This window comes from Artemia sp. Qi Xiang Cuo, chromosome 3 (genome assembly GCF_049724085.1).
Source record: "Artemia sp. Qi Xiang Cuo chromosome 3, ASM4972408v1, whole genome shotgun sequence".
NCBI lineage: Eukaryota > Metazoa > Arthropoda > Branchiopoda > Anostraca > Artemiidae > Artemia > Artemia sp. Qi Xiang Cuo.
Window position 1 is genome coordinate 45,517,255 of NC_142796.1, and position 54,574 is coordinate 45,571,828.

Consider the following 54,574-nt stretch of genomic DNA (forward strand, 5'->3'; position numbering starts at 1 on the left):
CTGTTTTTTTTTTCAGAACGAAAATGAATACTTTTTTTAAACAAGACATTTTTAATCGATTTTTTTTTATTTCAGCGTCAAAAAGAAAGTTCATACTTAAAAACAAACTCAAATTCAAATCCTTTTTTTATACAAAAGAACAAAAAAAAAATGGCCTGTGGTGGCGCAGTAGGTTTGATCTCAGCTTGGTAACACAAGACCCAGAAATCGAGCCCGATTGTAGCAACACAGCACAGGGCCAACGCAAAGACCTTATTAGTTAAAAAGCCTCGTTGGTCCGATACAAATATAAACAAACATAATATATACACAAAACAAAAAAACAAATAAAGTGAACTTCTACATAAGACAATCATTGTTCAAAGCACAATTTACAATAATTTTTATTATATTTATGAGTTTTCTTCTTCCTCCCCAAGATGTTAAGAGATTTTAAAAGTAATTATCTAGATCCTGAAAAAGATATTAATCTATTAAATTTCACTTACTGTCTTCCATATTGTTTCTACTCTTTGCAAGAAGCTTCGCTGCATGGAATAAACTTCCAAATTCATACAACCAGTAACTTCCTGTGCTTTCACATTGGCTAACAAGGAGTAATTTTATGGTTAACTCTTTATCTACAAGGATTAGAAAATTTATTTCTGAATGGCAGGTCATTTTTGGCTAACCAATCATAGACCGTTTTTTACATTCCTTGTGTTAAGTAGCTTATGCTACGGAACTCTGATGTGAAACCAATATAAAAAAGTGAAAGAATCTATGTCTGTTAATTTTGGACCTCCCATCTTAGGAAGAAGAAGGATTTTGATTTAAAACAATGTCAAAAACATTGTTTTAACAGGATAATTTTCACTCATGCTAATAATATTTATCTAGATGAGCCAAATCACAAATTGCTTTCGTACAGTGAAATTCATGCTAAACCGTTATATTTTAATTCGTAGGTGTGTGATATTACTTCATCTTCTTCTATTAAAGCTTATGGACCTTACAGTCAAAATTGTTTAGCCCTCCTCGTGTTTCTTCATCTTAAAGTGGCGTACTGTAATAACTACTTGTTTGAGTTTGTTTGTCTTGTAGTTCCTTTTTGAATCCTAGGCACTGGACTACTAAGTCGAGCACTTCAGATGCAACACCCTTTGTAAAGGTGTGGTCATCCACACTTTTTCCTGAAGTTAGTAGTTTGTGGGATTTGAAGCAATTAAAAATTTAATTTTGAAGAGTGTGCTGCAGTGGTGTTGGCACATTATATTCAAATGCACAATAGTCAATAACTTCATTTTAAATATTTTAGAGATATATATTTTTAATGAAGATACCAAAAAAGATATTTTCAGAATCTGGGGGAGGGGGAATTTTTTTTATTTTTTCAACGGAAATACCAACAAAGTAATTTTTTTTAATCTAAGGTGGAAAAAATCTACGGATTAGGAATTGACGCCTCCTGGAAACCCAGGGAACATGGGCGCCCATAAGGGGGGTAAGGGGGGCACCAGTCCCCCCTGGCTGAATGATGGTGTCATATATTTGTATTAATTTAAAAAAAACTTTCCACAGAATAAGTTTTCAAAGAATAGTAAAGAGCTCTATTAAGCCAAAAATGGGCAGAAATAAAGTCAAATAGGCCTAATCTTCCAAGCGTAAAACTACCACAAATCACTATCAACAAATAAATGAAACTTAAAGGAAGAAGGAATAAAAGTATCTTGCCGATTCAAACTCAAAACGAGCAAAAATTAACATTACTAGGGCTGACAACCCCCATGCCTTCTCAAGACCAGAGTATAACTTAGGCTTTACTGAAAAAAAAAAAGGACTGTGGATTGTCAATTTTATTTACATGTGCTGATATTTATTCCTTAAAATAAAAAATGGGTAAAAAAAGTGAGTAAAAAGTTTTTTACTTATTTAAGTAAAAAAAAGTGAAAAATTTAAACATATTTTGTTTTTAGTCAATCGCAAATTACGTTCTGGTCTTGAGAAGGCATGGAGGATATTAGCCCTACTAATATTAATTTTTGCTCGTTTCGTGTTTGACTCGGCTATATATTCTAATTTCTGTTCGTTTTGAGTATCGTTTATTTATTGATAGTGATTTATGGTGGTTTTACGCTTGGACGATTATTTGACTTCATTTCTGACTTCATTTTTGGCTTAATGGAGCTCTTTACTTTTCTCTGGAAAGCTTGTTTTGTGGAAAAAGTTCTTTTAGATGAATTTCTGTTCGTTTTTTATTGACAAAGTCATTTTCATGAAAAAAAATAATATCTTATATCTTTTCGGTTATTTTTTGTAAGAATCCATAGTTTGGCATAATTGTGTGGGTTTGACATGCCCAATATCCCTAAAGACATAACTACTGGACCGTTCTACTATGCTGAACAAAATGGTTGTCTCAAAATTTTGACTGGATGTGTTTGGGAAATAAATCGGCTTGAGAGACGGGCTGATTGTCCTCCAATCTCTTTTTACTCTTAGAAAGGACCCTAGAACTTTTAATTTTGTATCGAATTGGCTTCTTTAAATGTTTCAATGATATTTCTAGCTATTATAGAGTGGTACTGCCTATGATATTGCTTATATGCCTTTTTGAAAACTTGTATTTATACAGTTTTTTCGTTTAATTGGAACGCCCCCTAGGCACTTCCTAAAAGTTTCACCTTAATACTCTTAGCGTCATTAGTTACAGTAACTGTAGTTGTAGCACTAAAAGTATACACATAGTGTCTCCTGGCTAGTTCAAAATCCCCCACAACTTACGCTTAAAGATCTAACTTAATAATATAAATTGTTCTTGAGATCATGCTTTGTCACCTTTTTGAAAGTTCACATGCTCATAGCTTGTTTTGATTTAGTTCAACGTCCGGCTAAATATTTCTTATATTTGATTACTGAAGACATTGTTATATTCTCTTTTGACTATTGGTTATAAAATGGCTGTCTCATAATTTCGATCGAATGTTTTTGGGGAAAAGAGGATATCAGGCAGGGGGGGGGCTATTTTCTCTCCATCACGCTTGACTCTTAAAATGGAATTAGAAGTATACATTTCCAATCAAATGAGTCTCCTCTAAATTTCACAAGACCCCCTCTTCATAAAAACCTTACATCCCCCCGGAGCAAAACTTAAAACCCTTATCCCCATACTTTGGGGGTTGTGTCAACCCCAAAGGCCTTGTTATGAGATTTTTGGACTATTTTTGAACAAATGACTATCTTAAAATTTCTATCGGATGCCTTTGGGGAAAATATGACAGGGGGGGGGGGGTATAGATACCCTCCGATAAATTTGACTCTTAAAATGGCCCTTCAAATTCTGATTTGCAATACAAGGAACCCCCTCAGAAGTTTATACAACAATCCTTTCATCAGAACTTTTAATGAGCCCGGGGCCTACCGTACCCGTGCGTTGAGGACTGTGAGGGGTTCTCATCATCAAAATCTGATTTCTGTACTTTTAAACTACGTAAAACAAAATAAATATCTGGAAATTTTGGACTGGAAGTATTTGGGGAAATGATGGGCGTGGGGGGATGGTTGCCTTCCAATCACTTTTGACTATTAAAGAAGGCACCAGCCCTTTCAATTAGCAACCGACTGAACCCTTTTCGAAGTTTCTATGACAACAAATGGCCATCTTAAAATTTCTATCAGATGTGTTTCTGGAAAATACGACGTGTGTGTGTGTGGGAGGGGGGGGCTATTTGCCTTCTCATCACTTTGTTTCTTAAAAAGAACACTATAACTTCTGATTACCTATCCAATGAGCCCTGTTTGAATTTTATATGACAACCATTTCTATAAGAACCTTATATGTCCCCAGGGCGTAACTTACAACCCTTGACTTGAGGGCTATATGGGGGGGGGGGAGTTATCGGTAAATATATACCAAATCATATTATTGATGTAGGAATAAAGTGAATACACCATTCGATGCCTTTTTTTATGCTGATTACGAATGTAATAATAATTTATATCGGAAATGAATTTTAGCCCCCCCCTATATATGCCAATTCAGGGTATATATTTATACATTAGGGGGAGGGGTAGGGGTAAATTTTAAACTTACCTCCCATTTACATCAGAAACAAAATTTGCCCTCACCCCCCCCCCCCCTAATGTAGAAATATGTACCCTGAATTGGCATAAATAGGGAGGGGGCTGAAATTCTTTTCCAATAGAAATGATTATTATATTCGTAATCAGCATAAGAAAAGGCATCGAATGGTGTATTCACTTTATTCCTAACTCAATAATATGATTTGGTATATATTTACCGAGTTATCCTCAAAGACATAATTTCTGGACCTTTCAACTACACTGAACAAAATTGCTATCTCAAAAATTATGATTGAATGTGTTTGGGGAAATGATTAGTGTATGAGGGGGGGGCTGCATGACCTCCTGTCACTTTTGACTGTTAAAAAGGTGAGTGGAACTTCTGATTACCAATTAAATGAGCCCCCTTTGAGGTCTATACGACCACTCTTTATTTAAAAAGCCTTATATCCCCACAGGGCATAATTTACAGCCCTTGCTCTGAGAGTTGTGGGAGGGGGGTTGTTATTATTAAAATCAGAATTTCCGGACCTTAAAACTACACTGAACAAAATGGCACTGGAAGGGCCGATTAGACCAGGTAAGCCCCCTCCCCTAAAATTCAGTCTATGGGCGCCCATGCCAGGGAAACAGGTATTTGGTACGTGAAATCTTGCGAATTTAGTCCTTTTGCGCCTTCAAGGATTATGTGATTTTTTTCGTAGAGATTAATATGCAAAAGATAAAAATAGAACAGAATTTTCATAGGAGAATTTAAAGCTACTTCTTCTAAAATCATTCACAGCTGTCCAATTCACGAAACAATTTAGGTTGGGGATGCGAGATATTTTTTCAATATCTAGGATGGGAGGTAAAGCTGTTGTTTTTTAAATGAAAATACTAAAAGCAGGTATTTTCCCTGAAAAATCCTTATCACTTAAAAGAAGTTTTGGTTCGTTATACTAGGCATCTGTCCAGGAAGTTTGTGAATCAGCACATGGAATCTGTTCTGAAGATAGATAGCGATAGTGACTCATCGATTTTCTCCTAGATACTTTCTTCACTTTCATTGTCGGCATGTCTTCAAAAGCCATGGTTATTAAGCGTGGTTGTAGCGAGGTCACCACGAGGCTTTAAAAGTAGGTATATAAGATGCTGGTCAACTTTTAGGCCTGATTTAGTAGGCTAGAGCAAATTACTTTACGATAGGGTAGTGGATAATTGCTGGTTTGTAGCTTTCAGTAATAGAGATAGGCTAATGGGTAGCCGACAAACCTAGGACTTTTTACATAGGGTTACTCCTGACCTGTATGGGGGATATCACCTAAGATATGTCTTCTGCATGAGTGATCTCAGTTGGCCTAGCCTTCAGAATCAGTCTAAAAGAGTAGGCCTAACCTTGGTGAATTGCACAGCTAAGATATCTGTAGGCTATAGCCTAGGCCTATCCTTTGGCTATGGTGGATTGGCAGAGTCCTTGTTAACCCCAATCTTTAAGGGGCTACCTCAATGTCAACTAGACTATTAGCCTAAGCAATAATTTTCTTTGAATAGTTATTTTGTTTTGAGGCTGAGAAAATTGTTAAGACACTGAACATGGTAGCAATGAAAACTAGCAAGGCTGCTTGTATAGGGGGGTTGAAATAGGCTACAATTATGATGGCACCTAATAATTTAGAAAGTGTCAAATTGAGGATTTGATGACACATTTCTTTTGTCTCTATTTGTATTTTGCTCATTTAAGTAGGCTATCATTTAGTTTCAGTTGTAAATTTATCTTGTAGGCTAAACACAGAAAGGAAATATCTACAATATCATCATCCATTCAATGTCCCTTCTAAATATATGCTAGCCTAATAAATCACCACCATAGTAGTCTTATACAAGCTGGTAAATATTTACCAAATCATATTATTTAATTACAACTAAAGGCATACCACTCAATGCCTTTCTTATGCTTTTTACAAATAGGCCTAATAATCATTTTTGTTGGAAATGAATTTTATCCCCCACCCCTATAGCCTATATACCAATTCAGGGTATATATTTGCACATTAGGGGGATGGGGGAAAGTTTGAACTTACCTCTTATTTACATCAGAAATAAAATTACCCCCACCCCACTACTGTGCAAATATATACCCTGAATTGGTATATATAGGGGTGGGGGTTAATATTCATTTCCAACAAAAATGGGTAAAGTTCTACAAAATCATATTATTGAGTTAGGACTAAAGTGAATACACCATTCAATGGCTTTTTTTATGCTGATTGTGAATATAATAAGCATTTCTATTGGAAATAGACGCTAAAGTGCAAATTTGGCCCTTTTGGGCTTGTGATAGCCATTTTTCAGCAATAAATCTTATCTTATCTAAATGAATTTCAGCCCCCCCCCCTATATATGCCAATTCAGGGGTAGGTTAGGTAAAGCCTATATAGGTGGGGGGGGGGCTGAAATTCATTTCCGATAGAAATGATTATTATATTCATAATCAGCATAAAAAAAGGCATCAAATAGTGTATTTACTTTATTCCTAACTCAATAAAATGATTTTGTAGAACTTTACCTAAAAATGATTATTATATTTGTAAAGGGCATCAAGTGGTATATTCACTTTAGTTGTAACTCAATAATAAGATTTGGTAAATATTTACCTACAAGCCCTCTTTTATTCTCATAGCCATAATAAATAAAGTAGTTAGCTATTTGGTTCCCCACACAACACTTGGTAGGCTACCATGACCATAGGCTAAGTGTCAGTCCCAGATACATACTTGCCTACTCCTCATTCTTTCTTCCAAGGCCCTGATTTAAATAATTTTTGAACAAATTTTGTCCTAGGTCTAAAAATTTCCAATGTGATCTATTGCTAAAGTTAGGGTCCAAGAATGTATTTTTATGTTATTTACCTACCTCCAGTCTTTTTGTGGCTAGGCTATGTGGAATGTTATTTTTTTTTTCAAAAACAAGAGTACAAGTCAAGTTCTAGAATTCTCCCATTGGCCTATCCCTGAAAGAAAATTGATTACAAATGCCTAAAAATCAAAATTGCAAAAATAGAAGCTCAGTCAAGTTTTTAGGATCATCCAAAAAATCATGCTTTTGGTGTATTTTTGATCAACAACTACACAGTTCCAACAGCAATGATCTATGTGTATATTTCTTGTGCTTATTTTCTCAATTTATTATTTGTATTGAAAAAAACATTGAAAAACCAGCCATTGGACAAAGTTATGACATGAAAAGCAGTTGATAAGAATTGGTCCACCAAACCATGGAAAATGGAGTGAGATGATACCAAACCAATAGATCCCTATTGTCACTGACCAGGTACTCTACCAGATTTTTGCCTTATTTTGCTGGACAATGCAATTTAATTCATTGTCTCAACATTGAATGAAATCCCCTCATTCAATATTGACAAATGCCATGTAATCCACTTTGGTAATCATAACACACATCAGCAATACCATCTCCAAGGTAACCCTCTTTCTGCAGTCTCTGAAGAAAGAGATCTTGGAGTCATTGATTATCAACTAAAGTTCAGCACCCATGCAAAATTTGTATCATCATCTGCCCTCCAATCTCTTGGAATGATTAAAAGAACTATCTCTAGCAGACGTCCAAGTGTGTTTATGAAGCTCTACAAGGCACTAGTTTGCCCGCGCCTAGAGGTTGGAATGTCCCTGGCATCACCCTATTTCAAGAAGGACAAATACATTCTAGAAAGAGTTCAACAAAGAGCAACCAAAATGGTCAAAGGCCTCAAACAAATGCCATACAAAGAGTGTTTACATCACTTGAAACTTCCCACTTGCATACAGGAGGAAACGTGATGACATGATAACAACCCACAAAATTATTTCCAAAAATCTTCTCCCTCGTCTCCTTACCCCTCCCCCAGAACATTCTGTCACTAGAGGTCATTCCAAAAAGATCTTCAAGCAACGCTCCTTAGTCCAAGAAAGAAGCCATTTTTTCAGCCAACAAATAACAAACTTGTGGAATCTACTCTCTGAAAATACAGTGGCTGCTGATTCAACAGGTGCTTTCAAGAGAAGTTTGGACAAAGAATGGCTACAGCAAGAGTTCCTGTATGACTGGGAAGCTGCTGAGTCCTCAACCTCAAACCCAATGAAGTCATAATGGAGCATTACAAGGATGAAAATCCTTAATTTTGCTCCAAGCTGCAATCTAAGGTAATTTAAGATAAAATAAAAGGCCTAGTAGGATCAGTTGATCCAGGGCTGCCACTATATCAGAATTTCTGAAAAATAAAATCAGAACAGAGAAAAAGTCAGCTTTCCCTTTCATCACTAGAGACTGATACATTCTTTCAATTTCACTCTCTTGCTACCTCTGCTTTCTATTTTGGCAGTAGTTCTGAAAGAAATCCATGAAATTTAACATTTGTGCAATCATATTTGGTGACATGAGATGGCTAAGACTACAATGAGGAAAATGATGAGATGACTAGGACATGTTTTGCAGATGTAGGATGACAGATTTCCAAAGAACATCTTTTTTGGTCATCCAACTTGGGCCAAACAAAAAGTACTCATCCCCAACCAGAGTGGGAAGAGACCAAAGGAAATAGAAACTTCTTGAGAGGGGAAAAAAGCAAAGGTTTGAATAGATTAGGATACTTAAGGACAGCTTTGTGGCTTGGCTGTGTAGTAAGTTATAAATAGTATTTGGTGATTTGTGTCAAATGCTTTAATCAGATCCAAAACTAAATTAAAAACCAAAATTTTTATCAAAACTTTGGGTACTTATGTATTATAGCAGCAACACTCAAGAAGTTAGGTTAATTTTAATGAAATACACCTAAGTATGATGAAAATATAATACTTTAGAAACAAATTCAGGTTGTATATATTTGCACATTGGGGGTGGGTGGGGGTAAAGTATGAGGAGTCTGCATGCAAAATGTGTTGGCTACAATTATTTTGCATATTATGAAGTAAGAATTGTTTTCTAATTTCATGTTGTCCAAATTCTTCATGGTTTTATTTTGTCCAGAGATGTGGTGACAGTTTATGCAAGGGGGGGGGGGGGTTGTAGGGTGGTTTCTTTGGGGAATGAAGTTGGATGAATATTTTCAGTCCCAACAGTTTTAATTTCTAGCATAAATCCTTGGGAGCTTTTGAAACATGGGGTATGGCAGTATACACAACTACAGGTTTTGTAATTGGAGCTATAGTACCTGCTGGTTTGAATGTCAATTTGGTGCTATAGTAGACACACCATTGGCCATTTTCTGTGAGTAATTAACCGAAGAAAAAAAACTCCCTCAGCTCAGGGATGGGCTAATAGGAAAAGTTTTATGGTGATAAATATTGATCAAATCTTTTGGTGTTATACCTTGATCTATTTGCTATACCCATTTAATGGAATTGAATTACCTTTTTAGTCATGTTGTATAGTTTGTTCTAGACTTTGCAAAGTTGTTCTAGTAGTTGTTGCATTTGTATTCCACAGGATTCTTATATGCTCTATTTTTTTATCCCCCTTAGCACTGCTAGGAAGGAAGGAGGGGGGCTTTTTGATTGACAAAAACAATCATCTCAGTCTAGGATAAGAAGAGGAGTAAAGCTGATTGCAAGGTAAATATCCTTTTACCTTAGCCATTGTCATCTATCTGATGCTCCCAATTCATGCAAGCTAGCTCATCATAAATCAGTCACCAGTTAGTCAATATGTTTATTTACTTTACAACTATGACAATTACTGATGGTTGTATCATTTGGAATGTACACATGGTCACTGTCACCAATAACTAGAAGGAAAGAGGTTACAGCAATCATATCAGGGTCATTAGCAATATTAAAAAGAGTTTGGTAGATGTTTCATGTGAGTGCCTATGTTTAGAAGGCTGGTTAATATTAAACTTAAAAATGTTCAATGGAAGTGTAACAAGGGTAAAAAGAAGAAAAATGCAATTTATTTACCTTGATCATGTGTTTGATGATGGTCAATACTCTGTTCTGTGTCAGTAAAGCCATGAGAGCAGGTTTTTATGCTGCATATTCTCTTGTATGAGATGTTTCAAATAACTTCCACATTCTTGAGCTTTCAGAATGGGCTGTAAAGTGTCTTTGCCAAAATCAGCTGTGACATAATCAAATTTATTGGCTCTAGAAGAACTTGATGCTGCACTCAGTAGTTTTTCAAATAGTTTTCATGATGATGGCTGTTGTACTCATTTTCACCCCTTATCTGCATGAAAACAAGCTTTCAACAACAAAAAATGGTGTTCCCTTTCCAGTTCAACTCTGGTCTTGAGGCAGAATTGATTTGGAGCTCTTGGTTGGGTTCAGCTACAGATTGATAAGAGGAGGATGGAAGCAAAAACATACTTCTGACAAATAAATCCAGCATGGAAACAGCTTCATGTAGATCATTCCCTATACAGTTCTACTCTGGCCTTGAGGCAGAATTGAACATGAGTCCTTTGTCAGTTCCAGCAAGAGATTGATAAGAAAAGGATGGAAGCAAAGCCATACTTTTGACAAACAAAACCAGCAGGAAAACATGTTTATGCAGATCATTCCCTAAGCAGTTCTAATCTGGTCTCAAGGCAGAATTGAACTGGAGTTTTTAGGTCCAACAAGAGGAGAATGGAAACAAAAACTTAATTTTGACAAACAAACCCAGCATGAAAACAGGTTCTTGTGGATTGTTCCCCATGCAATTCTTCTCTGGCCTTGAGACAGAGCTGAACTGGAGCTTTTTCAAGTTCAACAAGAGATAAATAAGAAGAGGATAGAAGCAAAATATACTTCTGACAAACAAGGCCAGCATGAAAGCAGACTTCTATATATTAATGCCTTTCATCCAGCTCCTGTCCTTGTGCAAATGAGCCCTGGGTCTGTTGATGTAGAAAAGAAAAGCTGGATTTTGATAGTCTCTATCACAACTTGAAGCTTTATTTATATTACTTCCGAGGGATGTGTGGGGTTTTAAGTTTTGTCAAATGCTGTATAAAGGGGATAATTTTTTAAGTAATTACCTGAAGTTGCAGCTTGGAGCAATCTTAAGAATTTTTCATTGTGAAGCTCTAGATTTAATGATCAGGAAATTGTTTACAGTGTTGCCTAGTGATCAGGTGCAGTTGGATTATCAGTAGATTCCCAGTCAAGTTTACACTCTCTAGCAAACCACTTAGCATCTAGCCTTCATTTTCAACATCAAAAGAGTTGGCAGTAACTTTCTTCAGAGGGTTTGTTCTAATCATTGATAATCCTTGTGGAAAAGACTTTGTTGCTATATACAAATGTTGTGGGTTTTAGTTTAGTTAGTCTTGCAGGGTAAGAAAATTCCTACATGCCAGATACCATTTTAGTAGCATGTCTTCCAGAACTTTAACTCTTTTAAGGTATTTTGATACCATAAAGAATCACCCTACCTTGTCCATTACAAGCTATTTTAGTTTGTGTGGCTAAACTATTCAGAATTAATTGGGCGGTTTTATCATAACTTACATAGCTTATCTAAGAGATCTAAATAAATGAAAGAAAACTAAAAGCTGACACCTACTTTCCCAGAAATCTTCAAAAAACCATTTGACTTTTCCAGTTTTGTGTCTGAGATAGAAATATTCAGGTTTAATGAAACTGCATTATTGGTGAGTATAAATTTTGTTCTGTTGATTGAACAGAGCAGAATTTTCTTTTTAAAGCTCAGGGAAAGGCATTCCCTAAAAATATCAAGTACACCTGCTTGGATCAGATCAAAAGAAGTCTTATTGGATAATTGGACAGTTTTGAAGTTTCCTGTTGTGCTAACTGCCTTAGTTGAATTTTTTTTGGACACAGGATGCACATTATTTATACTGTAAAAACACTGATTAGACAGGGTATTGCTTAACAATTAGTAAGGGATAATAGGTTTCCTTTGTTTTAAACTAGCTACACATCTAAGTTCCCTATCAATTTTAATCAAATTGCTTTGAAAGCTCCATATGAAGCTTATAAAATTTGTTAATCGGTGCTTTGTCTTTGAGACTGTCAGCCAATGCTGAGACTTACAAAATAACATTTTTGGCATCAAACATCCTTGATATGGGCAGTAATGGAACTGTCTTGGACCAAAACAGTTTTGCTCACCAACTGTAGTATGTCTTTTGATGTTTGTTGCTAGTTCTTTCCTTCTCTTGAGTCCTCATAAGTTTCCATTACAAAGAGAAATATTACCCTTCTCTGCCCTTGGGCAGAATCTTGAACTCTTTCCACAGGGTAAATGTTTTGGGTTAGAGGCAACACCTGCTTCACTATGGTTTTTGTTCTGTGAAGTAAAGAAAGTGATGGTGAAGTAACTATTTCTAATTTGGGATGGAATACCATAAGTGATCAAGTTCTATCACATTTTTTTCCTATGTTGCCAATAGTATTAGTTTCGAACTGATTGTGGTTCTAACAAGACTAAAGATGCTATTAGCTTTTGCTTTGTAATAGTGGAGGAATGTGAATAGGTGTGTTGACCTTGGGTGGCTTGGTGCTTCATTGAGTTGTTAATAGCAATAGTAGTAGTTTGCATTTTTGTTCTTTGTGTGTAGAGACAACCTTTTAAAAAATGTTGGAGCCAGATTCCTTTCTGATTAACAGCATTGTAATTTTTATGTCATTTACGTTTTTGCTTTGCATTTGTATTATGGAATCAGCAGTCAGATTGATACATTTCTGTTTCCATTGACAACCTAACTGACTCTTAAATTGTCAGAAAGTTTATAAAAGATATATTTTTATTACTATAGGATGTATTGTTTTTTTTTGTTTTTTTTTTTCACTATTATGTGCTCTAAAATTTGTTAAAATCATTTTTCTTTTGCTTTCCTTTGCTTTGTTGCTTTTATTATTGTTTTTGTATTATTAAAAAAAATATTTAATAATAGTTCATATCATGATTCCTACTAAAACTACTAACAAAGCATTTTGGATGCTACTAAAACTACTAACAAAAGTTTTCAGATGCTACTAAAACTACTAAAACCTTTAATGTACATTGAAATTTCATGATTTCTGTCATCAGTGCTGCTCATAAGTTAAACTGTTGTTTAATCTAATGTTATTTTTTTTTACCAAGTTCTGTGTGAAATATTGTGATTTTCATTCAATCACAATGCTTCAAATATTCTCCCAAAAGAATTGGTGTAATTTTATTTGCAGAATGATGATCAGCTTATTAGCTGAACAGCTTTTTAAGTCTTCATGTTAAGGTTAAAAGAAATAATGCAGTGATGTTAATTAATCATTATACTTTTAATACAGTGTTAAAAAAAGTATTAATTTTTTATAGGTTGTTTATTTTGTTACCCTAGATCCTTTATGCTTTGTAAAAATTTAACTTGCATTTGAATGCAAATATTTCAAGTGTGTACAAACTTTATTTTTTAAGAATGAAAACATAAACTTTGGTACACTTAAAACCTAACTTGCACTACAAAACAAGCTACAAATTAGAATTGTGAATTCAATAGGCTTGTAGCTTAATTGTTTTCTTATATTGGAACTATTTGATTTACCACCACAAAAACGAAATATTTATAGAACTTTGACTGATATACTAAGGTTTAATCCATAGAGGGTATATGTTAGAGTAACAGTAGCTTACAATATTACAAACTTTCCTAGAAGCATGCTATCCAGATAGCCTGAGTTAAGAGGATCTGATTTTATGGTATATTGGGATAAATTTGTATGACATTCTTACAAAGTCCAATAAAGAAGAAACTCAAAGTGTCTGATCTCTTATAGGTCACAAATGAAATACTTCAGAGTTGCCTAAATTACAGCACTAAATTACAGCACCTGGCATATGTATTGATTCTTTTGTACCCTTTTCACTCTCATGTTTTTCATATAATATTATCAAATGTGTTTATTTCCTAATTTCTTCTAAAAACATGACAAGAAATAACAAGTAAACAACTTTCATATATTAATATTAAATAAACTAAGCTTTTATATGTGATTTGAAGGTTTACTTCAAAATTTCAAGTTTGTTTGTTTTGCAGTTTTTTTCACAGGGCCTTTCTTGGATATCCAGCAGTTCATCTTATCCCAGACTGTGAAGGAATGTAAATTCATTCAGAATATTTGGCATCTAGAATTTTATAATTTTTATGTCTTGAGGATAAATGATGGAATGATATAAATGATGCAAATCTCTACCCTTTCAAATATAGGCTATAGTTAACTAAATACCTGGCAATCAATAACAAACAGGAATTAAGTAAAAAAAAACTCCAAAAAAAGAGTTTTTCAAAGAAAAGTAAATGCCATATTAAACTTCAGATTAGCAGAAATAAATTTCTGGAATAATTCAAGTTCAAAATGACCAAAAATTACTACTAAAGCATAAATGAAACCCATAAAAAACAGAAATTAAATAATCATAGCAAACAGACACACAACAGGTACTAATACAAGTGTATAAATGAAAAAATAAATCTTATACGAGTAAAACTCATATTGAATAGGCAAATCAAGCTTAAAATGACCAAAAATTACTATAAACGGGAGTTTGACTACTGCTCCCTTCCATAACTAAAAGTCTAAAGCCTAATTTATTATTGGTGCCTTGCTGAAAACTGTATCTTGAAAAGTCTTGGAAAGAACTAATAAATTAAACAACAATTTGATATATAATGATATTAATTCCTGAATGCTCATTAGTTCAACATTTTATTTTCAATGTTGTAATAAGACCAAAAGAAAATATTTGTTCTCTAATTGTTTGAAATTTGTAAATGTCTTGACCAGTCCTCAGAAAGAACTAATAAAATGAAACTGAATATTTGATATATATATATATATATATATATATATATATATATATATATATATATATATATATATATATATATATATATATATATATATATATATATATATATATATATATGGAAATTAATTGCTGAAAGCTCAGTAGTTCAAGATTATATTTCACTGTAATTTTTATTTTTGTTTTCATTATTGTAAATACAAAAGAAAACACTTGTAATATAATTCGTTTTCAATGAAGCACCAATGACAGAGTAGGCTTTAGTTTTTTACAGTTAGGGAAGGGGGCAGTAACCAAACTCTTGTTTATTGTAATTTAAAGCTTGATTTGCAGATTTAATTTAAGTTTTACTAGTTCTAAGATTTACTTATTCATTTATATTAGTGCATGTTGTATGTTTGTTTGCTATGATTATTTTTTTTTTATTTCTGTTCATTTTGGTTTTCGTTTATTCTTTAATGGTCGTTTTGAGTTCAAATTATTCTAATAATTTATTCCTGTTGATCATAAGTTTAATATGGCATTTTCTCTGAAAATCTTCTTTTTCCGTTTTTTTATCGTTAAGTAAAAAAAAGAAAATAACTTGAGATGAAAGAGAAAAATAAAATGGAAGAGAAAATTAAAACAGATCCAGGGGTCAGTGAAGTGTCACAGAAGAAAGTGGAACTCATTATTTAATGACGGTTTTATAAACAAAAATGGAGCTTTTTTTTGTAGTGGGATGTTTCAAGAAAAATGAGGATAAAATGAAAAACTTTAGATGAAACTGCACAATTTCTGCATTTTAATTATTGATCTTAATATTCTGTTTCTGAAATTCTTTTATACTGTTGTTCAAAATGGTTTTGGCTACAAACAATAACTATATGATAATTTCAGATGTGGCCCAAGATAGTGAAATTGTATAGACCCAAAAAGCAATCAATTGTCCTAAATTTTATTTCCCTATAAATGCTTCTAGCTTCTATCCGTTTACCATATGAAGCTAAGAGGAAAGGAAATAATAAATGAAAATAAAACCAAAAAAGGGTGAGAAAACGAGGTTTTTGTCAGTCAGCCAGTCAAATTTGACTGGGTGCAAATATCAATTGAGTATTTTAGTATTAAATTGTTATAAATTGGGCTTAATGAAATGTCTCCGGTGTCTATTTATAGCCAAATTTCTGTTTATATATTTTTTCTTATCTCAATTACCTCTATAAAAGATTGTGGTAGGCCATTTACAGTACATATTAAAGTTGCCTCCTAAAAAAAAAAAAGATGTGTAGGATTTTCAAAAATATGCAGGGCCAAGGCGGAATCAAAGTTGTCATTTTTATTTTCCGATCTCAGGGACTTGTCTATTGAAATTTTGTGTTCATACAAACGTTCACCAACTTGTTGATGGGTCCTACCAATGTAAAATTTCCCACACGAACACGGGACTCTGTAGACACCACTACCCAGTACATGGTCAGTTTTATCTTTTCCTGAGTTGAAAAAATGTTCAACTTTTTGTTCACTTTTGAAAGAAACAGAGAGATTGTGTTTATTTAAAAAATTTTCCAAGTTTATCACTGAGTTTTGAAATGTATGGTAGAGTGTTGAAGGTTTTTTTCTCAATTGCTGGAACGACTGAATCAAGGGGGACGGGCTCCCTATTTTCTTGTTTTATCTTTTTTCATTGTCTATCTATGATGTTTTCAAAAAAGGTTTATTGGGTAGCCATTGCAAAATAGAATATCTTTGATATAATTTAATTCAGGATTTACATGATTAATTGAAAAAAATTGTTTAAACTCAGTCGACTAAAGAGATTATTACCCCTCTTTCAACAGAAGGGAGAAGTGTAGATACCAATCATTATGGGTCGGCTTTCTGTGTATAGAAAATTCAAGGCTAGGAGTATTTTTTATAATCAAAACATCCAAGAAAAGCAGCTTTCCTGATTCTTCTAGTTCCATTTTGAACAGCTAGAGATGTAGGAAAGTTCTTGGCCACCATTTTTAAGCCTCTTTTGAGCACATTTGCAACCAGTCAAATTTAAGAGAATATATTTGCGTAACTAATAAAAACAGAAATTGCAGACAAGCAAAAAGTATTGCGAGGCAAAATATTCTTGCCCAATCTCTTTGGTGAATTCTTTTTTGATCGGTTTTGGCTTGATCTTTCATTTAGTATCTGTTCGTATCTTATGAAGCAAACTCCGAAAGGTTAGTTGTTTTTTTTTTTTTTTTTTTTTTTAGCACTGAGGACGACTTGGCGGAGGTCCTTGTCGAAATATATGCTTGTTTTTCGTCTTCATGGTTTTCCACTGGCTGACAAAATCCTCGTTTTGGCTCCCTTTTTTGGTTTTATTTTTCATTTATTATATCCTTTCCTCTCTTAGCTTCATATGTCATGTATAGCCAGTGTGGTCTTAGAAAGTATACATTTACCAGTCCTTTTTCATTGATATGATAGGTACCACCAGTATTATTTTTTCTGAAAGTAAAACGCTAAGTTTGGAATGTTGTTATTGGCTGGCTGAATCAAGGTTGAGGTCCAAGGGTGCAAGTTTATTAAAAAAAAATGTAGAGGGGCAGGAATTTTCTTAATGAGGATATAAAAAACGAATTTTCAAAGAACTTATTTTAGACTTTAGACCCTGCTCTGCCTCCAGAGGCATTTAAGGCATATAAGAAAAGTCGCCAGTTGTGCCTCATCCCCACAGCTGCCCAGACATTGTCTCTTTCAGGTTGAAGCAAAGCACTGAGATTTTTTAAGTTAAGTTTGGTAGCTGCTTAATAAGGTGTTTTTAGGGCGTCCTCTCCTTCTGGTACTGCGTGGCTACCACTAGAGGATGAGTTATGGGCATTTGAATCACATACCCAATGTATCCCCACTTCTGGTATTTGGTAGCTTCAGTAGTTAGTGGCTTAGGCATCTTTTTTCATGAAATAGTGTTTTTTACTTTGTTCCCAAAATTTATGAGGGACAGATACTATTTCGGCAAAATACCAAAAATTGGTATTTTTCAAATCAGGAGAGGGGGGCACCCGAATTGACGCCCCTGTTCACACAAAAGTTTATTGTGCCTCGCAAAAAAAAAAAACAGCTGCGCCTGCCTGCCTGCAATCCCTTTGATTTTGAAAAAAAAAATTCTTTTTTATTTAGATTTTAAGAAGGAAAAAATTTGCCCCCTCTAGATTTTGAAAAACCCTTGTTTTTTTGTAGCTCCTTTAATGTTTTTTTTTAATTGAAAATATCCTTGTCCTCCCTCTCCTTTCTGCATTTTTGTGAACTAATGCTCAGGTCTTATTATCTGGTTGGAAAGTAATTTTTTTTTTTTTTTAGGCTTTTTGACATGGAATGTTGATATATAGTGAAAACAAGCAATAAAAATGAGTAGTCTCATCCAACCGCCTAAGGACACTGGATTCAATGCATGGAGGAATTTGGAAAATCAGAACTCGCCTGATTTAAGGGAAATATTCTGTTCTTCCTTGCAAACTACCAATAGCTATGATGTTATACATATAAATGATTTTACTTTCAATAAAAGCAAGGCATTTGAGACCATTCGTCGGCCCTCTGGTGGACACAGTGAGAACCTAATTGAATATGGCAAGCAAAATAGCCTGTATAGTGATATGAATTTGCCACTAAATGATGAAACAACAAAATTTGATCCTGATCGATTTTTTAGTAATGATAATAAACTACCATTTACCAATGTTATGGATCAAATTAATTGTAATAATATTTTTAATGATGGTGAGCTTGATGGTTTTGCTGATAAACCTACAGATGAGATGGATGGTTCAAGCTCCAATATGATGTCAATTTTTTCATCTGACAAGGGGAATAATACAGATGTGGAAACATCCAAATTGGCATCTGTTTTCAGCTCCATTTCCATATCTGAGAGCAGACCAAATCAAAACCTGTTGAATTCCAACCAGAAATTTATGAAGTACAATCGACCTCCAGTATTTTCCGGGGAGTTCCCAAAACCCTCACAATCATCCAGTCAACAATCCACCCCTGAGATTGAATATCTTGCTCATAATCTCTTATCCTTATCATCATTCAGAAGTGATTCATGTACCTCATATGACGAGCAGCCAATGCGTTTCTTTGAACCACCTCCTTCAAGCTCAAAGTCTAGTTCTCCTGCAGACCTGACTAATAATGACCTTTTCAATCCTGATGCATTTTTCTCTTTGCCCAAGTGGAGTACCAGTTCTGATGACATGACACAGTTTCGTGAACCCCCGCCATCACTCAATGCCACCCCCTTGCCAAATTCCGGGCTACACAAAGAGTCTCTGGGAGAATTTCTTTGTGAGCCCCCACCTCTACCTGTTCGGCCAACTCCATCCCCTCCTTATACTCCCTCTTTTTTTTCACATGAGCAGAAGGACTTGAATGGAACTGGCCAAGGTGGTGCTGTTACTCAAGTACCAGCGCCCATTATTACTGTGATAACTTCTTCTTTTCCTCAGGATCAGTAAGTAATCTTGTCTTAATTTTTTTTTTTTTGCTTGGGTTTTTCTATTTTCTGAAAACTTTCTCTGTTTCAGTATTATTTACTTCCAAGGGCTAGTTTTTATAAATTAAAAGCTCCAGTGCCCTTTTAAAGAGTAAAAAATTATTGAAGGGCAACAAGCCACCACCCACACCGTTTTTGTTTCCAAAAGCATCCAATCAAAATTTTGAAATAGCTATTTCGTTCAAAATAGTCCAAAGATTAAATAACTATGCCTCCTGTTTTAACAACCCCCTTCCAGCTCCCGGGCAAGGTTTGTAAGCTATGCAAGTTGTCCATTGTTAAGATTTAAGTTTTTATGGAATGGGTGGTTGTATAAACTTTGGAGGGGACTCATTCATTTGGAAATCGAAAGTCTTGGTGCCCTTTTTGAGATTGAAAAGTGAACGGAAGGCAACCATCCCCCTCCTACTCCAATTTTCACTGTTGTCAGGGTGGGGGCAGATGCCTTAAAAGGTGCATTTTAATGCCAAAACATCCTATCTCTCCTTGGCCTTCAGGTAAATACAGAGTTAGTTCTAAGGATGGGGCGGAGGGGGACGGGGTGGAGATAGGAATTGATATTTGATCCCCTTACTGTTTGCTAGAAGCAGTAGTGCGATTCTGTAACCCAAGTGGGGGGCCAAAACCAGCGGATTGTTTGAAGTTGAGGTCCCTCTGACCTAGCTACCCCTGTTGAGTAGGCGTCCGCACTAAGCCTTTTGCATTGTCTTTTGAGGTGCTGCAGCCAATTTATAATTTGTCACTTAACAGAAACAAAAAGAGCAAACAGGGCTATTGTTAGCTTCAATATTTTGTCTGTATAACTATAGCCATTAGGAATCAAATTCAGATAGCTACGTTTAATTAATAAGCATTAAGATGCAGATCAAGGAAACGTGAAAGGGAAATAATATTTTGCACAAACAAACTATATTCTTACTCAATGCTCAGTAACCAAGGAACCGGGAACTTGTCTATCTTGGCTTTTGCATTTTGGTTTTCTTCTTTATATAACTGTTGGGGATTTTGCTAAGTTTGGTTCGAATTTTTTCCTGTAAAAATTCAAAAGTAGTGACCTGAAAGTGTAGATTGTTGGGTCTTGTCCAGCAAACAGCATCAGTTTATTACTAGAAAATAGAGTTTAATTTTGGAACATTTCCTTTTAAGAGTCGGAATCGAAAATGTAAACCGGAGAGGGGCGTCTTGGATTGGCAAACTTCATAGCCTTGCTTTTTTTTAAGAAATCGATTGGACTAAGTCCATTCTAAAATATGTTCGACATTCTCTATACTAAAGCACATCAGTTGACACAAAAAAAAACAAACTGGGAAATTCTTCCAGAAGATGATTAATGCATCAAAACCTACGATTAGTTAATGAACTTTTTTAACCAACATGAGTATGTCAAGGTGTATTAGCAGTAAGAAAAAAAATTCCACTTGGGGAAAAAAATTCTCCATTCATATACTCTGAAGAAACAAAATTAATCATTCCTAGCCCATTGACCTTTAACGACCTTACACTTAAACCTATAATGACCTTAAGTTATTGGCCCTAATAGAAATAAGTTGCACTTGTGGCTTAGTTTGGATCAATTCCAATCTTCTTGGTGTGTCAAAAAATTGACGGATTTTTTATAGAATATAACTTTACACTTCACTACTTTTCTCCTTTTGAATATGTGAATCAGTCTCCTTCTGAATTGCTTAATTCTGTTCTGAACTTATGTAGTAGTAATGGAGACTGAGACATTTCAGGAATTCAGAAATGGATTCCAAGGTAATTAGTTAGTCAAACCCATGTTACTATAGTTACACTAGCCTAGGAACACCTATTCTAAACTATTTTAAACGATAGATGCTGATACTTCTTAGGCTGTGGAGAGGGCTACTCCCTTGACATTCTTTAATTATCTCATAAATTCCTTTATTTTTTCATACAGCTCACATGCCCCCCTTTTACCCTAAGTTAATTATAGAATTCGTCAGGGGAGGGGGAGGTGTTAGGGTCAAGAAAAAACGAAAGACAAATTCTTAGGAATTAGTTTTATTTCAGTTTACGTTGGGGGGTTGTCCTTTCTGGCTGTTAATTCTTGGATATAGGTAGTGGCGTCGTTGAGGGGCGGGGGTAAGCGGGGACAGTTGCTCCCCCCCCCCCCCAATAATTCTAAAAAAAATTATGAAGCAACTTTAAGACTGTTGCTCGTTTTAAGTTTCAACTTAGTTCTTTACTTCGAACAGATAATTTTTTTCAATTAATTCATCGTCGTTCTCAATATATAAAAAAAAACCACCTGAAAAACAGGGTGTTACACTTGCTAATTTGTTCTACATTGATATTTATACAAATACACTGCCTTCTAAACCTTATCATCAAGCAAATACGTGAGTGTAGAAAATAGCAAAATTGCTAAAATATACTATACTTCTTGTTTCACCATGTTTGCTCAAGTGAAATTGTTTCCCCTAATAGCCAAAGGTCTTTTACTTCCTAAGTTCTATAAGTTCAATATAAAATTTTCTTGTTTTAAAACTTTCAAAAATAGATATGGATACATCCTCTGCGTCTGCAAATAGGACGGACATGGACTCATTGAAAAAAGGAAATCGTTGAAAACAAGAAATTTTTTCATTAGAAAAAATTAAAAGAAATAATCGTAAAAGAAAATAACGACTTAGTGCTTCTTATGATAATATTCGTACTATAGCTAGATAGGTCAAATTGGCTGTAGTTTAGTCATAGAAGTTAGTAGGGCGGAGGTATCAGCTCCAGAAATAATTTAATTGTTTTAATTTTTTACTTCCAATATTTAAATCAATTCTCCAATATAGCTCCAAATTCTCTTATTTGTAACTGAAACGCCTTGTGAGCGATGATAACGTCCTTTTTCTTGCGTTTTGGATTCACATACCAACCCATAAATGTAGAACTTCCTCTATGTACAATACGTGCTGACTTCTAGCATTTATCGCTTTTCTAAATATTTGTTTTAACAAACTCCAGGATAATAATTGACATAAAAGTGCAGAGGATTATTACTGTTATTAGTCACTTTAACACAACGCCAGCACTACTTGTATGATATTTATTTCTACATCTGCATGCTGTACAAAATGTCTGCTGCAAGTAGGATAAAGTGAATCCGAACAATAAATGTATGTTTTTCTCACAATTTAGAAATTTTCTGTTCACAAATAAGCGGTACCAATCAATATTCCTTATCTATGGTTATCCGTTTTAATATGCAGCTCTAAGAGACCGAATTTCCCTTGGCGAAAGGAATTTAACACATAGAAAACATTCAGCCCCCCCCTTCTGGAAATGTATACCTCCCATACCCTGGTATTCGTTTAAAAAAAATACAAGGGGAAGGTAATTTTCAAACTCTAGATGTCAATTTTTCTCATCCGATTGGCATCCTTGGTAAGTTATAATTTACATAAGGTTCTACCACAATGCTGCCAATAATTGTTCAGATTTTCTGGATATTCTTAATCAAACAATGCTCAATGAGTAAGTTAATAATTCAGACTTTTTTTTTCGAATACTTTAAATTAAAAATACTGTCGCTATTTGAAATTTAAGGAAAATTTCTAAGGGGATTTTTCATAGAGAAGAATTTTCACAGGGTTGGGGGGAAATTTATCCGCCGAATTTTTTTCAATCGACAAAAACCTTTTTTGTTATTTTTTATTTAAAAAAAATAAAAAGACAACCCAAAGCGCACTTTTTGGGTGCCATATGCCATTTTATGATTGCCATATAAAATTACATTTTTATAAAGCCATTAAATATAAAAATTAGTTTATAAATTAGCGCATAATTAGCTCTCTTAGATTTATTTATTATGAGTCCTCTAATGTTCCAGTGCTTCAATAGCGACGAATAAAAGGGAGCGCAATCGCGCTGCCTAAGTAAAGAACGATGTTGGTACAATGTATTATTTATTTATTTTTTTTTTCTTTAGACCAGGGCACTTCGTATCGAAGGACTTATCGTAGAAACTTGGAAAAGGGCTCATTAGATTGGAAATTGCAGTGGCTTATGCCCTTTTTAATAGTCGAAAGTGACTGGAGGGCAACTAATCCCCCTCTCACGCCCACCTTTTCCCCTAACACATCCAATCAAAATTTTGAGATAGCCATTTTTTTTTTGACGTAGTTAAAAGTCCGGAAATTATGTTTTTGAAGAAGACACTCCCCCCACAGCCCTCCAGGCAAGGATTGTAGGTTATGCCCTCGGGGCATATAAGTTTTTTTTTTTTTTTTTGTGTTGTCGTAGAAAGTTCAAAAAGGAATCATTCGATTGGAAATTAAAGCGGCTAGTGCTCTTTTTAATAGTCGAAAGTGATTGGAGGGCAAGTAACCCCCCTCTGACGCCCACCATTTCCCCAAACACACGCAATCAAAATTTTGAGATAACCATTTTGTTCAACGTGGTTGAAAGGTCTTTAAATTACGTATTTGAGCATGACAACCCCCCTCACATCCCCCAGGGAAAGGGTTGTAAGTTATGCCCTGGGGCATATAAGGTTTTTACAGAAAGTGTTGTCGTTGAAAAAGGGCTCTTTCGATTGGAAATTTAAAGGGTTAGTGCCCTTTTTAATTGTCGGAAGTGATTGGAGGACAACTAACCCGCCTCTCACGCCCACCATTTCCCCAAACATCCAATCAAAATTTTGAGATAGCAATTTTTTTCAACGTAGTTGAAAGTTCTGGAAATTATTTCTTTGAGGATGACAATTTCCCCCCTCCCTCCCCCCAGCCATCAGGGGAAGGGTTGTAAGTCGTGCCCTGGGGACATATAAGGTTTTTATTGAGAGTTGTCATAGAAACTTCAAAATGGCTCATTCGATTAGAAACTGAAAGGGCTAGTGCCTTTTTTAATAGTTGAATGTGATTGCAGAGCAACTAACGCCCCTCTCACGCCCACCATTTCCTCAAACACATCCAAGCAAAATTTTGAGATAGCCATTTTGTTTAGCATAGTTGAACCCCCTCACAGCCCTCTGGGCAAGGGTTATAATTTATACCCTGGGGACAATTAAGGTGTTTATAGAAAGCGTTGTTGCCGAAACTAAAAAAGGGCTCAGTCGATTGGAAATTGAAAGGACTAATGCCCTTTTTAATAGTCGAAAGTGATTAGAGGGCAACTAATCCCCCTCCCATGCCCACCCTCCCATTTGCCCATTATGTTTAAAAACTAAATGTTGCCTTAAGATTAAATCAAAATGCACTGTGTTAATGCTAATTCCCAATAAGGCATCTCAGCAGTATCCCAAGAACGACTGAGGGTAGCCTATTATGTTCAAACTTTCGGGGCTGCTTCTGCTCTTAAACCAAATTTAACCAAATCAAAATAGCGTATATGTATCCAAGCTATCAAAGAAAGTAAATAGATTTTTTTTGCGAATGGTATCAAGTTTTCTATTTCAGGTCAACTAGAGGAGGTATGAAACTAAATTAAACACTACTATTTGTACAAATGAAAGTGCATTGTCAGTTGAATATGCAAATGAATAAATACAAATGAATGTGCATTGTCATTTTAATATACATATTCTGATATTTAGTAATCAAAATGTTAATATTATTTGATTTATTAAAATTATAAAAGTAAAAACATTTATATTTTTTCAGTAAAGTGCAAATGTTCTGCCCTTGGGAAGACATAGGGGTTTTGAGCCCTACTCATGTTAATTTCTGCTCGTTTTGAGTTTGACTTGGTTATTTATTGTAATTTCTGGTCGTTTTGGGTTTCATTTATTTATCTATGCGGATTTGTGGTAGTTTAAAGCTTGGTAGATTATTTGATTTTATATTTGCTCATTTTTGGTTTAATGGAGTTCTTTACTTTTCTTTGGAAAACTTATTTTGTGGGAAAAGTTTTTTTAATTAATAAAAATAAGAGGACATATCACTGCTGCCCATGTAAAAAAAAAAAGTTGTTCAATCTTGTTATTGCAATTTTCCTATATAAGGTTTCAACAATGGTAATTTAAAGGGTGTACATTTTGATTGGCTAAGACATCATTTTCAAATCACATACAGCTGAATGACGCGATGCATGGGGCTGTTTGACTTAAAAATATTGAGTCCTATGATAGGCGTGGGAGTTGAAGGAAGTGGAATAGGGATAGGCACTTGTATATTAACAGAAAAGAGTTTTAGCTTATTAAACTCGCCATGACCCACCCGACAGTGTTTATAGTACACTACTGTCGTCTGCACCTTCCAAAAAAATCAGCTTTGTCCAGCTCTCAACTTTGATGTGTTTTATAACTTCTAAAACAAATATAATTTGTATCAGTTCTAATTGGTTCTAACAGACTGATTAAAACTAATAAAGGGCGCAACTCCTTGCTTTTTTTGCTCAGAACTAACTTTATTAAGCAACGGAAAGTAGAACAAGAAGAAAAAGGGATTTGGTTCCATCTACATCTTCTTATAGTAACACAATAACAGAAAGTGAAGACAATCTTAGCAGTGAAAGCAGCTCAACTTAGACCAAATTAATTAATAAACGTGATCCAATTAGTGGTCCAACCTCAGGTTTAGCTCATATTTGTGATGGCCCCTTTTCAACAAAGAGGCTTGATTTTTCCTTAGATTAATGGGAGAGAATTCAGAACAGAATCATCAGAATTTTCAAATATCCTTCAAACACCTTTAGGCTTTTGTTTTTCACAACTTTTCCCCACAGGTGGTTGCGGGGGCACTCGCCCGGGCGAAAACATTTTAGGGGTGCAAATTTGAAATAAATAATCTAAATTTATGATCATTTTGTAGTTTTAAAAATTTTAAGTCTATTAAAATTAAGTAGAGGTCGTAATTGGCAGTAAGTTATATACCCCCTCCCCCCCAATAAAAATACTGGAGCTATGCCCTGGATATAGGCTTTGTAACTAATTTACTATTAGATGAAATATTTTTGAATGGGGAATAATTTTTTCTTTTCTCTGTGTGCTTATTTTTCCTCTGTGTACTAGAATAAGCATGATATTTTTGAAGATTTAACTTAAATTTATTTCAGTCGAGTGGGCTTTCCCAAAACATGGGCTGGCTTGGGCCAAGGATATTTGAGTGTTTTGCCAATTCCCTGGACCTTGATTCACACTGATGATCAGCCCCCTGGTGGTCCTTGGATGCAAGCATTTGATAGTGCAAAAGTTCGGTTTGTCTGCAAGGTTAGTAGTTCGTTTGTTTTTGGGTTAGTCTTAATCTCATCTTTGATGAAGTGCTGCAGACCTATAGGCTAAAGTACCTATTACTAAGGGTGTCGTCTTGTGACCTTTTCATAGAAATACCAAGAAAAAAAAAAAAAAAACATCTTGGACTATTTTTACCAGAAAACCACAATTTTCTAAGATGTTTCTTTTGTTCATTTCAAAACTATTAAATTTTTAAAGTATTATCACATTTTCGTCATTGTTGCCACGTTCATCCGTGAAAATGGTGTGTCTTTAACTGAATCCCCGTTTAACTCAACCCCCATTTCAGTCAAGCCCTGTTAGACTCAATTCAACCCAAGGCCAAAGAATAAGTTTGAACTAGCGCTGATTAGAAGCTCAGTATTTGCTTCTTGCTTCAGTTGCTGATCAAATATAATGATTAGCTTGCTGTAAAAAGCGTTAATGTGGAGGAGAGAGCCGTTGAATTTTGGCCTTGTCTCCAAAATTAGAAATAGCTTCTTCTCTGGTTGGGCATAAATTGTAATAGGATGTATTCTCTAGTCTAGGTAACACAATAGTAAGAAAGACTTCTAAGAAAATTTGGGAGGTGTTGGGAAGAAACCAAGCTTTACAGACTTAAAAATTTCTAATGTAAAAAAAGGCTCTAAAAGAAGACTGTGACGGTAGCAATTATTATACGTAGAAGCAGGTTTGAATACTGATTCAATAGTCTCTTCTGATTTGGAACTTTCAGGCGATGTATGCAATGTTGCATCAAATCCAGTCACCAGTTAATGCATGCCTTTATGGTGTGGGCAAATAAAACCCAAATTGCAAGAACCTCGGTTGGCTACCCATATCAGTGCCATTACGATGTTCCAGTGACCCACGTGTGCCGGAGAAAATAGAAAGAAAACGAAGACACCTCCACCTACCAAGCTGGAAATATGCGTCTATCATTAACGAATCAGCTTTGTATCTGGATGAATAATTTTCACTTTGTCATTTTTTCGAGCTCTTTTTATTTTTCACTTGCAAATGGGACTGGGAAGGGGAGTATTCAAAAGGGGAATTTTAAGCACCAGTTTAAGGGTTTTTGATGATGAAGATTTCAGTGGTAAACCTTTTTAAGGTCTATAGCCTTTGCACAAATGACACGAAAGCATATTTTGGTGCCATAAGGCATTTTTTATGATGGTGTTATCGTGACCAAGCTATTAAAAATCGCGTAAACGTGAGTTTTAGCTTTCAAATGATCTTGGCTGTCAAATGTTCTAGTGCCCTTTTAGTACCTGAGAAATAAAAAGAGACTTGTCAGCATTTTCAGCTCTAAAAAGACAAATCCATAACTTGTTTCCCCTATAAAATTATTATTAAGATGGATCTAAAAATAGCTATCATTCATGAATCAGCATTAACAGTAAATTTTTCTTGCGAGACAGTTTTTCAAGGTGTCCTTCACCTAAGATAAGGGTTTTTTCAAGGTGTCTGCAATGAATTGACAGTTTTTTTTTAAGCTGCTACTAAGGACCGTGGTTTTTTCTGTGATAGGTTGCAGATATTGCTGTAACATAAAAAGTTTAAGCATATTTCAAATACATAGGACCGAAAGATAAATTGTTGTTGGGTTTTTTTTTTGGGGGGGGGGAATAGTTAGACATTCAAACAGCATAAAAAAAAGAAACATTTACATAGGAATCAACCAATCAATAAAGACACCGTTTCATTCGGGTCAACTTTTATCACTTGAAGGTTAAACAAGGTCTGAGTTAGATGATGGTTGAGTTACACGAGGGTTCTGTTAAATCGGCTCACTCGCGCGGGAACTGAAAATAAATAAGCAAAAAATTTTGTTGTACTATTTGGGTTTTAATCTACATTTATTTGGGGGGGGGGGGAGAAGAGGTATTAATTTACAATGGAATGGAGGGGCTATAACTTTTTCCTGCCTTTGATTTTTCGCATATAAAATGAATTTATAGTAAACTCAACCTGATTCAAGTAAGAGTTGGCAAGCACATTGGACTGTAGCAGCAATTCATGAATATCCTGGAAGAACATATTTTAAATTCCAGGGGGGGGGGGGATATATTGTAAATTCTATGGGGGGGTTATTTTCCTTGTTTGGGTATTTGACAAAACCAAAAAGGATATTTCAAGTGCAGATTCCGGAATTCCCTGGGGGGGGGGCAGCGGGAGGATTTCCAACAGGAGAAATTCTCCATGGGGGAATTATCACCATGAAATTTTTTCTGAAGAAATACTTCCGGGAAATATTTTTCCACGCAGGGGTATTCCGCCATAACCTGGAAAATGATCAGAAATAAAATAAAAAACAACCCTTCCTTCAAATGAAAGTGAACTAAAAAGTATTTTTCAAGTTAAAGTTCGCAGCGAGGATGGAATTGTCTGGAGTGATTTCCCAGGGACGAATTCTACGTGAGAGAAACTTTCTATGGGAAATTTTCAACGGAGGGGTCGATTTCCTGGCATTATTTGAAAAACGATCAAGAATTTATTTTTTAAAACAAGTTTTTTATACTGAAAATAAGGAGCAATATTAAACTCTAAAACGATCAGATATTATTCTGTATATGAGGGGAGCTGCCCTCTCCTCAATTCCCCGTTCTTTGCGCTAAAATTTGACCTTTTGACCCAATTTTTTAAGAACGATTCCCGAAACACAAGGGCAGTGTAATTAGAATCACAAGCTTGTTTTAAAAGTACTTAAAAACATCAGTGTGAAGAGAGGGCATCCCCCCCCTCATATACGGAATAATTTATGTTTATTTTAAGGTTTAATATTGCTCCATACTTTCAGTAAAAAAAACTTGTTTTTTTTGTATTGCACACAAAGTCGATATTGTAGAAGGTGTTGGTGATATCTGGTTAGGGAATTTCCTGTGTGTTGTTGTGTGGTACATTATAACTATGTTTCAAAACAAAAACTCACTGGTTTTCATTTTGTTTTGGTGATTTATGATCTCCGAAAAACTCTTCAGTGCGTGAATTGGTTTGTTTTCCCTTTTAGGTGGAAATTCTCTCCCCCATCACTGCTGAATGTTTACAATTTCAAACACAATGTGAAACACCACCCTTTCAATGTGGTAGTGTGAGTTCAAAGCGCATTTGCCTTTAACCTCAATGTTTCTCTGAATCTTTCGTCGATTTGTTGATTGTGCTACAAGCAATGTTCAACCATATTGTCGCTTGTACCAGACACGTACACAGAATTTTTTTTCAGGAGAGGGAGGCATTAGAAAAGTTTTGTTCAACATAGATTGGAGGAGGGGCCTATACCTCTGTACATCTTTTGCTTCCAGTATCCCCGCAATTTCTTTGAAAGAAAGTTGGGTTCTATGAAATCTCCCCGAAAATTAACGATTTTTATTTCATATTGAAGTTCATGTAGGCCTACATGTACTACAAAAGTTAATTTTTTGGGACATTTTTGAGAACTGATTTTTCTTTTGGAAAATTCAGGAAAGCTACATAAAAATGGGAAGAATTGAAAGGGCTGAATCTATTGACTTGTATTTATTCCATCTAATTAGATATAAAAGACTGGAGAGCCTGTATTGAAACGACGTTTCCGTTGCTGGTCTTTTTTACGTGTACAAGTGGTAAGTCTGTTGCCTAATTAATTAAAGATGGGAAAAGTTTATCTAATTAAAAATTTATACTTTTAGGGCTGTTCGGCTGGCTGGACATCAATGAGGGGGAAAATTGCATTCTGGCATCGTGTGGACAACGAAGCCGGCGTTGCCGTTGGTCTTTTGTTCTACAGAGTTTTTGGACAGAAATGCTCAAAGTGCTTGGAAAGAAAGTATATGGAAGGTCTTGAAGTGAGTTTTTTTATTTACTTGCAACTTAACATTTTTATAAGCCAAATTAAGATGAAAGATACCCTACGCCTGGCTATTGGGTGCCTTAAATGTAAAGTATAAAGAACGCCGTTGTTGTTACAACTAAAGGTAGTGTCTGAATTTTTTACACCTCCGAGATAATGCCGAAAACTTTGATAAGCTGTTCTTAAATAGAGGATGAACTGGACATTGCATGTCTAATCACACTGTAATCCGCGTGATCTGTGTGCCCATTTAATCGTCTTTTTGACAACAGCTTAGTAAGCGTGTTTTGGCAACTATTTCAGAAGTGTGGAAACGTGAGACACCCCTTTTAGGCATAAAATTGAGGATATGATGATAGCATCATAGCACCATCATCATAACATCATAGCAGTTTGGAACAGAATTTCTGGATTACATTTTGGGTGCACCTGTTCAATTTCGGGGTAGGGATAGATTGAAATCGGAAAAATGTTTTGGGGCTACAATTTTAATTTTTCAGGAATAAGGGATCTCCTGACCTGCTTCAGATTGACGATGTATGAATTGGCTACAGCAGTACCGGATATTAAAATTAAATAAACATGAATTTTTTTTTTCAGAGAGTCATTTTGCTTTAAAAAACAAAAACAAAAAAAAACATCCTTTTAGCTGGTATTAGAGAATAAAGATTTATCTTTTTGTGAAGGCAAACTTTGTAATCAATTGGTACTGTCTTTCTCTTTGGAATGCTTGGTTCCTTGTCCATGAATACTAAAGCTAACCAACTAAGTTTTTTCTTTACTTTCAAAATAATTGCTTTCTTTAATATTAATTTTAATATTTACATTAATTCATTTGATAAAACTAATTTGTTTAATACCAATTATCATTAATTTCTTTGATATTGACGATCATTAATTTTTTAAATATCAGATAAATAATTATTAATTTAATGTTAGTATTAATTAATATCAATTAATTAGTTACATATTAATGTTGACCAATTGATATTAATTCAACAATACTTTCTTCAATAGTAAGTTAAGCTTATTTATTAAGCCAAATAAAAGGAGCAGGGAAGACATTTACATCCCACAGTACTACTACTACTACTACTAACAACTCACCCCAACACCAAGCCGCCTGAGGCCAACAAGGCTACACACGCTCCTTCTCCGCCCCAATCTATTCAAAGCCTCCCTTTTAAACCCACCCACGAAGTTCCAATTTCCTTTAAATCTTTCTTTATGACGTCCTCCCACCCCAGACGGGCACGACCTGCTTTCCGTTTAGCCCTAGACAGTTGGCCAAAAAGAACATTCTTTGGCAACCTTTCACCCTTCATCCGCAAAACAAGACCAATCCATCTCAGCCTTCTCTCATTATATCCTTAAAAAGCGGTATTGAACTACACTTTTCGTATAGCCTATGGTTTGAAATACGGTCAGTCAGCTGGGTACCCAGAACAATCCTTAAGCAATTTCTCTGAAAAAGATCTAGCAAATGTTCATCCGCTTTTCGGAGCACCCACGCTTGAAAGACATATTTGACCAGTGTCATCAGTGTAGCTTCCAATATTCTAATCATGGCTTGCAGATTATCTTCTTATTCTCCAAACTTTTTTTAACTGTGAAAAAACACCTTGGGCCTTGGCTATTCTACTTTTAACATCTTCACTGCACCCATCATATTTACTAATAATACTACCAAAGTAAGTGAAGCTGCCCACTTGATCGATCTTTTCGTTACCCAACGTCACCTTTACATCTTCACTTATTCGTAGCCTTAGTGACTTAGTCTTCTTAACATTACTTTTCAAACCAATTCTAGCACCCTGAACTCGCATCCCACAGTACTCAGTACAATATTTACACTTCCGTGTCACACATTTAATTTGCCTTGTTTGTGTTATTTTTTTTTAAGTGTGTTCCCCCTTCCCCTACCCTCTTTCTGTCAAAAATGTTGATACAAGGGTCTGGTCTTTGGGATAAAATTTTTGAACCTTTTTCATTCTTCTGTACAGATTCGTCAAATAGTTCTAACGATTTCCGTTCTTTGGGCAACCATAGTGTCATCTGGATATTTGTAAAATATAGGTAGCGCTACTGTACTGACAAAATAAAGCAACGACAGCAACATATATTCTGCATGCATTACTTACAAGAAAAAAAAATGTAATTCGAACAAGAATGCTAAATCATAGTTTGCCTTCTGTCTTCATTTTATTATAAAGTTTATGAAAGTGATTCAACTTTTGAGAATAATTCTGAAGAAAATATATATAAAGATTAATTACAAAGCCTGAGTATGAAAGGAATATGTTGATAAACTGTAGGTACTGAAAACAGCATTTCATTTCAACGGAAAAGTTGCGGTAACAATACTAAATGGAATTGGCGCGCGGCGTCTATCGGTTTTTCCGTTATAGATCATGTTCATTAGTACGAGGCAGTGTTAGGTCAAGTACTCAACCAAAATTGTAATTAAGTATCAGAACTAAGTATTCGAAGTAAATTGTGCTTAAGTACGGAAGTACATGATTTTTTGCAATGGTTATTGCATGGTAAATAATATGGTTAGGTCGTCAGGAAAGAAACTGATATTAGTAGTTCCATTATTCCCAGTGGAGAAGTGAAAAGGAACTCCATTCTAGTACTACCAGGGCCTTATCCATGGAAGGGAGTTACCAGGTTTGACCCCCCCCCCCTGAAATGCTTCTCTGACCTGCAAATTTGTCTAAAAAATACCTTAATCTTACTCGAGGCTGTTAGAAAAAGTTCATGGGATGGCATTTTTTTTCGATAACGCCCTTCTTCCGGACAAAATTTTTTCGGTAAAACCCCTTCTGAACTAGAATCCTGGATACGGCCAGAGTACCACCCACAACAACTCAGCTTCAACCGTATTGGGACTTTTATAGCAAACAAAAGCAAAAATTGTCTTTTCATTCATTATAATAATGTAAACTGTCTAAAAATTATACCAGTATAGACTTCTAAAGTGGCTTCATTGGGTAAACATGACAGGTGAAGTAACAAGCATGGCACCAGTTGTTTTATAAAATAGGCTTTTCTGCCAAGATGATGGGAGAGGGGTATTAAATTTCTTAAACAGTTTTCCAACTTTCGGATAGTCTTTCAGAGAATCGAGGGTCCTCTTGTCTTGAAGAAATTTGAAGAATTTAGCTTTGAGACTAGTGTTTATATTTAATTCTGGATCACTGACAGTATTATCATCTTCCATAAACGAAAATAAAACCATTTGTCTCATTTGTACTAGACTTCTTAGCACTTTCAGCCAGCTCATCACTGGAGATAAGCATGGCCACTTTTTTCATTTCTAAGTTCAATATGTCTATCATTCGTTTTTTTTTGCCCTTGCAAGGCTGGAGTCAACCACCGTAATTTGAAATTCGGGCGAGAGCAACTAGCTATGACTAGTCACTGAAGGCTTTCTCTTCCAATTCCATTGAGAAAACATGGAAGAAGCTTTCATGCCAACCACCTAAAATGGCCTCTACTAATGGCAAAGCATGCTTGGGAATACGGATTTTCTCATGTCCTTTAAGTTTAGTCCCCAAACCATAAAGTACTGGCAAAACAGCACCCAGAGACCAATTTTTGTTTCGCCTTGCAAAAAATTTAAGGCTTGGCACAATGGATCTGTAATAAGCACATATTTCTTAAGCAAATCCCTTTCCACTGGCTTCAACTTAAGAAGTTTCAGGTCATCACAGGCATTGGATAACTTTTCCGTATCAGATATGACTACAAGACGCTTTACTGCATCAAGGAGAGAGTTCTAGCGTATAGCATTTTGTACGACTGGGTGACTTCGAGTAATTTCCAAAAACTTGGCGACAGCTTTTGTGCTATGATTTGTCGTATTCCATATGCTTTAGCATTTGAACATGACGGGTTTATGAAGTCTTTGAAATGAAACATTGACAAATGCTCGCTCACTATCTTTTTGTGCAACTAGGTTCAGTGTATGACTGCAGCATCTCAAATGCCCTGGGAGATAAAAGTTTTCACTGTCGATATCATCTATGCTGCTGTCGAGAATGTGACAAACAGATTCTATGGCAACAGTGTCTTTGTCACAGTCAAACCCATCATCAAATACTTCCGAAAAACTAAAAATTGGCAGTTCACTCTTTTTCTATGTCACTGATGAAGCAGCATACTGCCTCAAAGCTTTAACAAAATTCCTGCCATTATCCGTGACTGTTTTGTCTTCTTTTTTTTGTCTAGCATAAGTTAAAGTCTTCATTGATTGAGTTTAAATGGGAAGTACAAGCAGGAAAACCATGGTTTTCAATGAAACGTGGGCACGCAATTGCAACCGACTTCCTTACGTAATCAGAGTCAAGCCAATGGGCCGTAGCACCTATGCAGCTTTTGTCATTTGTGCTCCAAAGGTCAGCAGTGGTGCAAAGATAGTCAGTTTCATGGAATAGTTCAATCAAGGATCTTTTCACTGTTATATACTTCGATTCAACACACGAATATAGCGCTTTGGGCAAGTAGAATCAAATACATAGTTGACTATCAAATTATCAACTTGTCTTTTACTCAGTTTCACCAGTCTCTTCAGACGATTCCCCACTTAGGGTTCTTGTTCTTTTATAATTTGACAGCTTTTCAGAGCTACTTGTACTTGGAAGAGAACATGAATCTTGCAGTGCCCCCTCTTCCATGCTTTCTTCATTTCCTTCATCATCCATTAGGAGTCTTTTCCTTTCAGAGGACTATTTTTCTGCTTCATCCTTGTATTTGACAAATGCCTGATGCGAGCGAGGCTGGACACGCTACCAAAAAAACAAGAAATTTTTTAAATACAAAAACGGAACATGGAGCAGGCCAGTAACTTCATCAGGAAATATCAGCATTGATTTACATTCAAAGTCGCCGCCTTAAAAAAAAGCCGCTTCGCAATTCTACATAAAAATCCTGTTCTTCATTTATATTAAGCGCAACATCTTGAAATTTGTTCTAATTTCTAGATGACTTTAGAGAAATTCAAGACAAAAATGTACTTGGTACTTAAGCACCAATAAATACACGAAAAATGATTTTAAGTACGTACTTAAAGTACTCTTCAAAAAATGTCTTTAAGTACTTGGAACTGTACTTAAGTACGCACTTAAGTATATGTATTTAAGTACCGACCCAACACCGGTATGAGGTTAGTGCCGAACCCGAAATTGGGCAGAAAAATAGTTATCACGCATTTCTTGCGCAGCAAATGTAATTGTTGCCAGGGCTTATCATATTGAGTGACACTTTTCTTAAAAACACAAAAATTCTAGTGAAATCCCAAATAAAGGTGCATTGCAGTTATTGAAAGTAAATTTACTAAAACAAAAAAAATTAATGAAAATTTTAAAACGTTTCATACCATTTAGCTGATTTTGAGGTACAGGCAAAATAGTGGTGACACGATTTAGAGGACAAATATTCAAAGTTGTAATTTTTCATGTACATCATGTATGAGGTGTGGCAGAAAAGTAATGAGACTAGCGACACGGCAAGCGATTCGGCAACCGTGTACTGTTGTCCTTGAGGCAGCAGGTGTACCAGGACCCTTCCATAGCACAGTTCGAGTTTATACTCCGTCCCTCGACTACGTGATTTGTGAGACTGCGATTGGTAAAGTTGTGTTTTCGTTGTGCGTCACGAAATAGCTCAATATTAACCGAAACTCTAAAAATCAGAATTTTGATTTTAATGAATAAATAAAAAGAATTGGCTTTTTATGCTGATTCCAAATATATAACATTCATTAAGTTTAGTGTTACTCATCAAAAGCTACGAGCCTGAGAAAAGTTGCGTAATTTTTAAAAAGGGGGAAATACCCCTAAAAAGTCAAGGAATCTTAATGAAAGTTGAAAGTTGCACCAGTAGGTTCAGCGTACCAGAGAACTGTAGATGTTTCAAGCTCCCATCTTCAAAAAGGGGGAACTTTGTTTTGTTTTTGCCAAAAGAAAGATCATGGATCCAAAATGCTGTAACAGCTAGCTGAAGACCATAACGGTTGAAAATTTCCAGCGCTGCTACGAACTGTGTAAACAACGTCTATCGGTGTGTAGCTGTCTAAGGGAACTAATTTGATGGGATACCACTCATGTAAAAAAAAATTTATATATAATTTTTAAGAAAAAAAAATCAGCCTGCATTTTACTTTCTGCATTTTACAATCAGTCTGCTATTACTTTTCTGCAACACCTCGTATATGGCATTCATTATATACAAATAATGTTATAGCTATTGGCTGTTTGGGAAGACATGGGTGCGGTTTTGGCATTAGGTTTACTAATAGTGATACGGCTACTGGTTGCCTTGGGAAGACATAGGTGTGGTCTCGGCATTAAATTTACAATGTAGTGATTTGACTTCGGGGAAGACATCGGCGTGGCCTTGAAATTAAGTTTTACAAACTATCTACACCTCTAATTGTTTTTATTTATTGTTATTGTTATTTATTGTTTTTCCAAGAACTGCATACTTTTTTTTTTTTTTTGAGCATTTTGTTTCGAAAGTGTTAGAAATACGATCACAGGAATGCAATTCTTAAAGGCTTAATTTCAGAAAATGGTAGATCAGCTTTTTTTTTCTTGAAGCTCTAGATTTAGTTTTAATGTTTAAATTTGAAAAAAAATTTCAACAACTTTTCTGGGGCTCTCTAATATATAGACAGAGTGTGTGGTAGATTTGGGCTGTTTTATTATATTAGTAAGTTTTGAGCTTTATGAGTAATCTTCCAGGAATATGTCTTAACCACAAATTAGGCCTTAGAAAAATGTTTTAAGACTCCTACCAAATCTTAGATTGGAGGGTTTAGATTTTAGGAATTTGCTTTTTAAACTGCCAAAAAGAAACTAAATTTAAGTCAGTATTCACAGAGAGAAAAAAACAATGAAGAACTCGGAGAAAAGCTAAATTGAAACAAAAATTAAGAAACAATAGGAATTTTTTTGTACAAGATCTTCTTGGCCTTTCAAATGGAAAGGAGGGGTGTTAACATCTGTAAAATGGGGCATAATTTAGGCTATAAATCTATTGTTGGACAATTTATTTACCCAACTTAAATAATTATCGAGATACTGAAAGGCCCATAGTAAGCAGTAAGTAATCGGATTAGCGACGCTTCTTGACGGCTAATTCCTTCGTCGGCCCTGTTGCTACTGCATGGTTCGATCTCTGGGTCTCGTATTACGAAGCTAAGAAAGGCCCACATGTACACAGACCTCATCTACCTTCAAATTTTGTCGGTATTTAGTAGTAGCTGTAAGTAATCGGATGAAATACGGTTCTTGACTACTAAGCTATTCTATCTTTAAGTTTTGGCGGTATTTAGAAGATCAATGGTCACAATATAGTCGCCCGAAAGCGGTCTTGCCGAAAATAACAATTTTTGTCGAAAATGAGTTACAAACGCTATATTCTGTATTAAAAAAAAAAAAAAAAGGTCTAAGACGTCTCCAACTGCCAGTATTTTGCAGCTATCCTTTGCCGAATCGCATATTCTTTAAATCGGTTTTGCAGAATCACATACAGCATGGTCCGTTTTGCCGAAAGTTGGTTACATAGTCAGAAAATCAACTCTAGCTCATTTCGGATTCTAGATTCTAGCCGACTCTGAGATACAAATGTCAAAAGTTTTCAAACTCATTTTTCTCGGGTTTTTGGAAAAACAGATTCGGCAAAACCGCTTTCAGGCGATGATATGTCACAAGAAGAAGTACTGATTGCCCGCAAAACAACATAGCTGATGATTTATTGTTATTCAACCTCAGTTTGTTAGCTCTAGTCCATTTACCAATTTGGTTCATACCCGTAATAAGCTTCTCCATGTGTTGCAGTTCCGTCTTCGCTGCCACTGTAAAATGTGCATCATCCGCAAATAGCGCAATAATTAACTTTATAGTTTCGCTAACGGGAAAATTCAGGTCAAACGACAAACCCTCCACAGCTCAGCACAAATCATTAATGAATATTAAACACAGTATAGGCCCGAGCACAGACCCTTGTGGCACACCATATTCAACTTTCTTTGTACCCGATACGGCACCTCCAACACTCACATACAAAGAACGATTATGAAGGAAAGACCTTAAAAGGCCTAAGAATGCACCACAAAATCCACAATTATCAAGTTTTGCAAGCAGAATACCATGATCAACCGTATCAAAATTAGATTATTATTTATTAAATTATTTATTTGAAATTTTGCGGCCCTAAAATTTGTGCGCCTCTGTCCCTTCCCTAAAACCGCCACTGAGATGAGCCTGGCTTAAAAAAAATTATCTAACGTTGTTCGTCTGACCTTCTTGTAAAGGACTATCAGCTTCAAGTAGATCAAGCACATCACGTTCTTCAATGCTTCAAAACCGAGATAAGTGTGCATCGAGATTGCCCTTGTGCAAGATTGGCAACATGTAGATATATCGACATCGAAAAAAAGTTTTTTTGTTGTTTTTTTTTGCCGTTATAGCGAAACGTTTTAGGCTGTAAATCATGCACGAAAACATGCCATAATTGAAGATGGCCGATATAGCGAAATGTCGTATAAAGAGCGGCCGTATTGGAAGGTATAGGTGTAGTAAAATCTCATTGTAAATTACAACGAGATGTAAATTGGACCTTAAGAAAATCTACCTAAAATATATTCTAGGGTAAATGCCCAATTTCTTTAATATTCCTATTGGTTTTATTTAACATTTAAGTCTCATAATTTCGTTTGTTGTGTCTGGCTTCTGTTACTCGTAGTAATTCATATTTTTCTAAACGTTAAAATTCTAGTTTAGGACCTTCTTGATAACTTAGAAATTAGTTGACTTATGCTCTCTTTTATTTTTTTGATTCTGAAATATTTTGTTCTAGCTTAATCGTTTCGAGGATCCAATGTGGTACCCAGAAGAAATAAAAAAGGTATTTTACTTTTAAATGTATTCATTATGTACTACTTGCACTAATAACTCACTGAAGCACCAACCCATATGAGGCCAACACAGCTACACACGCCCCTTCTCTACCCAACCAAACCAAAGCCACCCACCAATCCAAAGCTTCTATCTTTAACTGCCGCCAGACATGAAGTATAACATGTGTTCGATTTTAAACTAAACATTTTTTAGATGATTACTAATTTAAACAAAAATTAAAAGTGCCTAGGAAAGTGAAACTGAAACCTGATTGGTTGAATTGGTGAAGCGGGAACTTGACAGTCTTACATGTATTAAGATATTAGAAAAAAGCGGGAATTCAGTTTTTAATGAAAATGATCTCCATATGCTGTTAAGCAATATTTGGAAGTATAAGGCGCCCAATTTTACAGAATAGAAACGTAGGTGAAAATCAGCTTTGGCTTCTCTTTGATGTGTAGTCGCCTTTGAGATCCAACAGATTGTTAACATGTGAAATTGTACGGACGGAGCGTTGTTAAATTTAAGTTATTAGTTGTTGGGCAGAGGCGGTTTTAGGGGGAACAGAGGTTTACCTCGGGCACAGAAATTTTAGGCGCGCAAAATTTCAAATAAAATATCTAGCAGTTATAATCATTTTGTAATTGGTGCATTGAGTAGAGGGCGTAGTTAATAAATGGATATAATGATTAAATTATTAATTAATTAATAAAATAAATTGAAAATTTAAACAATAATAATTGGAATAATTATTAATAATTGGAATAATTATTATTCTGGCTTGAAAATTTGTGGGAGACAGGGAGAAGGGGCTTTAATCAAGATTTTAGCCTGGGCGCAAGAAAGGCCAGAACCGCAACTGTTGTTGGGGCAGTATCACAAATTTCGTCAGCATTGCCACATTAAATCGGGAAAATAAAGCTAAAATACTAATTTGAGCTGAATTTGTTAATACTTGGTGCGTAAAAATTCAATATTAGCAATCTGTTGGTTCAATTTTTCATCTATGTGTCTTCTCCTTCTTTTTTAATTTGGCGCCCGCTACTGCCAAATGCTGCATAAGAATACATAGAGATGCTTTTCATTTAAATTTAGATGATTCACTTCCTGATTTTAAGGTACATATGAATGTGTTGACTCAACTGATTCAAACAATCAGATTTCATTATCGCTCCTTGATATTGGAAAGTTTGGTACTTGTCTCTTAAACGGAACGCACTCAAGAATTACGCTATGAAAGATTCGACAGAAACCGGTTTCCCTTCCTCAATAGGTTATGATGCTTATTTTAAGTGAGAAAGCTACGATGTATGTGTTTTTATTAAATATCTAATATATAGAGGTGGTTAGAGGTTAGGTTATGTATTTAATATAATGCGTTCTTCTTGGTCTGCTTTCCACAATTCTTTGTCGTAGTTTCTATAATTTTTTTCTAAAGTATTATATTATCATCATGTTTTGGCATATTTCATTAGGATTAACCTGACTTTAATTCTCGAGTACGTTTCGTTTAGCAGGCAAGTACAAAAAGTTTTTCCAAAAGAATGAAAATGGACTTTTAATGCCAGGGCGGAGTTCAGATAGAACTGGGACACTATACTTTTGCTACTTTTATCTCTTTAAAAAAAATATTAAATTTATATATTTATTAAGTTGTTACTTCATTAAAGGTTTTTATTTATTCACCTTTTGTTTTTATTTATTTATTGCAATGCTTTATATAATAAGTTATCGATTATATAATTAATTTTTAAATTAATTATGAATTAAATAAACGAATACGTCAAAATTGAATCTTATCAAAATGAATAAGCAAATCAATTAATAATTCATTAAATATGTAATGAGAAAATGTCATTAGTGATAATCTTAGTTTCTAATTTCTAGTGAAACAGGTAAATATTAGACTGCTGTTGATGTTGTCGGGTGTTTTTCTTTCTCTTTTTTTTACACCGGCTGTGGTCTTTAAGTTTCAGATTTATTTTGCAATTCATGAAATTACATTACATGTTTTGCAACTCGTGGGGATAATGAGTAAAAGATGAAATTACCCGATAATACGCATAATTAGGCTGTGCTGGAATCTAGTGAGTAGACGCCTTTTTACGGCAGCCCCATCTACAACTACGGAATTTAATAGGTGCCGTGCTACCCTTTTTGTGAAAGACTTTGTTTTCAAAGCTGATACCCCTAAACTAAGTCAGTGGTATAAGTCAAGCGTTGAAAGTCATCTTGTAACGTTCGATTATAAAAATATTTAGAAGAATTATTATAATTCATTAGACTATCATTGTTATACATTATCATGTATTGGCTTATTATTGTGTTACGTTTTTTAACGTAACGCAATAATAACAAATACTGACACAAATCATTATCGCTTCATCGTTATTATATTTTTTTATAGTTTCAGAATTATTATAATTCATTATAGTATCATTGTTGTATATTATCATGTATTGGTTTATTATTGTGTTACGGTTTTTAACGTAACGCAATAATATCATCTTAAAGCAATTAACAACAAATACTGACCCAGACCATTATCCTTTCATCGTTATTATAATTTTCTATATTTTCAGAATTATCATAATTCATTATACTATCATTCTTCTACATTATCATGTATTGGTTTATTATTGTGTTACATATATTATTCTATCATATATATTACATTTATTATCATGTTCTTTATCAGATTATTATACATATTGGCATTTGTTTATCATTATATACATTAGTATTATCACTATTATTTCAGGTATTGATCAACGTCCTTCAAAAGATAGGGCACATTTATTATGGATTCCCGCGCCCTCATCTGAATGACTACCGACGTGGCGGCAAGCCAAGAACTCCTCATCAACCTGATCGATGTCAGGCATGCGCTGTCAACCTTTGTCGTGAAGGGATAAGCGTTTATACAAGGCGTCCGCCGCCAAATTCTGAGTCGTCTAGTTAAATCAGTTGGCACTTAGTCGACAAACACGGTGGCAGCAGAACTTTTTTTAGGCTGTTTGTGCTGAGCTTTGAAGACTATTAATGTAGTTGGTTACAATTATTTGATCGTATTGCGGGATAGCAAATGTTGCACCGTTTATAGTTAAAGCTAATGGTAAAATTCTAGTTCAGGGCCTTCTTGCTAACCTGGAAATTGAGTTAAGTTAATGAAACTTTCCCGAATGAATCCAGGGATAAAAGTTTCCTGGGATGGCATTGCCTAGCTACTCTGTCTACTTTTTTGTGATTTCTTCGGCTTAGAAGATTAATACAGGACGGGTCTATTACCTAATTGAATTCTGACAAAAAAATTTTACCTTAATTTTAAGTTTTCAGTCCGTTTTTCTTTGTATTTAGATTTAGAAATTGCAATTCCTGTTTTTTCTTCAATAGAATTCTAATCCCTGTCAAGTTTTTTTTTTTTTTTTTTAAACGCAAAAAGATAGATTTACAGAACTTTAAAACCTTATAAATTGTGACTGAGCAAAGGTATCAGAAGGTTAGTGCCATCTGGAGGGAGAAGGAGGGGATGTATGAGTCGGGCATTTCGGGGGGGGGGGTCAAATCTCCCCTCCTGGATATGGCCCTGCTTGGGATGCATTCCTGAGTGTTTCATTCACCTAAATCAACTACTTTCCAAGATAGCAACAAGTCCCTAAAAACGAATTTTACCAAAGTAACATTTCAAGAGTGGAAGAGCTATGTAGACATTCCAGCTATCGAAATCAAAACACGATATGTGTAGATTCGCGTCGTGCAGCGGGGATCCCCCTTGTTTTAGCCTTAAATTAGCCCTGAGCTACATTTTTTTAAAGTTTTTCTTTTGCGGAGGAAACCCAATCCTGATTCTGAATGACTTTTTTGCCAAAAATTATATCGTTTTTAAGTAAATGTTTTACGATTCAATACAAAAATGATTTATCAAGCCTTTATAATATATGATGTTCAATCACCCTTTGATCTACATTGCCCTGTTGACTTTATCCACAACTTAACAAACGGAATTTGGGAATGTCATAAATTTGAAAGTGTCACCTACAAATTTCTAGTTTAATAGCAACATGATGCTTAAGGTGAAAATCGAAGTTTCCGACTTTTCAAAACAAAAACTGAGATACGTGGAATTGCTCTATTCCAATTCGACTATAACGCCGCCCTGGTGATAAACACTCGTGACATTTTTTTTTTTTTTTTTTAGTATTTTTTAACTGAACTGTAAACATTAGAGTTTACCGAAATCAAATAGCGCACGTAAAAAGTAACGTTAAATATTAAAATTAATGCTACTAAGATCGTAGTATATTTTCGTTAAATTAAAATATTGATAAGTATTTTTGAACTGAATTGTATTACATTAGAAGGTTTTCTGACATCACACTAGTTTACGTTGAAGATAACATTAAATTGAAAATAGACGTAACGAAAATAATAGCAGTAAAAATGGCGTGTCTTGCAGAAGTCCAATTATCGTATTTAATTAACGTTATTCTTCATATACATAATCAAAATAGCGTTTGCTAAAGTGGCTCTGGTACGCTGTTTTGACATCGGAATTAATATTATAATTTAAGAATTTTAGGATAGTTCTGGCGAAAAAAATATAGTCATTTTACATTGCAAACTTCGAATGTGAAAATGGAATTAGCATAATTAGCCTACAACTGGCCCTATTCCAATTTTATCCTAGCGCTGTCTGGGACACCGAAAACCCTTGTTATCTTCATAAATTACACAATTAAGGTCTAGGACAGTTTATTTTAAAAATGTGTATTCGTTTCACTTTAAATTGAAGTTCAATTTAATTTGTAATTTTGGCGAAAAAAATGTATTAATTCAGCTCCAGTTTGGCACTTAGTTCGGATTAGAAAGTCAGTAATTGCTCAAGATAGGTATGTGGCACTTGGTGTGTTGTGGCTTCGAGTGGCTGGTATACGTCATGGCTTTCGTGGCTCATTAAATATGTCTTAATGTGTTCAAGCGTATTTTTTTTTATCTTTGAGGAGCTTGCCAATTGCTGTTTTTAATGAAACAAGGGATATTATGAGGTATTTGCTGTTTATGTTAGTTTGTTTATAATTAATTTGTGCGTATTCTCATTGTGCATATTGTGCACTCAGATTTGAATATTCTCATGTCAATCGAATTGGTACAGTATGCCAAATTGGTCAAATCGACTTTGTTTAACTGGTACAATTTTTATTTTCAAGTTTTTTTCCCTGACTTGAGTGACAAATTCCGTTGAGAATATGCTGAGCAAATCCGCCCCCAAAATAGTTTTGCTACGCATTTCTGAGTCTTATATCGCGTTTAATTGTTAATTAATCATTTTAATTAATTAAACGAAATGCCATTATTGAATGGTTTAATAATGTTATTAAAACGTTTGAGATTATATCTCGAATATTTTTAATTTCAGAAACATAACATCCAAAAATATTTGAATATAATCAAATATGCTTGAAAAATAACATTAATGATTGGGATCGCCAGGAAAAGGAGAGGCGTTTTAGATTAAGAACTCGGGAAATGGGCGAAACTGAAGGAAATTGACATGACACTTATTTGGAGATTTAGCCTTTTGTGCTTTTTTAGTATTTTAAATTATTATGAGCCTTATTCTAAACCCATACAAATTAATTATACGTTTTTATATATTCATTCTTTAGTTTCTCAATAAGTAAGAACTTCTCATAAAAATCTGTGGGTGTCAAAAGCCAGTGTTTGGCCTATCCCTGAATCCCCCCCTCCAAAAATGGGTTCTCTGGAATTGCCCCGAAAATTTGCTTTCTTAGTCACACGAGTATAAATAAAAAATGGTAATAGTTTAACTTTTGGAGAGATTTAGAAGAACCCCATTAAAGCATATGATCCTCGAAACTATTCCTTGTTGAAGACAGTCCTTAATAATAAAAATAAAAGGGCGATTCCATTTCACCATTCCGCCTCTCCCCTTCGCAACTCTATGCTTCCTTTGATAATGGTATCAAGTCAGTTGAAACCAATTTACTCCTAAAGAAATCGTACTGGGGTGGGGGGGGGGAAATAACTAATTAGATTTAATTAACCACCCAACATCAATTCCAAAAACTGTCGAAAACAGTATTTCGCAAAGACTAAATTTGGAATTATGGTATAAGGTGTGCCACTATGCAAGCTGTTAGGATAGTTATCTGATCCAATACCTTGAGTCTTGATGCCTGAATCCCTCTCTTGCCCCTTCCAGGGTTTGTCCGAAGCTTTGCTATAAAATTCTAGTTTTTGTTTGTTGCTGTAGATTTATAAATCAGTAACCTAAAAAAGAGCTTATAACTCAATATCTTGTGTAGATGTTTCTATTGGCAAATTTTTATATTTGTATTGAGGTGTTAAATACCTATTAATGCATTTTTTCTTGTTAATGTTAAGGTCTCACGAAATCTTTAGTAATATTTCCCTTTTTTTTACGTAGCGGAAGTACCACTAATTTAATAGAATTAATTCTATCAAAAATAATTTGACAATGTTAATGCTATTGAATAGTAATTAAAGTCAAAGTTCTGTATATATATATATATATATATATATATATATATTGAATAATTTGGTATATAATGAGATACAAACTCATTGAAGTTAGTTTCAATCCCCTTAAAAGAGAATCTAATAGGATGTAACTTAAATAAGCAACGCTTTCTATGTGGAAATTAAGCCTACAAAGATTGCGCTGTGTGAACATCCATAGATTTAAAGGAAAGTGGAACATGATGAGATAGGGTAAAGAGTGGAGCTTTGAATAGCTTATTGTGAGAGAGGATGGCGCGCAGCTGTGTTGGACTCAGGTGGCTTGGTATTGCAATGAGCTGTTAACGTTAGTATTAGCATAAAATCTTTACGTCGGCACCCTCAGCTGCCGGATACCAAAAACCAGAGTATGTCAGGAATTGTCTAGCAATTAACTTTACCCTTAGATTGACTTGCGAAAAATTTCAAGATTTCAAAAAAAATATCCAAATATTAAGTAAAATTTTGTCCTTCACCTTGATTTTTCATTGACAAATACTTGGTCACAAAAATGAAAACTGTATATCGGACGTCAATTTATTGGTAAAAACCTTAAAAATCTATGATCAATTGTCAAAAAATCTTTGACTAAGAGCAATTTAAAAAGAAACTAAAAAATCAATAAATAATAGCTATCCATGCAACGAAGATTCAACGCTAGTTGATATGCTACTTGCAAAGGTTCTGGAGAATTTGGATATTACGATTAGAGAATTGGCTGCTTAGTTTCACGGCATAATGTGCTCTTAATGTACCCTGAGACTGCTTTAGATGTTCCTAAGAGCTTGGCAAAAATCCTGCAGAGTGATAGCCCGGATATAGGGAATATTCATGTTGAATGAGTTCCCAATGTAGATAATTAGGCAGTATTCGAATAAGTGCCTTTATATTTGATTTTGTCTCGCAAAACTATTTTTAAAATGTTTGTAAATCCACGTGAAAACTATGGAAATGTGCGTAGCTAAAGTTTTGAGGGCGGTATGAGCTAATTACCTCGCAAAAAAATAAGTTTATGTGTATATTTTCCTTATATTTTTGTCGCAGTAGAATCTCTTTTGAATCTTTTTTTTTTCGATTTGTGGAGTAAAAAGACGCCCTCAGCCGTAATGGATTTTGCATTGAGATATATAAAGGATAAAGGCCATATTCTACAAAATTTTGTCGTTAACCCGGAGTCACGCTAAATTTGAAAATTTTAGAATCATGATCGTAATTTGAAAATTTTTGCAAAACAACTTCGAAATTGCTATTATTACAACATTATCTATGACCTTTCCTGAAGAAAATTTTAGTGAAATTTTTAGTTCATACTATTCCGAAAAATTATATTTTCTTTCTGACTAATCATATTATTAAATTATAATATTTCCCTCGTTTTCTATTTTTAAATATTTGTGATAACCAACGCCTTTTATTTCTTTGTCAGCAAAAATTCGAAGAATAGAATTTTAAAAAGTTCCTTTTTATGGGCCGTATAAAGGAAAAAATAATACTATTGAAACTAAAACCAGAAGATGTGGATGAAGTGTGAATTAAAGTGGTGGAAACGACTCGAAAAATCTGTATAACATAAGTTTTCTGCTAAATATTATGATGTAAGAATTTTGTTATTCTAGTGTTTCCTTCAGAATAGGCAAGAGACGGGAATGTTATCCCAGATTACACAGAAGCCGAGCAAGCAGTAGGCTTAACTCTTAAGATCACGATTTCAAAATTTGTGACCTTGGGCTAACGGTGAAATTCCATTACGAGATTTTGAAAAGTCTGATCTCAAGGCCGTATCCAGGGAGGTTACTGGGTTTGACCCCGCCCCCTCCGAATTTTCTGTCCGACTCAATAACATAACAAAAATGCATATAGACTAATTTTTCATGTTTTTTTAAAGTCCCCTCCCCCCCCCCCCCAGATACGTCTTTGTTTGACCTTAATTCCTTTGTCTATTTCTATGGAATTTTTTATATAGAGTTTGCTGTGTTTTGACTTAATTTTGCAGATATTACAGAAGAATTGTGTGACGTAGGGACGAAGTTTTTCTGAGTTTTTACTTTTTTCCATTTTTACGGTGTTCTTTTTTCTGCAAGAATTGGCTTTTATTGTAGTTGATCAGCCTGCATGTTTTTTTTCTTTAAGGAGGTTTTGATATTGAGTCGCATATTCATTTCTAGTTGTTTTTTTGTATGCTCGAAATTTTGTATTTTCAATTTTTACTTGTACTTTTTCGGTTTTGTATAGTACGCGGAGTATTAGTGATTTTTGTGGAGCCTAACTTGTGTATTTTTTTTTTATATCCAAAATTACAAATTGCTTTCTAAAAAAAGGTTTTTAAAAATGAAAAGCTGTGCCAGCCTCATTTCCTTGAAATTAACTGTGTTGACACATAAAACGGACAAAAGTATTCGCTTTCTAAGTTAAAAAATTGTTTTTCATTTTTAGTGGTCAGAATATCTATTTGACTCTTTCTTGTCGACATAATCAGACAGAATGATGTTGCCATATAGGGTTTTAAAAAAATGTTATCCTTTCTCACAAAGGCTAAAATATATAATCTAAAAATTAGTAATTATCATAATTAATTAGTGTTAATGATAAACTTATTGGATTTGACCTCTGGGTCCACTTTGACTCTCCTCTGTCAAAACCTGGTATCTACATTTTCCAATTTTACGAGAAAATAGTTTCCCTTTTCTGTTGGATGTCGATAGGGCGAATCTCAGAAAATATATTGGATAACATCTCTGAGTTAACATCTATTATCTACAGATGTAGAATACTTCATCTGTTTTTTACAGTCAAAACACAGTAAGATTACAAAACATATTCTGGATTCGGAGAAATTGATGAAAAATGTAGAATTTTGTAGTCCGTGGAAGTCTGTAATATACCTGTCTTTACTAGTCCATTTTCTGCTAAATTTAGATACTTGGTCTTGTAATCTTACTATGATCGCGCTATGTTTTGGCTGGGAAAACCGGGTTTTTTTGTTTTTTACCCCTGTAGATACTGGGTAGCATCTCAGAGAATGTAATAATGTATAGAAAATTTCCGACTGCGCCATTGGACTTTTTGTGGCAAAATTTGGGGAACTGCATCGTTAGCTCGAAATCAAGTTGTTTAATAAATACTAGGTTTTGGAGGAGGGCAGTTGACTTGACGCCTTGTTTTATTTGTTATTTTGAGATCGTTTTTTGGGGGGGAATAATAAGAAATAGGGATCGTTGACTTAGTCAATGACTGACTTCTAAAATAGTGCAGGCTTCAAATTAAGCTTAGCTTGGCATTAAAAGAATCTGCTAGAAATCTGGTTTCCTAAATAGTCTGAAGCAAAATCCCTTTTGACGTTCAATGAATTTAAAAAAGAGATATGACACAAATCTATTTCAAGAAAAACATCCTGTGTGTTTTTAAAAACTAAATATGGTTTACCCTAACTTCTTTTTCGAAAACCGTTGCCACCTGGCAGCATAACTTTAGTTTAAGAAATTATTTTTAACTTTCAGGGTTGAAAATCCGAGCCTATCTTCAGCAGAATGATAACGTCTGGCTAGTTGAAAAAAAATGTTGTCTTTATAGGCTTGAGAGTAGGAACATTGAGTCTAGAATAAACTGTAATTAAAAACCCCTGAGCTTGTAATTTGATATTTATACTCGTACTCTGTGGTCAATGATAATCCGCGTTGCGGTGAAAAATTGTGTACCTAGTAGCTTTGGTGTTATCTAAGCTTGATGTTTACCCATTGAGGGCATTAATTTTTATTTTCTGCAAGGCCGGTGTATTTGGCTGGTTAGGCCTTGGTGTTTTTTGACAGAATGTTTATTATTCAAATACTTTTGTGTTTTTGATTTACTGGATTATGTCTGTGGTAGGATTACCTTTGCTTATTTGAGTTGACCTCAAGCGTCGTTGATTTATTGCTTCCATTCTGTATACTTTTAAGGATTATTGCCTGTTCAATTTTTATTTGCTATTGGAAAATTTCAGAAAAAAATAGATCTCTTGATTTTCTGAGTGAATCTTATTGAAACTAAAAAAAAAATAAGCAAATAACAAATGATATTTTCAAAGGGCTTTTTGTTGCGTTTATGATTAGCATTCCTAACTGACATTGAGATGGGTCTTCTAGGGTTCAACACATCTCTAAAGACTAAAGGAATCAATCGTGACATTATCTTTTTAGAAAAAGAAGAATGATTTTCTGTCTTTTTTACTAGAGGCCCATTCACAATGATACTTTACCAACACTGAGGTTTAACTAGCGCTAATTTGAGCCACTCAAAAATCCTTAAGAATGTTCTAATTGACTAAAGTTCGCGCTAAGTAAATATCGGTTTTAGTACAGCCTTATTGTGAATGGGTCTTAAGTCAGTCGAGTGTTTTCTTTTTTTAATAGTGGCAACTGTATACCACTCCTAGTGTTTGAAAATAACCCTTTGTCCGCTCAAATAATTAGTTATTTTTACTATTTAAGCAAAGGTTTAATCCTTCGTAATATGACAAAATTGTTCTGCTAAGAAAAGGGCGTAAGTGCAATTTTTTTTTTTTTTTTTTTTTTTTTTTTTTTTCTCAATGTCATCTTAACCTTACTGAGATATTAAATTTTGTCAAGGGAAAATAAGCAATGGGTCCACACAAAAAAAAAATATTCAAAGACGTCCTTGTTCATAAGAAAAGAACCTGTGGGGATAAGGCTATTTGGACAATCTTATTGTCCTCGGCAATGGTGGTGGCAACTCTGGAAAGAGGAGGCTTATGGCATCCAAAGATATTTCAAAGACCGTGTCGGAAAGGCAAAAGCGTAATCAAGTATGATGATTGGAAAAGGAATCTGGCTTTTAAGAACGAGGAAAATATCGTGTATCGCGAATATCGATTAAGAAAGCAACTAACTTGCCAAGAGATTAACCCTACTCTCAGTAACCTTATTTTAATTGATTTTTCTTTTGGGGGGGGGGGGCTCAATAAGTAATTGCAGCTATTTTATATTCATCTGCAAACAATTATTTGCTTATTGAACTGAAGAGCTCAGTATGCTGCAATTTGTCCTGTTACAGATACAAAATTCTTAGCACATTTACTGTCTCTATACGCTAACAATATTTTTGCTTAGTTCCAAAGGTTATATTGGCCAGCAATTGGTTTTCCTTCTTTTTTTTGAATATTTTTGTGTCTCAACCGCTTTCAATAGAGGACAATAATTAACTTTGTTCAATAAGCTATTGCAAATATCTCGGTTAAACGCTGCGGGCTAAATGATGAATAGATATATCGTCTGTGACGTGAGTCAACCTCCAGTTTATACAAAGCGCCATCGCTCCAGAATAAAAAAATGGAAAACGACTAGAAATTTATTTTTTTCGATTCTCCTCCCTTCTGGAATATTACTCTTGAGTTTTTCTTTTGTCCTTGCACATCATTGCGTCTAAGTTATGATTTGTAAGGTTATCAAAAATTATACATTTTTTGAAGCTATTAATTTAAAAGATGTATAATAAAATTAAAAAAAAATATAAATAAAGCTGAAAACAGTTTTGGTTTTAATTAACTTTTTTATCAATGTTTTCATATAAAATATTATGTTGCCACGACATATAAACCAATGTAAATATTAAAAGCTGTTGTAATAAGTCTCATTAAAAGTCAGAAATCCAATTCAGCTGATTCTATTTCCCAAAATATTTTTCCCTTCCGTGTGTGTGTGTGCATAGTCAAACTGAATTTCCGTTTTTGAACTGGTAGTGGGTTCAGCCTTACTGAACATGTGTTGATTGCAGACATTAAGAAATGACTTATGATTAATTAAGAAGTAATTTGAATATTTGTTAATGTTAATCCCTTGATTTCGCACATACGTCCTTTTTCCTTTGTAGGTCAGAATAGTTGTACCTTGCATGATTTTGCTCAAATTTAAAATTGGAATGACGTGCGTGGTTTTTCTGCGCGGTTCGATAGGGGCTGGGGGTGTGTTGTTCTAGCATAGCCCGAAGTCAATTTTTCTTACGCATCAGAATTTCTGTATTATGTTGATTTTATAAATAGTGTTTATATTGTCCTTTCACGTAATGTAGACGGATCATTTTATCATATAAATAAATTTGTTTGAAACAATTGTGTCAGCTCTTACAGAAAGCTGTTAGTTTTGTTAACTTTTGATGAAATTTGCAATTCGAGTGACAAATCTTTTTGCAGAAAAATCGCACTCTTATCCTGTCCTAATCTTACAAAAGGTAAGTCAAGAAAGTATTCATTTTCAGAAATCACCTGCACCAGGTGGCGAAAACTTGCGTGGCACACGGTGCGTTCTGAGGTTAAAACCAGGTGGTGGAAAGTGAGTGCACCCTTGAGTTGAGTATCAGTCCATTTGCTGCTGTTGAACCTCCATTACTATTACTGCCACACAGAAGGAAGAGAACTGTGATTTATGCTCGAGCTACACCATTGTCTCGTCCGCCGATAAAAAACCAAGTTTTATGAAATGTATAGGAGTTTTTTTGTATATTATTTTGCCGTTGCAGTTGTATTGCAGAGGTGGGAAATTAAAATGGATGAATCGGACTTAGTAAAAAAGCTTGTACCAACACTACCTTGTCGACAACCATCATCTACTAATACAAAGTCTTCTTGTCTTTTACCAGAATACTGTTGGAAAAACTACTGTTTTAAGCTCCTATCTTCTCTAATCATAGGCAGCACGCTAGCGCTGCCTAAGTAAAGAACGATGTGGGCACAATGAGTTTTTTTTTCATACCCGGGCACTTCGTATCGAAGGAGTTGTCGTAGAAACTTCGAAAAGGGCTCATCCGATTGGAAATTGGGGTGGATAGTGCCCTTTGTAATAGTCGAAAGTGATTAGAGGGCAACTATGCTCCCCCACGCCTATCATTCCCCCAAACACATCCAATCAAAATTTTGAGATAGCCATTTTGTTCAGCGTAGTTGAGCAAAATTTGCACTTTACTGAGAAAATACAAATGAATTTTCATTACTATTGTGATCTGCATATACCGATATTTTGTTATAAAAACGTTTATGTTATCTGCTTTATTAAAATTATACAGGTTAAAACATTCATATTTTTTTTCAGTAAAGTATTAGTTTTGTTCTAGTTTATGGAAGGCATAGAAGTTTTTTGCCCAACTTACGTTAATTTCTGCTCGTTTTGAGTTTTACTCGGTTATTTATTGTAATTTCTGTTCGTATTGGGTTTCATTTATTTATCGATGCTGATTTGTGGTAGTTTCATGCTTGGTAGATTATTTTATTTTTGCTCTTTTTTTGTTTTATGGAGTTCTTTACTTTTTTTTGAAAAACTTATTTTGTAGAAAATTTTTTTTTAATTAATTTTTGTTTGTTTTATATTGACATAGTCTTTTCAGGAAAATAGAAAATAATACTTTAAATCTTTTCGTTTTTTAAGACTTTATAGTTTGGCCTGCTATTTGTATGCTGGAGAGAAACTTTCAGCAATTTTTAACAACAAACACTCTTTTAAAAATCTGGACACAAATAGTATTGTTTAATTTAGTTTCATACCTCCTCTAGTTGACCGGAAATGGAAAACTTGATAACATTCGCAAAAAAATCTGTTTACTTTCTTTGATAGCTAGGATACACTTATGCTATTTTGATTTGATTAAATTTTAAGAGCAGAAGTAGCCCCGAAAGTTTGAAAATAATAGCCTCAGTTGTTCTTGGGATACTGCTGAGATGCCTTATTGGGAATTAGCATTATCACAGTGCATTTTGATTTAATCTTAAGGCAACATTTAGTTTTTAAACATAATGGGCAAATGGGAGGGTGGAAGTGGAAGGGGGACTAGTTGCCCTCCAATTACTTTCGACTATTAAAAAGGGCATCAGCCCTTTCTATTTTCAATCGAATGAGCCCTTTTCGAAGTTCCCACTACAACTCCTTCGATTCGAAGTGCCCTGGTCTAAACAACAACAATAACAAAAAATAATATATTATACCCACATCGATCTTTACTATTAAAATGTCAAGCCTTCCAATCACTTTCGACTATTAAAAAGGGCACTAGGCCTTTCGATATCCAATCGAATGAGCACTTTTGGAAACGACAACGGTTTCTATAAACACCTTATATGCCCCCAGGGCATAAATTACAACCCTTACCCTAAGGTCATTCTCACAGGCCTAATGTCTAGAACTTTCTACTACGTTGAACCAAATGACTATCTTAAAATTTTGATTGGATGTGTTTGGAGGAATGATGGGGGTGAGAGGGAGGTCAGTTACGGTCCAAGCACTTTCGATTATTACAAAGGGCACTAGCCCTCTCAATTTCGAATTGAATGAGCCCCTTTTGAAGTTTTACGACAACTCTATCTATAAAATCTTATATGCTCCCAGGGCATAAACTACAACCTTTGCCCTTGGGGCTCTCGGGGATTTGTCATCCTTAAGTACATAATTTCCAGAACTTTCAACTATGTTGAACAAAATGGCTATCTCTAAACTTTGATTGAATGTTTTTGGGGAAATGAAGGGCGTAGGAGGGGGGTTAATTACTCTCCAATCACTTTCGACTATTAAAAAGAGCAATTTCAATTTCCAATCAAATGAGCCCTTTTTGAAATTTCTATAAAATTTTTCGATGTAAACTTTAATGCCCCCAAGGCATAACTTACAACCCTTGCACTGAGGGCTCTGAGGGGAATTATCATCCTAAAAGACCTAATTTCCAGAACTTTCAACTACGTTGAACAACATGGATATCTCAAAATATTAGTTGGATGTCTTTGGGAAAATGGTAGGCATGAGAGGGGAGTT

The 54,574-nt window shown here is 34.7% G+C and overlaps 1 protein-coding gene across 2 annotated transcripts; it reads left to right on the plus strand.

Annotated features, from left to right (window-relative positions):
- The first annotated feature begins 5,132 nt into the window (after nt 1-5,132).
- LOC148954159 (uncharacterized) lies at nt 5,133-45,730 on the plus strand. Of its 2 annotated transcripts, none has more exons than XM_089085977.1 (6): nt 5,133-5,180; nt 18,145-19,300; nt 26,354-26,507; nt 30,182-30,337; nt 39,208-39,255; nt 42,010-45,730. In XM_089085977.1, the coding sequence occupies exons 2-6, from the start codon at nt 18,192-18,194 to the stop codon at nt 42,208-42,210; spliced, it is 1,668 nt and encodes a 555-aa protein (XP_088942103.1). In that variant the 5' UTR covers nt 5,133-5,180; nt 18,145-18,191; the 3' UTR covers nt 42,211-45,730. The 2 variants fall into 2 exon arrangements, with proteins under 2 accessions (XP_088942103.1, XP_088942104.1); XM_089085978.1 differs by having other exon boundaries at nt 5,155-5,184.
- The last annotated feature ends 8,844 nt before the right edge of the window (nt 45,731-54,574 follow it).

Coding starts and splice junctions, on each gene's coding strand:
- LOC148954159 (XM_089085977.1), top strand. CDS start 18,192: ATGAGTAGTCTCATCCAACCGCCTAAGGACACTGGATTCAATGCATGG. Junction 19,301..26,353: donor TCTTCTTTTCCTCAGGATCA/GTAAGTAATCTT, acceptor AATTTATTTCAG/TCGAGTGGGCTTTCCCAAAA. Junction 26,508..30,181: donor AAGTTCGGTTTGTCTGCAAG/GTTAGTAGTTCG, acceptor TTATACTTTTAG/GGCTGTTCGGCTGGCTGGAC.